General features: G+C 43.6%; 4 protein-coding genes across 4 annotated transcripts; 2 read left to right on the forward strand and 2 right to left on the reverse strand.

The window, feature by feature from the left end:
• Positions 1-16,923: 16,923 nt before the first annotated feature.
• LOC103636743 (rust resistance kinase Lr10) lies at positions 16,924-18,998 on the reverse strand. Its single transcript, XM_020542538.1, is given in 3 exon segments — positions 16,924-17,303; positions 17,351-18,101; positions 18,972-18,998. Coding segments are annotated over 3 exon segments (1,158 nt in total).
• A 794-nt stretch (positions 18,999-19,792) lies between these two features.
• LOC100193171 (putative protein kinase superfamily protein) lies at positions 19,793-28,402 on the reverse strand. Its single transcript, NM_001358677.1, has 5 exons — positions 28,278-28,402; positions 23,310-23,502; positions 21,414-23,184; positions 21,107-21,294; positions 19,793-21,006 (listed from the first exon to the last, which is right to left on the reverse strand). The coding sequence occupies exons 3-5, from the start codon at positions 22,199-22,201 to the stop codon at positions 19,931-19,933; spliced, it is 2,052 nt and encodes a 683-aa protein (NP_001345606.1). The 5' UTR covers positions 22,202-23,184; positions 23,310-23,502; positions 28,278-28,402; the 3' UTR covers positions 19,793-19,930.
• LOC542671 (Ser/Thr receptor-like kinase 1) lies at positions 22,936-26,595 on the forward strand. The gene is given in 3 exon segments (NM_001112189.1): positions 22,936-23,711; positions 25,162-25,185; positions 25,365-26,595. Coding segments are annotated over 3 exon segments (1,824 nt in total). The 5' UTR covers position 22,936; the 3' UTR covers positions 26,390-26,595.
• Positions 28,403-39,063: 10,661 nt separating the features above from the next.
• LOC111589930 (uncharacterized) lies at positions 39,064-41,990 on the forward strand. Its single transcript, XM_023300820.2, has 2 exons — positions 39,064-39,653; positions 40,057-41,990. The coding sequence occupies exons 1-2, from the start codon at positions 39,640-39,642 to the stop codon at positions 41,606-41,608; spliced, it is 1,566 nt and encodes a 521-aa protein (XP_023156588.2). The 5' UTR covers positions 39,064-39,639; the 3' UTR covers positions 41,609-41,990.
• Positions 41,991-72,089: the final 30,099 nt, after the last annotated feature.

The following is a 72,089-nucleotide window of genomic DNA, read 5'->3' on the forward strand; positions in this document are numbered from 1 at the left end:
CCTCCTTCTTTTCTTCCGTCGCCTTGAATGCGACGGGTTGAGCTTCGGATGTGGTGGGTTCGTCAAGCTCGTTAATCTTTCTCGAGCCTTCGATCATGCACTCAAAACTTACAAAATGCCCGATAACTTCCTCGGGGGTCATTTTAGTATATCTAGGATTACCACGAATTAATTGTACTTGTGTGGGGTTAAGGAAAATAAGAGATCTTAGAATAACCTTAACCATTTCATGGTCATCCCACTTTACGCTCCCGAGGTTGCGCACTTGGTTCACCAAGGTCTTGAGCCGGTTGTACATGTGTTGTGGCTCCTCCCCTTTGCGAAGCCGGAATCGACCGAGCTCCCCCTCGATCGTTTCCCGCTTGGTGATCTTGGTGAGCTCGTCTCCCTCGTGCGCGGTTTTGAGCACATCCCAAACCTCCTTGGCGCTCTTCAACCCTTGCACTTTGTTATACTCCTCTCTACTTAAAGAGGCGAGGAGTATCGTTGTCGCTTGAGAGTTGAAGTGCTCGATTTGGGCCACCTCATCCTCATTATAATCCTTATCCCCTATGGATGGTACCTGTGCACCAAACTCAACAACATCCCATATACTTTTGTGGAGTGAGGTTAGATGAAATCGCATTAAATCACTCCACCTAGCATAATCTTCACCATCAAAAGTTGGTGGTTTGCCTAATGGGACGGAAAGTAAAGGTGCATGTTTAGAAATGCGAGGATAGTGTAGGGGGATCTTACTAAACTTCTTACGCTCTTGGCATTTAGAAGTTACGGAGGGCGCATCGGAGTCGGAGGTTGATGTTGATGAAGTGTCGGTCTCGTAGTAGACCACTTTCCTCATCCTCTTTTGCTTGTCCCCGCTTCGATGCGGCTTGTGGGAAGAAGATTTTTCCTTCTTCTCTTTGTGGTGAGAAGAAGATTTCTTCTCCTTCCCTTTGTTGGAGGAGCTCTTCTTCTTCTCCCTCCTTTTAGTGCGGGACTCTTCCGATGAAGTGCTCCCGTGGCTTGTAGTGGGCTTTTCGCCGGTCTCCATCTCCTTCTTGGCGTGATCTCCCGACATCACTTCGAGCGGTTAGGCTCTAATGAAGCACCGGGCTCCGATACCAATTGATAGTCGCCTAGAGGGGGGGTGAATAGGGCGAAACTGAAATTTACAAATATAAACACAACTACAAGCCGGAGTTAGCGTTAGTAATAAAGAAACGAGTCCGCGAGAGAGGCGCAAAACAAATCCCAAGCGAATAAGCAAGTGAGACACGGAGATTTGTTTTACCGAGGTTCGGTTCTTGCAAACCTACTCCCCGTTGAGGAGGCCACAAAGGTCGGGTCTCTTTCAACCCTTCCCTCTCTCAAACGATCCACGGATCGAGTGAGCTTTCTCTTCTCAATCACTTGGAACACAAAGTTCCCACAAGGACCACCACAAGTTTGGTGTCTCTTGCCTCAAGTTACAAGTGAGTTTGATTGCAAAGAAAGGATCAAGAAAGAAGAAAGCAATCCAAGCGCAAGAGCTCGAAAGAACACAAGCAAATCACTCTCTCTAGTCACTAGGGCGTTGTGTGGAATTTTGGAGAGGATTCGATCTCTTTGGTGTGTCTAGAATTGAATGCTAGAGCTCTTGTAGTAGTTGGGAAGTGGAAAACTTGGATGCAATGAATGGTGGGGTGGTTGGGGTATTTATAGCCCCAACCACCAAATGTGGCCGTTGGGAATCCTGCCTGTTCGATGGCGCACCGGACAGTCCGGTGCACACCGGACAGTCCGGTGCCCCCTGCCACGTCATCACTGCCGTTGGATTCTAGCCGTTGGAGCTCCTGACTTGTGGGCCCGCCTGGGTGTCCGGTGCACACCGGACATCTACTGTTCCTTGTCCGGTGTGCCGGAGTGGGCGCGCCTGACATCTGCGCGCGCAGAGCGCGCATTAATTGCGCGGCAGAGAGCCGTTGGCGCGGAGATAGCCGTTGCTCCGGAGTCGCACCGGACAGTCCGGTGCACACCGGACAGTCCGGTGAATTATAGCGGACTAGCCGTTGGAGATTCCCGAAGCTGGCGAGTTCCTGAGGCCGACCTCCCTTGGCGCACCGGACACTGTCCGGTGTACACCGGACAGTCCGGTGAATTATAGCGGAGTCACCTCTGGAAATTCCCGAAGGTGGCGAGTTTGAGTTGGAGTCCTCTGGTGCACCGGATACTGTCCGGTGGTGCACCGGACACTGTCCGGTGTACACCGGACAGTCCGGTGCTCCCAGACCAGAGGGCCTTCGGTTCCCACTTTGCTCCTTTGTTGAATCCAAAACTTGGTCTTTTTATTGGCTGAGTGTGAACCTTTTATACCTGTATAATCTATACACTTGGGCAAACTAGTTAGTCCAAAGATTTGTGTTGGGTAATTCAACCACCAAAATTAATTAGGGACTAGGTGTAAGCCTAATTCCCTTTCACTCGGGCTCCTTGTCCTTCTGAAAAAACTTTGTCAGTTGAGGGCCCAGTGGACTTAGCTTCGCAGGTAAGGATTCAGTCATTACCTTCAGAATTTCCTCAACGACAGCAGCAGAAGGTGATGCGGGGGTTTCTTCTGCTTCGGATATTTGTTGCTTCGGAGAAGAAGCTTTCCTCTTCTTCGGAATTTTCTTCTTTAATGGTTCTTTTTCTTCATTCATGGCCTCAGTTATCCTTTTTCTTTTTTGGCCCCCAGCACCTTTGTTCAGATTTTCATAATCAGGGTAATCAAAGCCCAAGGCGTCCAACACTCGATTTAGCCTTCGCTTCGGACGGGTGCCGAAGGCTGCGGTCATCAATTGATCTTCTTTTTTGGAATAATTGCCAAGTATTTCATTGCACATTACTTCAATTGTATCTAGCCACTCTTGGCAAGGTGTTTTAAAGTACTTTTTAAACTTGAAATAGTAAGGTAAACGTACAAGTTCACCTTCTTTCTTTTCCCCCTGTAACTTCGGCATTTCCCATTCTTTCAAACTGGGAAAAACTTTGAAAGCTAAAAACTCTTGAACCAGGTCCCTTGTGCTGATATGCTCTGCAATAATTCTGAATTCACTCATTGCTTGTTGTGTTGGACCTTCGGGTGTCATGTTGCAGCGAGGTCGGGTTTCTCCGAAGATTAGTTCCAGCGGGCTTTGCACAAGCTTTTCCTTGTCGTCATCAACCTTGACATAGAACCACTCAGATTTCCAGCCTGCTGCCCATTTGCTTCGGTAGCTAATTACAGGAAACTTTGTAGTTTTCCGATAGGCGAAGTTATAACAACCAAAATTGTCGTGCAATCCATCCTTTCTAGCCTTCGTTTGATAATGCAACTCGTGAACCCGGCAAAAGCTGTCTGCAAATGGTTCCACTGCTTGGCTTCGGAGTGCCCAGATATAAACAATAAGTCTAACGATAGCGTTAGGGGTCAGCTGGTGAAAATAGATACCGAACCTATTCAGTACCTCTGCAATAATCCCATGTAGGGGGAACCTTAATCCAGCCTTTAGAAAGCTTTTGAAAATAACAATTTCATCTTTCTCCGGCTTTGGGGTAGTCTCTTCTCCCCCGAAGCGCAATAGCCTCTTCTGATTTTCAGTAAAAAAGCCCGATTTTACCATCTTGGACAGATCAGCCTTCGAAACAGTAGATTTTCCGAAGTCCAAGTGGCTGGGTTTGCTTGGCATGGCAATGCGATAATCATCTTCGGGATCAGTTTCCTCAATATCTTCTTCCTCTGCTTCAGCGATTGTTTGTTCTGCATCATCACTAGGAATCTTTTCCGAAGTCACTAGCCCGGATCGTTGCATGGCTTCGGAGATAGGGACAGTCTCCGAAGCTTCAGTTTCGTCCCCCTCACGTTCAACCCTGGCGGTAGAGCGCACTCTGGCCATTTAATTATGAACTTGTGGAACTTTAATACTTTCTTCCTCCGAAGCAGGTTTCAAACAGGAGCTTCGTTCGATTCCGACAGACAAGCTTCGGCGACGGTTAAAAATTTTGGCAGCAAAACAGTGTAAATAGCAATGAATGCTGTGGTAACTTCACACCTACTCGTCTGTTTATATAGTGCTGCAGGTAAGAAGGCGAAGCGCCAGAATTTTTACACCAGGAGGACACCCGCTCGCACTCGCTGCGTGGTGGACCGCAGAGACCGAACAGTAACTCTGCAAGGTGGGGCCGCTACACGCTGGGAGATTGAATCGTTTCTCGACAACGAGCTCAAGGAAGGTGTTTTTTGGACCTTCGGCGCTCCGAAGCTTAAGAGACTTTTTTCACGGATCAAGCTCGTTACGAAAAACGATCTAGCACCGCGAAAGGGGCTACTGTTGGGACTATGCTTCGTCGCCGAAGGTCTTATAGAAAGAAATGGTCCTCGGCTGAAGCTGTTTGTATAAGATAGCCGAAGGTTCCTCTTCGTGAAGCTTCGGTATTACAAACCGACTTAAAGATAGAATGACCTTTTAGTCCATAAAGGTCTAAGTCAATGTTGTAAGCTTTTATAAGGGGCATACTTGTAATTCCTCACAGGCTGTGTCCTGTGCCTATAAATAGTGAACAGTATTACGTTACTGTTCACGGATTCGGGTAATTACAATCGCATCTTCCGGAATCCAACCTTTTGCCAAGGCAAAGGTATTATTGTATTCAATAACTCAATATATTAAGTAGATACAATGTAATTCGTCTATGATATATTTATCCCTTTGATACCTTTTGTTTTATATTATCTTATAATTTTTACTGAAATTTTATTACGAAGATTCAAGCTTCGTAATTATGCTCTTATCAGCCTTCGTCCAAGGCCCATTATCCTCAAGGGAATAATGTTTCATGGACGAAGGACATTGACATTTAACACTTTATGTTGCCTTGTTCTTAATTCATAGCATTTGAGAACAAGTCCCCAACAGCAGTGTAAACCTTTTTTGATTCGTCGTCCGAGCTACTCTGGTCGCATTCTACTATATGGACGTTGTGACATCTGATACAGGCAAGGCAACCCACCACAACAACAATATCGTTATTGTCTATGTCCTAACTCTTGCCGCTCGATGTTTTGTGTTGTGCTCCCTGTCAATCGTCACTGTTTATCTGGCGTCTGCCCTCTATCTTTTCCATGGTGTGGCCATATATAGCCGGCAGGTGCCCACGCCTAGGCTCCAGACTGGCAGGCGACAATGCATAGTCAGTCAGATTGCCCACTATAAGGTACTCCCTCCGTTTCTTTTTATTAATCGCTGGATAGTGCAAAATTACACTATCCAGCGACTAATAAAAAGAAACGGAGGGAGTATCAGCCGCCCGCCGTCAAGCCACTAGCACCATGGTTGGCTGACTACGGACCATCGCTGCCCTCTGCTATATGTTTTCTGTCCTATGAAGATCATTAAGGGTCAAGATCGAAAGAAGAAACAAAATAGATGATGAGTAGATGAATAATAGCATGCTACACTATATTGAGCATGATATATTTACGAATCATTAAGACAAAAAGGTTTGTCGAAATATAAATTTGCCTCGCAACCGCAACTCATAAACAGTATGTATCGAGCTCTGTATTTATAGATTTCTTATCAACTTATTTGGTCTACATGTTTCTTCAAGATTTGAATTATACATTGTTGTTTTGTCATATTAAATATCGATTATGTCATTTAATTCAGGCTAAAAATAGCTTCATCTTAGTAGCCTCTTCTTTGGTCCATTCCCAAATCCGCCAATGGTTATTTGATTTGCACTATCAAGTGTCATCATATTAGTTAGCATGGGTATTATATTATATGAGATGAACAAGAACAACCTTTTGGTTATTTTGATTTGTATAGTTAAATATTGTTGCAGCATTAGCACATGCAATATATTAGTTAGCTTATTATGCATAACATAGAAAATTATACACTAAGCCTTCGCACGGATGCGTATACAAGAAGTGTAGCCATTTGGAAGAATAAAACGGCTAGGACGAATGTCACGTTCTCTAGTAGCGGTTAACATGGCCATTATATTATATGAGATGAATAACCTTTTGGTCATTTAATTTGTATTATCGAATATTATCGTACTATTAGCGTGGGTAATATGTTAATTCACTTCTCTACTATATAAAACACCAATCATGCTTAACAATATTTAAATGATAAAAAACTAAAATTACACGCAAACAGAGATTAAACCATGATTGTTGGCTCTAAACCTATATTAACACCCACCTAACCAACACAACACATATATCTCTGTTACTTAAGTATACATAGCAACGTATAGACACTTTGCTAGTATATTATTATGCATAACTTATAAAATTGTGCAATAGCCTTTGAATCGATGTGCATACAAGAAGTGCATCCCTTTTTAAGAATAGAACGGCCAGGACCATGATCCTCTGCTTGTAGGAAAACAAAATGTTCTTGAAGAGTTTGTGGTAAAAAAAGGTTTATGGAGGTGTTTTATATGATATCATATTATCACACTCTCAAGAACAGGTATCGGTGAAGGAATACTACTATTATGAGTTCGATAAGATCTATACGCCATCGTCTCCCAATCAACCGTGCCTTTGGAGATAGTTATCTTAGTTCGATTTATTTTATTCCAGTTATTTTATAAGTCATTTTTGTTATGTAATAAAGCTTGTGACATTGGCTACTATACAGTAAGTCTTTATATGTGTATGTTGGGCCTATGCTTCATCGCCGAAGGTCTTCTAGGAAGAAGCGGCTTTCGGCTGAAGCTGTTTGTATAAGATGGCCGAAGGTCCCTCTTCATGAAGCTTCGGTATTACAAACCGACTTAAAGATAGAATGACCTTTTAGTCCATAAAGGTCTGAGTCAATGTTGTAAACTTTTATAAGGGGCATACTTGTAATCCCTCACAGGCTGCGCCCTGTGCCTATAAATAGTGAACAGTATTCCTTTACTGTTCATGGATTCTAGTAACTGCAATCGCATATTCTGGAATTCAACCTTTTGACAAGGCAGAGGTATTATTGTATTCAATGATTGGATATATTAAGGAAATATAATATAATTCGTCTATGACTTGTTTACCTCTTTTGTACCTTTTATTTTATGTCATCTTACAATATCTATTGAAATTTTATTACGAAGATCTAAGCTTCGTAATTTTACTCTCATCAACCTTCGTCCAAGATCCATTATCCTCAAGGGAATAATGTTTTATGGACGAAGGGCGTTGACATTTAACACTTTATGTTGCCTTGTTCTTAATTCATAGCACTTGAGAACGAGTCTTCAACATTGGCGCCCACCTCCGGTGAACTCACTTCCACTTTTTAAGCTGATGGCTTCGTTCAATGACCAAGCTGGAGCTACTTCAGACCCGAAGCTGGTACTCCCGATCACAGGTGGTTCATCCTCAGAACCAGCTAACAAGAAACAAAAGAAGGAAGCACAGAGAAGGGTACAGCATGTTGGGGTGCAAGGACCCTTCATCAAGTCAAGATGGTCTCACATTCCTATTACCTTCTCCCAAGAGGACCTTCAGCTCAAGGATTACCCACATAACGATGCCATGGTTATTTCTTGTGTTATCAAAGGATTTCTGGTCCACAATGTCTTGGTTGACACAGGCAGTGCAGCTGATATCATATTTGCTAAGGCCTTCAGACAAATGCAAGAGCCAGAAGATAAGATTCATGATGCTACGCATCCTCTCTGTGGCTTCGGAGGGAGACAGATTGTAGCATTGGGCAAGATCACCATGTCAGTAACCTTCGGGTTCATCAACAACACTAGAACTGAGCAAGTTGTGTTTGACATTGTTGACATGGAATACCCTTACAATGCAATTATTGGTCGTGGCACCCTCAATGCTTTCGAAGCAATTCTTCATCCTGCCTATCTTTGCATGAAGATACCTTCGGATCAAGGACCCATCGCTATACATGGAAGTCAGGAAGCTGCCAGAAGGGCCGAAGGCAATTGGACTGACTCAAAAGCAATCCATAACATAGATGGAGCTGAAGCTTGTGAACAGTACAAATTCAGAAGGGAGAAAGCAGCTTCAGCAGATCAGCCGAAGCCTATGCTCTTATGTGAGGACATAGCAGAGCAGAAGGTGCTGTTAGGCTCTCAATTATCCGAAGAGCAGGAGAAAACCTTGATAAGGTTTTTGTTCAACAACAAAGATGTTTTTGCATGGTCAGCTAATGATCTCTGCGGAGTAAATAGGGATGTTATTGAACACTCGCTCAATGTTGATCCATCCTTCAGAGCCAGAAAGCAGAGGCTTCGGAAAATGTCAGATGATAAGGCCGAAGGTGCTCGTAACGAAGTCAAAAGACTCCTCAGTGCAGGAGTCATCAGAGAAGTAAAGTACCCAGAATGGCTAGCTAACACTGTTATGGTAAAAAAGGCCAATGGCAAGTGGCGAATGTGTATCGATTTTACAGACCTCAACAAGGCTTGTCCGAAGGACGAATTCCCATTGCCAAGGATAGACTCTTTAGTAGATGCAGCAGCTTCTTCCGAGCTCATGAGTCTGCTAGACTGTTACTCAGGCTATCACCAAATCTGGATGAAAAAGGAAGATGAGCCGAAGACTAGCTTCATAACTCCAAGTGGCACATATTGCTATCTTCGGATGCCTGAGGGGCTCAAAAACGCTGGAGGAAGTTTCAGCAGAATGACTGCGAAGGTTCTCCAGTCTCAGATAGGCAGAAATGTGCTAACTTATGTTGATGACATCATTGTAAAAAGCACGAAACAGGAGAATCATATTGCTGATCTGCAGGAGACCTTCGCCAATTTCAGACAAGCTGGTTTAAAGCTGAATCCAGAAAAATGCGTCTTTGGAGTAAAGAAGGGAAAATTTCTTGGATGCTTGGTTTCAACAAAGGGAATTGAAGCTAATCCAAGTAAAATTGAAGCTATACTTCGGATGGAGCCACCAACTTCAAAGAAGGGGGCTCAAAGATTGACAGGAAGGTTGGCATCTCTCAATAGATTCATATCCAGATCAGCAGAGAGAAACTTACCATTCTTCGAAGTACTGAAGTCAGCCGAAGTCTTTCAATGGGGACCAATCCAGCAGAAGGCTTTTGAAGAGCTGAAACAGTATTTGATAGATCTCACAACATTAACTCCACCGATGCCAGGGGCTCCTTTGTTATTATATGTGGCAGCTTCGCACTCAGCGGTAAGTGCAGCGCTTGTCCAGGAGAAGCTTGATGGTCAAGCCAAGAGGCAGGCCCCAATATATTTTGTATCCGAGGTTCTTAGTTTATCAAAGAAAAATTATACAGAGTTGGAGAAGGTACTGTATGCTGTCTTGATGGCCTCCAGGAAGCTTCGGCACTATTTTCAAGCTTACAACATAATTGTTCCTTCTTCACAACCTCTGAAGGATATTATGAGGAACCGAGAAGCTACTGGAAGGATTGGAAAATGGGCTGCAGAGCTCAATGAATTTTGTATTGAATATGTTCATAGATCTTCGATTCAGTCCCAGACTTTGGCAGACTTCATTGTTGACTGGACGCCAGGGGCTCAGGAGGAAGAAACAAATAAAGACGCCGAAGCATGGACAGTGTTTTGTGATGGATCTTGGGGAACCTTCGGAGCAGGAGCGGCTGCTGTGTTGGTTTCACCTTCCAAGGTTAAAACTTGTTATGCGGCAAAACTTGATTTTAGTTGCACAAATAACATTGCCGAGTACGAAGCCTTGCTTCTAGGTCTTCGGAAGCTAAAAGCAATGGGAATCAGAAGGGCTATACTCAAAACTGATTCCCAGGTTGTTTCGGGTCATATTGACAAGAGTTGCAAGGCTAAGGATCCGAAGCTTGAAAAATATCTGGATATGGTTCGAAGAGTTGAAGCTTCCTTCGAAGGATTTTCTGTCAAAAATATCCCTCGAGGACAAAATGAGCATGCTGATTTGTTAGCTAAGTCAGCAGCACAGGGGCTACCTTTACCTTCGGATGTGTTCTTCGAAACAATAAAAGCACCTTCGGTGGAACTTCTTGAAAGGGCAGTCCTCAATATATCTCCTGTTTATAGCGAAGATTGGAGAACTGAGATCATCTCTTATCTTCAGGGAAAATTCCTTTCAGATGACGAAGCTTATAACAGGAGGATAGAGGCAAGAGCTCGTCCATATGTCATGATAGAAGGGGAGTTGTACAAGCATGGAGTTTGTGCTCCGCTACTCAAGTGTTTATCCAGAACCGAAGGTATAGAGTTGATGAAAGAAATACATGCAGGCCTGTGTGGATCTCACATTGGATCTAGGCCGTTACTTGGAAAAATTTTCCGCCAAGGATTTTATTGGCTGAAGGCAGCTTCGGATGCAGCGGAATTAGTCCAAAAGTGCGAAGGTTGTCAGAAATGTGCACGAGATCAAAAACAACCTTCGTCCTTAACACAGCTCATACAACCCGTTTGGCCATTGCAAAGGTGGGGCCTTGACTTGTTAGGTCCGTTACCACCGGCCCAAGGGAACCTAAGATATGTTGTAGTGGCGGTGGAGTATTTTTCTAAATGGATTGAGGCAAAGCCTTTAGCCACAATAACTTCGGCCACCGTCCAAAAGTTTTTCTGGCAAAATATTGTTTGTCGGTTCGGGGTACCAAAGGCTATTACTGTGGACAATGGAACACAGTTTGACTCCGAAGCTTTTAGGGATTTCTGTGATCAAATTGGTACGAAGATCCATTTTGCATCAGTCAGACATCCGGAGTCAAATGGACTCGTTGAAAGAGCCAATGGCATCATAATGACAGGAATAATGAAGTTAATCTTCAATCAACCCAGGGGAAAGTGGCCAGATCAGTTAACCAAAGTGGTGTGGAGCCATAATACAACAACATCAAGGTCTACAGGCTTTACTCCATTCAAGTTATTATTCGGTGACGAAGCAATAACTCCAGAAGAAGCTAAAACCAGATCAATAAGGGTAGTAGCTTCGGCAGCATCAGATTCCGAAGCTGCTTATTCTGTGGAAAAAGATGCTTTAGAAGGGATCAGGTTGCAAGCCGTGGAAAACATCAATAAATATCAAGCCGAAACAATTAAATGGCGAGATAGAAAGGTTCGGCTAAAGAATATTGAGCCAGGACACTTGGTGCTTCGGAGAGTGGCCAACCCAGAAACAGTGGGCAAGTTGCAGTTGAAATGGGATGGACCTTTCTTAGTAGCATCTTCGTCAAGACCCGGTTCATACAGATTGAAGGATATGGACGGCAACGACATTCCTAGATCTTGGAATGCGGATGAGCTTCGGCGATATTATGTATAACTCGATGTAATTTTCCATATTTTTTATTTTATTTTTCTTTCATGGCACCCTTTTCCTTTCTGAAGGGGGAGAAAGGTTTTTAATGGGGCCATCACATGTAATTTCCTTTTTTAGTTCTATAAGAGTAAAATCCCCCAAAGAATGTAAATGTAAAAGCTGAGAACGCACCATCGAGTGCTGAAAAGTAAAAAGAGAAGAAGCTCTAAAGTCGTTCCTAAGGGAATGCAGAGCTTACAGCGAAAAGTCAACGCTGATTCCACCAAAAGTAAAGGCGAAGAAGCTCCAAAGTCGTTCCTAAGGGAATGCAGAGCTTACAGCGAAAAGTCAACGCTGATTCCGCCAAAAGTAAAGGCGAAGAAGCTCCAAAGTCGTTCCTAAGGGAATGCAGAGCTTACAGCGAAAAGTCAACGCTGATTCCGCCAAAAGTAAAGGCGAAGAAGCTCCAAAGTCGTTCCTAAGGGAATGCAGAGCTGAGGTGTGATTGTGGCTATGGGTATGGCTTCGGATACGCGTTTGGACATTCATTTGCACATCACATCATAGCATTTGCATTCATAAACATTCATCTAGGCATATGTAGAATAATCATCATCATGGCATAAATGCTTGCTTTGGCAAGAAGAAAAAAAAAGAGGAAGGAAGAGCTTCGTTTACAAAAAGGAAAAGCTTCGGAAAAAAGGGAAATGTTGTTTTCTATGCTTCGTTGCGCACGAAAAGAAGGGAAGGTGTTTTTTTCGCCTTCGGCTCAAAAAAGGAAAATTTCGTTCACATCAAAGCATTTCTCATACATCAATGGAAGGGTAAGGATATATCACAAGGTATGAACAGAATTCATTAAAAACAAGTTTTAGTTACATTCACAAAAGTTATCTCAAAAGTTTCTCAAGTACTGTCTAGACTACTGTTTAATCTCCAAGGAGCCTCAGCTTCGGCGTCATTTTTAATCATCGGCTTCGGCTTCGTCATCCTACATGAATAACGTCGTTGTAAGTCGAAATCGAGCTTGCAAGAAAAGGTAAGCACAAGGTATGGTTTCTTACTGGTTCAAGGTGGCTACGAGCTTCGTCTCTAGCCTTTTCTCGCCCACCTTTTGTCCATATCATTTTTACAAATCTATTAGAGATACTTCGGGCAAGATCAGGGATGTCATCCAGGATTGATGGTGATAAAGTGAAATTTGGCCTATTGACAATCTTTCCATGATCATAGCCAGCTTTCAGGAAAGCTACAGCAGTGCCTCGAGAAGCCACCCAGGCACAGAAGTCACCATGCCCAGCTATGACTTCGTCGAGCTCATCAATCTCACCCTCAATATGTTCGAAGGTCTTCGGTAGATCTTCAGCTGAGGGGGTAAATTTTTCACTGCTGGCTTCAACTGAGTGGAAAATTTTTCTTAATCGTTGAATGCATTTGTTGCTAAATTCCAGACATTTTTCTTGAAGGCTTGTCAATAGTTTTCTCAAATCTGAATTTTGTTGAGCTTCGGCTTTAAGTTTTGCATTAAGCTCTAGCTTTTCTCGCTCGAACTGTTCAGACTGGCGGAGAAGCTTCGTGTTCAGTTCTGTTATTTTTGCTTCAGCTTCCGCCAATGAACCTTCGGTTGCCTGGAGCTCAAAGTTCTTTTTCTCAATAACATCTGATTGCTCCTTTATTCTGCTTTCCAAATTTTCAATTATAACTTCGTGCTTCTTGTCTTCAAAATCTTGCTGCATTTTCAAGGCTTTGCTCAATAGCATACTCTGCACGAAAACAACCTTCGTCAGATATGTTTTCATTATTAGAAACAATAAAAGTTAAGGGAAAAGTAGTTCACCTTGAAATTGGAATAAAATAAACTACCAACGATATGTTGACGTCGGTAGCGGCTGATGTCTGTTTCTAGCTTCGGAAAACCGATACTCTTTGACAGAGTACCGATAATTTTGGCCCCAGTCTGATCTCGAATGCAATCTAATTTTTCATCATCAATGCCTCCGAAGAGGAGTGCTCCAGGTTTGTATCCGCAGGATTTTGCATATTCTCTAAGCTCTTCTCTTTCAGCTTTTGACAGTTTTTCTCCAACTAAATTCTGGAACATGAAAGCTTCGTCTTCTGAAGCTTCATCAGCAAATTCCTTCCCTTTCCCCGACACTGCAGTCACGGCCTCTTCGGCGGCGGTGGTAGCTTCTTCTGCAGCCATATCTAGCAGTATCCTATCAATATTTTCGATTGTGCTCTCCAGGTTCAAATCTTCAGCTGAGGCAGCTTCGGCAGCCGCGACCTCCGAAGGTGTAATTTCAACATCTGTCCCTTCCGCAGACGCTGGTGTTTTTGAGCTGCAGCTCTTGGCGGTGTCTTGTCAATTACTTCTGTCACAGTAATAATTCTCTGTTTCTTTGCTTTGATTGTTTTCTTCGATTTTTCGGGCTCCTTGTCCTTCTGAAAAAACTTTGTCAGTCGAGGCCCCAGTGGACTTAGCTTCGCAGGTAAGGATTCAGTCATTACCTTCAGAATTGCCTCCACATCAGTGGCAGAGGGTGATGCGGGGGATTTTTCTTCGTCGGATATTTTTCGTTTCGGACAAGGCGCTTTCTTTTTCTTTGGAATTTTCTTTTTTGGTGTCTCTTTTTCATCTTCGTTTGAGGCTTCGGTTATTCTTTTCCTTTTCTAGCCTCCGGCACCTTTGTTCAGATTTTCATAGTCAGGGTATTCAAAATTCAAGGCGTCCAGCACTCGATTTAACCTTCGCTTCGGACGGGTGCCGAAGGCTGCGGTCATCAATTGATCTTCTGTTTTGGAATAATTACCAAGTATTTCATTGCACATCACTTCAATTGAATCTAGCCACTCTCGGCAAGGTGTTTTAAAGTACTTTTTAAACTTGAAATAGTAAGGTAAACGTACAAGTTCACCTTCTTTCTTTTCCCCCTGTAGCTTCGGCATTTCCCATTCTTTCAAACTGGGAAAAACTTTGAAAGCCAAAAACTCCTGAACCAGGTCCCTTGTGCTGATATGCTCTGCAATAATTCTGAATTCATTCATTGCTTGTTGTGTTGGACCTTCGGGTGTCATGTTGCAGCGAGGTCGGGTTTCCCCGAAGATCAGTTCGAGTGGGCTTTGCACAAGCTTTTCCTTGTCATCATCAACCTTGACATAGAACCACTCTGATTTCCAGCCTGCTGCCCACTTGCTTCGGTAGCTAATTACAGGAAACTTTGTAGTTTTCCGATAGGCGAAGTTATAGCAACCAAAATTATCGTGCAATCCATCTTTTCTAGCCTTTGTTTGATAATGCAACTCGTGAACCCGGCAAAAGCTGTCCGCAAATGGTTCCACTGCTTGGCTTCGGAGTGCCCAGATATAAACAATAAGCCTAACGATAGCGTTAGGGGTCAGCTGGTGAAAATAGATACCGAACCTCTTCAGCACCTCTGCAATAATCCCATGAAGGGGGAATCTTAATCCAGCCTTTAGAAAGCTTTTGAAAATAACAATTTCATCCTTCTCCGGCTTTGGGGTAGTCTCTTCTCCTCCGAAGCGCAATAGCTTCTTCTGGTTTTCAGTAAAAAAGCCCGATTTTACCATCTTGGACAGATCAGCCTTCGAAACAGTAGATTTCCCGAAGTCCAAGTGGCTGGGTTTGCTCGGCATGGCAATGCGATAATCATCTTCGGGATCAGTTTCCTCAATATCTTCTTCCTCTGCTTCAGCGATTGCTTGTTCTGCATCATCATTAGGAACCCCTTCCGAAGTCACTAGCCCGGATCGTTGCATGGCTTCGGAGATGGGGACAGTCTTCGAAGCTTCAGTTTCGTCCCCCTCACGTTCAACCCTAGCGGTAGAACGCACTCTGGCCATTTAATTATGAACTTGTGGAACTTTAATACTTTCTTCCTCCGAAGCAGGTTTCAAACTGGAGCTTCGTTCGATTCCGACAGACAAGCTTCGGCGACGGTTAAAAATTTTGGCAGCAAAACAGTGCAAATAGCAATGAATGTTGTGGTAACTTCACACCTACTCGTCTGTTTATATAGTGCTGCAGGTAAGAAGGCGAAGCGCCAGGATTTTTACACCAGGCGGACACCCGCTCGCACTCGCTGCGTGGTGGACCGCAGAGACCGAACAGTAACTCTGAAAGGTGGGGCCGCTACACGCTGAGAAATTGAATCGTTTCTCGACAACGAGCTCAGGGAAGGTGTTTTTTAGACCTTCGGCGCTCCGAAGCTTAAGAGACTTTTTTCACGGATCAAGCTCGTTACGAAAAACGATCTAGCACCGCGAAAGGGGCTACTGTTGGGCCTATGCTTCGTCGCCGAAGGTCTTCTAGGAAGAAGCGGCTTTCGGCTGAAGCTGTTTGTATAAGATGGCCGAAGGTCCCTCTTCATGAAGCTTCGGTATTACAAACCGACTTAAAGATAGAATGACCTTTTAGTCCATAAAGGTCTGAGTCAATGTTGTAAACTTTTATAAGGGGCATACTTGTAATCCCTCACAGGCTGCGCCCTGTGCCTATAAATAGTGAACAGTATTCCTTTACTGTTCACGGATTCTAGTAACTGCAATCGCATATTCTGGAATTCAACCTTTTGACAAGGCAGAGGTATTATTGTATTCAATGATTGGATATATTAAGGAAATATAATATAATTCGTCTATGACTTGTTTACCTCTTTTGTACCTTTTATTTTATGTCATCTTGCAATATCTATTGAAATTTTATTACGAAGATCTAAGCTTCGTAATTTTACTCTCATCAACCTTCGTCCAAGATCCATTATCCTCAAGGGAATAATGTTTTATGGACGAAGGGCGTTGACATTTAACACTTTATGTTGCCTTGTTCTTAATTCATAGCACTTGAGAACGAGTCTCCAACAGTGTAAAACTTGATCATGGAGCACATATGAGGTGCATCTGGAAGGGTGAGACAGTATCCCTAAGAGCTAGTTAGATGTATCTTCTTATTTCCTTTCTAAGTGCTACTTCATGATTCACCTCTCCTCTATTTTACTACAATTCATATTAGCATGATTCCAATGAAAAACATACAAAACGAAAAAGGGTTTAATATTGAGCTCATGAAAAATGGATGTTCTTGTTAAAATAACCCTAAATCCAATTACTTTGAGTTATGATCCTAAACCTTCAATGATATGGGTAGTGTGTGTAAGAAATGCAAATTCTATAGTGAAGATACACAAGAATAATGACATCAGTTGAATACACAAGAATAATGATACAATAGAGTTTTTAACCCCAGCCTAAAATTTGCTTCCATAGGAAGTCAAACTTAGGACCTAAGTGTCACTCGAACCACCTAACCAACTCAGATAGAGTCCTTTTGCATCGATTTGAGACACCAATCTATACTATTGCCCTCCACGAGGGTGTGTCCATTAAAAGCGGTACTGACGCCTGAGTCAATATCGATTCTACAACAACTGGTACTAATGCCTTCTAATGAATGTTGCATTCTATATGAGTGGTCTTTAGCATGGGCATTATATTAATGAGATGAATAACCTTTTAGTTATTTAATTTGTATTGTCAAATATTATCTTAGTGCTAGCGCGGGTAATATGCTAGTTCACTTAATTTGTTATGCATAACTCATAAAACTAGTACATTAGCTTATGACAACCTTGCATTCTTAGTAGTATAATACGTTAAGATCAAATAGACACAATTGTATTTTACTACAACAACTACTCTTCTATTATATCAAGTTTAGAGATTGCAGAGTAAGAACTATCACCCTCATCATCACAAAAGAATGGCCTTGGAGGCATTTGGATGCCATCGACACTAGCTTCAAGCATCTCTATGACCTCTCTCATCGTCGGTCGATCTTGTGGCTTCATCTGTATGCACCAAAGCCCAATGATACATAGCTTGTTCTCTAACTTGTGCATATCAACTCCTTCACTGATCCCATTCGCATCTCCTTGGCTCAGCTGGCTATACACCAAGGATGGGTAGTATGCTTGACTGGAGCTTCCTGCATGAGGATCTGTGTTCCTTTGCTCGCCCGTCATCTCCAATAGTAGCATCACAAAGCTCTACACATCGGATTTTAGAGTGTCGGCTAAGAGTGTCGGCTTATTTCAGTAAGAGTGTAGGTTTTTGGCCGACACTCTTTGCCTTGTTTCTTGTAGTGTATATAGCCTACCGTTCCTGGCGTAGCACTTAGTGGCATGAAACTATCGTCTCTTGGGAACAGTTTGGCAAACCCAAAATCAGCAACTTTTGGAACAAAGTTGCTGTTAAGAAGGATGTTGTGTGGCTTGATATCAAAGTGAACAATCTGCATATCACACCCCTGATGCAGGCAGTTGAGACCTCTAGCAATGCCCAGAGCGATCTCATTGAGTTTGTCCCATGAGAAACTCTTCTCCGATGAGAAGATGTACTTATCGAGAGACCCACGGGGCATGAACTCATAGATAAGTGCCCTGATATTGTTCTCGGAGCAAAACCCAATGAGGCGCACAACATTGACATGGTGGATCTTGCAAATGGTGGCCACCTCACTAATGAACGTTTCTCCATTACAGTTTGAGTAGCCCAACATCTTGACAGCAACATGAACTTCACCTCGCTGTAGCACTCCCTTGTATATAGAACCGTAGCCACCTTGTCCGAGCTTGTCTCTGAAATGGTCAGTGATAGCAATGATGTTCGTATATGCATATCTCATCAGAACTAGCACTTGCTGCATTTGCAGGAACTTCTCGACTCCATCTATTGTTATCCTTGTTTTCCACTATTTATATGCTAGGAAGACAAATACTGCCATCAGCATCAATACAAACCTGCAAATAACTGTAAAAAAACCAAGTTTGTATATATGAAGAATAAAAAAAATAATTTCAGAAGCCACACACTATGTTTATACAAAAAAACACGGCAGAGGTCCCCTCTGATAGCTTAAACAAACAATTCACCAGCCACTCATCTATCACAAACCTTATTCGAAATTAAAACTCTAATAGTGCCTTGACTAGGAAAATAAATGCTCTGGATATTATATATATGAGATGAATAACATTTTGGTTATTTGATTTGTAATGTCGAATATTATCGGAACGTTAGCACGAGTATTATGCTAGTTTTCACTTAATTTGTTATGCATAACTTAGAAAATTGTGCAATAGCCTTCAGACCAATGTCATACAACAAATGTAGCCCTTTTCAAGAGTACAACGGTTGGGTCCGTAATTTTGTCTTTATAGCCAAACAAAATGTTCCTAGGTAATTTTTGGTAAAAAATGTTCCTGAGTAGTATTTTATATGACATCACGTTATCACACTCTCAATAAAAGTATACAACCAGTACCTTAGCTTATGACAACCTTGCAATCTTAGTAGTCTCATACACATATAGACACATGTGCATTTTGCTACTACTACACTTCTATTGTATTCAGTTCATAGACACATGTGTTTTTTGTAGGCAAACAAATGGGTGTCTGTCGCCACACCAATGATGACAGTTACCTAATTATAAATATTTTTGAACTTTTTTGCATTAGGGTCCCTAGGGGCTTGTGCCTAGTGGAGGGGCAGTAGGCCGCCATTCCTTTATACTGCAGTTTACCCATATCAAATATGGTTTTTGATATATTCGATATGAAAAATTGACACAAGCAGGTTGATTAGCTTGTGGAGGTGTATGGCAAGTTGTCGTAGCTAGGTTTGATCCCTCCTCGGCACTTTTTTTGGTTTACACTTAGATTTTGCAATGCCCACAAACCAGACATACAAAATCTTGTGACATCATGCCTTGCACCTTCCCTCGCTAGCCAATCCACATGCGACAGTTTTTCATATATAACACACCAGACACCCTATTTAATAAGTGCAAACTAGATTATAGGGGGAAGGGGGGCTGTCACCCCTCACTAGGCGGCAAGCGTCTATCACGCCCCTCTAGGCCTAGTTTGGATACTCTAGTATTAAGGTTAATCCATACGTATTGAGGTGGATTGGAGTGTGACTTAAACTAATTTACACCTCAATCCACCTCAACACACGTGGATTGGGGTCAATACTAGAGTATCCAAACAAAGCCCTAAGGGGTGATAGGTCCCCATGGACCCTGGTCAGAAAATATTCAAAAATGTTTACAATTGGTCCTACCACCCATTGACAGGATGACAGAACCATTTCTGCAATTTTTCAATTATAGGGTATAGTTTTGATCTTTTGAATATTTTTTAATGTAAAAATGAAAAAATGGCAATGCTTCACGAGCTAGTACATGCACTCTCATCAAACTTGAATTTTATCTCAATCATATCAAACTTGTAGATAATATGTTTGTTTGCATTTAGCTAATATAAATGATCGTTTTGGTTATTTGATTTGTATTGCCAAATACTATTGCAGTGTTAGCACAAGCAAAATATTAGTTTACTTAGTTTATTATGCATAACATAGAAATTGTACACTAAGCCTTCGCACGGATTCGTATATAGGAACTGTAGCCCTTTGGAAGATACAACGGCTGGGACTCATCCTCTGCTTGTAGGCAAACACAATATTCTTGAGGAGTTCTTTGTAAAAAACTTCATGGAGGTATTTTATATGATATCACATTATCACACTCTCAATAAAAGTATACAACCAGTACCTTAGCTTATGGCAACCTTGCAATCTTAATAGTCTGATACATTAAGAGCACATAGACACAAGTGCATTTTACTACCACTACTACTCTTCTATTGTATCGAGTTCAGAGATTGTAGAGTAAGAACTGTCACCCTCTTCATCACAAAAGTATGGCCTTGGAGGCATTTGGATGCCATCGACACCAGCTTCAAGCATCTCTATGACTTCGCTCATCGTCGGCCGATCTTGCGGCTTCATCTGGATGCACCAAAGCCCAATGATACATAGCTTCTTCTCTAACTCGTGCATATCAACACCTTCACTGATCCTGTTCGCATCACCTTGGCTCAGCTGCCTGTACACCAAGGATGGGTAGTATGCTTGACTGGAGCTTCCTGCATGAGGATCTGCGTTTCTTCGCCCGCCCGTCATCTCCAATAGTAGCATCCCAAAGCTGTACACATCGGATTTGCTAGAGATGATACCAAAGCTTCGAGATACCATCTCTGGAGCTATATAACCTATCGTTCCCCGCATAGCGCTCAGTGGCACGAAACTGTCATCTCTTGGGAACAGTTTGGCTAGCCCAAAATCAGCAACTTTTGGAACAAAGTTGCTATCAAGAAGGATGTTGTGTGGCTTGATGTCAAAGTGTACAATCTGCATATCACACCCGTGATGCAAGTAGTTAAGACCTCTAGCAATGCCCAGAGCGATCTCGTTGAGTTTGTCCCATGAGAATGTCTTCTCCGACGAGAAGATGTACTTATCGAGAGATCCACGGGGCATGAACTCATAGATAAGTGCCCTAATATTTTCCTCGGAGCAAAACCCAATGAGGCGCACAACATTGACATGGTGGATCTTGCCAATGGTGGCGACCTCACTGATGAACTCTTCTCCGTTACAGTTGGAGTTGCCTAGCATCTTGACAGCAACATGAATTTCACCTGGCAGTAGCACTCCCTTGTATACAGTACCGTAGCCTCCTTGTCCGAGCTTGTCTCTGAAATGGCCGGTGATAGCAATGATGTTTGTGTATGCATATCTCATCGGAACGAGCATATTCTGCATTCGCAGGAACTTCTCAACTGCATCTATTGTTATCTGTGTTTTCCAGTATTTATAGGCTAGGAAGACAAATACTGCCAGCGGCATCAATACGAACCTGCAAATAACTGTAAAAACCAAGTTTGTATATATAAAGAATAAAAAACAATAATTTCAGAAGCCACACACGATGTTTATACAAAAAAAAATGCTATCTAGAGTGAGTACCATGTGCAGATTTCAGACTGGAAAGAACATATGGTATTTGTTGGATGATGTCGATGAGAACAGATTTGACACCATTATTAGTTGATCCAAGTTGTTCAATAACACAAAACCATAATGTCTCGAACGTAAGAATGTCCAAGATCTGTTGCCTGATGCCTGTACTATTTCTTGGTTCTTTATGGAAAGTACTGCAAAACCATGGCATGCCGTAGCATATAAAAGAATTACATAGGGAATGCAACCGACGCTTTTGAGATAAGAAAGTCATGCATAAGAGAGGAAATAGGATGATCAGACAGATACTCACCGCATATTCTCTGCGAGACATTCTCTGATGGTGGGGTAAGATCTAATCGAAAAAGGAAATCCAAGGGCAAATCCATTCCTCATGAACTTAACAACATCTGGATAGCTTGTATTCGAGGGCACCGTCATGCCTGGACCACCCAAAGGAGTCTTGGCTAGGTAACCGCATGAAGGCTCCAGATCCCCAGCAGAAATAACATCCCAGTTGTCAGTTACCAGCAAGTAGATGAAAGAAGAATTGCTCAAGCAAGACACCGGCCCATACACATCGTCATCATATATATTATTACATATATCATTGTTCTCTATTGGCTGAGAACAATTCACAAAGATAGCCCACCTCGAAACAGTATAAAAAGAAGAATAGAGATAATAATGGCTGAACTCAATCCTCCAACGATGTGAGTTGCGATTGATCCAACGAGCAGGGTAATCCCACCGGGGAAGGGGGCAACTGCTCTGGATGTCCAGGTCGGCATCAACAACCCAGAAGTAAGAATATGTGGAGTTGATGCTAAGCACCTTGTATGTTCCACTGCCGATGCGAATTGTAGCATCTGTATCCGTGCAAACCAGCTCATACGATTGGACACCGCACCCAGATGGATCACCTTGCCGACGAAATGGATACGATATATTGCTTAAACCACCGCAGGAGAAATAAGGAGGACAGACATGACGACGATGTCGCCCCTCTACATCTGAAACAAAAGCTGCCAACACAAACAACACGGTTAAAGCTCGCAGGGACGAAGAAGCACAGAGATGAGACGCTGCAGACATCCCCATGGCAAGAAGGTTCACGAATCACATAATCGCGAGCCAATCAGTGGCGTGGCGATGTGTGGAAGACAAGAGTCACCCAGAGTCGCATACAGCCTGAGCATCTTCACTGTTTTTGAGAAAGAAAATCGCACATGACTGTTTTTGAGAAAGAAAATCGCACTTCAATTGGCCCTACATGATTGTGATGCCACTGACTTGGTAGTCTATCTTCTTTTGTCTGTCTTTTGGTTCGTATGCACCTTCCACGTAACAGCTATTTGAGCAAGAGAATCACACTTCATGATTGTGATGCCACTGACTTGAGTCTTTCTTCTTTTGTGTCTTCTCTTTTTTGGTTCGCATGGGTCTTTCACGCAACCGAAAGTCCGAAAGAGTAAGAAAAAAAAAGGTTATCTTTCAGTTGAAACACGGCAATCACAAGCCTTATCCGAAATTAAAAAGTCTTATAGTGACTTGACTAGGAAAATAAAAGCCAGGTCGTTAGGCGTGCACAAAGCAGTCAAAATAATACTAACAGAAGATAAATATAATATTCGAGAAGGGAGGAATAAGACTGAAGAAGAAAGGAAACTTCCTGGTAAAGCAATATTGGCAGCAGGAATTCCTTGCCACCGCGTAGCGGTCATGACATTCACATAATCTCTCCTCCCGAGAGGTTAAAGCAAATAGAGATAGGTGCTCATTCTGAAGCACTTGCAACCTTCTCCTCGCCCACCTTCATCTCCGAACACATCCCCCATGAACTCGCATAAATTTCTTCTGGCAGTGCTGCTGCTTTTGCTTCTCAACTATGCATCCTATGCTGCCACATCGAAGGAAGATGATGACTTCCGCAAATCTTGCCCATCGCATCGATGCCACAAGCATGGACCAGAGATCCGGTTCCCCTTTCGGCTTCCAAGCCACCCTCCATCCTGTGGCACACCTGGGATGCAATTATCATGCTCTGGGCATGACACCATCCTTGATCATCCAGTTCTTGGCTCCTGCAGAGTGACAGCAATATATTACAGGCATCGTGTCATGAATGTCATCCCGCCAGAGGACTCATCATCACACTGCCAACTTCAGAAGCTTGTTAAAAGAAATCAATCAACTGATGTGTACACACCTGTAGTGAATCCTGTCTCAGTACTTGTAGGATGCTCAAGAGAAGCAACAAACCAAGATGATATTGCAGGCCCAAGCTCTTGCCGAAGCCTCATTAACAATGCAAGCCAGCTCTGGTACCTGGTGGATCCTTATACAGATATGTCTACTCTTCCCATGGGCTGCGAGGTTGTTGCAAAGGGAATCCCAGTACCCTACACTTACGACAAAAATGGTCCAAAAGTTGAGACATTCTCCGGAAGGTCACTGTTCAACGAAAAGGCAAATAGAGCAATCAATTTTGGTGAAACATCATTCAATTGGAACCTCAACAACATCACTGGCTCTTGTCAAACTTGTGAACAGGAAGGGAAACATTGTGGATTCAGTTCAAACAGGCGACAAGCATTCTGCCTGCATCACGGTATTGTTTTCCAGCCTAGATCCCATAATGTTTGTGGTGTTCCGTTCTAAGTTGTGCCATGATTGATGTTTATTAGCTTAGAATCTTCTGTGTTATCCAAGATCCTTTCACATCCACAAGATTCATGCCAAGAAATTTTAATAGTTTTATGAAACTGTACTGCAAACAAACCTAATGAATTTGCGGTAGTTCCCGATCAAACCTGCTTGAGGAGAGCGGTGAGAGGCACGGCCACCATACCATATCCCGCGATGAATTTGCGGTAGTACCCGATCAATCCGAGGAACCCGCGTAGAGCTCGAAGTGATTTTGGCGATGGCCATGCCTCCACAGCCTCAATCTTGGCAGGGTCCATGGCCACGCCGTTCGACGAGAAGACGTGACCAAGGTACGCGACCATGTGAGTGCCGAAGAGACACTTAGAACACTTGTGTGTCCACAGTAACTGGAACGCCTGCTTAACGTGTTGGAGATGGTCGACCCATGAACTTGCGGATGAGGATGCGTCAAAGAAGACCAGCACGAACTTGCGGATGTACGACTTCAACACCTCATTAATGAGAGCCTGGAAGGTAGAAGGTGTGTTCATCAACCCGAACAACATCACCAGGAACTCATAGTGGCCTCAATGAGTGCGGAAGGTTGTCTTGGCGATGTCGTCGGGGTGCATTTGCACTTGGTAATGGAGTTGTCGAGGCTAGTTGGTTACGCCATCTCTTGTTGGAACTTCGATGCCCCCTTCACAGGAGTATTCTTGTCTATTATGACAACATCAGCGCCGTCTATTTATCCACCAATTTAGTTCAACATATCGTACGAAGCATGTTGAAATTGATCTCCACTTTTCGAGAACGTGTTGCTATTGGTGACGTTCACGCAGGGGCGAAGCTACTGTGTAGCCAGTGGGTGCAAGTGCACCCCCTAAAATTCCAAAAATCAATTATAGTGTTCAATTTTTCACCATATAAGCACCACCTACATCTCATCCTTATGAATGCACAAGGGAGGTGCACCCCCTTTATATTTGCTCTAGCTTCGCCACTACGTTCACGAAAGGGCTTCTAACATCAGTGTTTCTTGAGTTCAAGTCCAGTCTCAACATTTGCAGTGGCTAGATGTTTCGACTGGGGGTGTTAGATTATTACTATAATTTGTAGGCTGCTTTCCATCTCCCCTCCTGCATGAGGGCTGGTATGGCAACTCTGTCACTCTGTCAGGTATAGCAACTAGGAGCAGTCCTATATTGCATCTAGGATCTGCTATTTTAGTATAGCTATCAAGAGCTACCTCTATGGTAATCACTAATCAGGATCCTAATTACCAGGCTGCCGCACCTTCCCTGGTGCGCCACCCTCCTGGCCTATATATTGTAAACCTTTCTACATCTAATGAATCAATCTACTCGGCCCATGGTTACTTGTCTAATAATATTCACTCTTCATACCTGCAGGTTCACATGTCATCCTCATTGCAGGTAATGCTGCCACTGAAAATTCTACCATTCTGATTCTTTTTCTTTTGCTACAATACAATACACTTTTACATTGTCATTTCCAACAATAACACTATAATATTTTTCAAACAAGAAATTTGGTCATGGGACATAGTTGTTTGTCCTAATGCAGCTAGCTCATTTGTTTTCCTTTGATTCAGCTACAACATCAGTAGCCACATTCGTTGTTCTGGTAGTCACTGCACTCTATCTTTCACTGAAGAAAAGATATAATGAAGCAATACATCTCAAAGTAGAAATGTTTCTCAAAACATATGGCACATCAAAACCCACAAGGTACACTTTCTCCGAAGTTAAGAAGATAGCAAGGCGGTTCAAGGAAAAAGTAGGCCAAGGTGGATTCGGAACTGTTTACAAAGGGCAGCTACCAAATGGTGTTCCAGTGGCGGTCAAAATGCTAGAGAACTCTACAGGAGAGGGAGAAGACTTCATCAATGAAGTAGCAACCATTGGACAAATACATCATGCAAATATCGTCCGCCTCCTAGGATTTTGCTCTGAAGGAACAAGACGTGCGCTTATTTATGAATTCATGCCTAACGAGTCATTGGGGAGATATATATTCTTGCCGCAAGAGCTCCTAGTACCAGAAAAAATGCTAGATATCGCTACAGGCATTGCTAGAGGAATGGAGTACCTACATCAAGGATGTAACCAGCGCATCCTCCACTTTGACATCAAGCCTCACAACATTCTGCTGGACTACAGCTTCAATCCAAAAATTTCAGATTTTGGTCTTGCTAAGCTGTGTGCCAGGGACCAAAGCATTGTTACCTTGACCGCAGCAAGAGGCACAATGGGGTACATCGCACCAGAGATATATTCTCCAAATTTTGGTGGGGTATCATACAAGTCAGATGTTTACAGTTTCGGCATGCTGGTGTTAGAGATGGTGAGTGGAAGGAGGAATTCAGACCCAGGTATTGAGAACCAAAATGGGGTGTATCTACCAGAGTGGGTCTATGAGAGAGTAGTCACTGGGCAGGACCTCACACTTAGTAAGAAAATAGCTGATCAGGAGAAAGAAACAGTGAGGCAGCTGGCCATTGTTGCACTCTGGTGCATTCAGTGGAACCCCAAAAACAGGCCATCAATGACAAAAGTGGTTAACATGTTGACAGGAAGGTTACAGAATTTACCAATACCACCTAAGCCATATGCCTAGCCTGAAAGACATCCTATGCCATAAAACATGGAGGATATACACCATGTTTTAGGAAGCATGACAAGCAGTTATGCTTACTTTCATGTGTGAGCTTAGTAATGCTTAGCAATAGATTACACAGTATTTGGATCATTCCACTGTATCAGACACATGAACTGTGACTCTTTTAATTTTCGATGTGTGGTAACTTAATTAGAGACGTATCACATTGGATTTGATTTCCAGTGTTGTTCAATTATTGTGATTTTCCGGAAAATATACCTGTTCGGTTGGCTTTAATCCGTACCGGTTTCTACTGTTTCTTTTTTTCTCGAAAGCGCAGTAGAACTGTGCTCCATTATATATTAAGCAGAAAAAGGGGTGGCCAAAAAAGACCAATACAAACGGCCTCCTTACGGAGGCCAGTAGGAAGCATACATAAATGAATCCATCAGACCTTCTTAATTCTCAGCTAAGGGTGCTGCTAAATGGCAAAGCCCCTTGGCACCAGCAATCTCCCATTGTGCCCTTTCCTCATCTGTAGCTCTAAGACTCATGGTAACACTAGGGCTGCAGCCATCAAAGACGCATTTGTTTCTATGCTTCCACAAGGTCCAGGCTCCCAGAATGATAAGGGAATCAAGTCCTTTTTTTGTGAGTCCATTAGCAATATTCCCCACCGATTCCTACCAGCCTAGATATGAGCTAACATCTGGTTGAGGAGCCAAAGAATGCAGACCAGATTTCCTTAACAACAGATACCAGAATTCCCTGGAGAAAGAATAGGTAACAAGGAGATGATCGATAGTTTCATCCTCTTGATCACAAAGAGGGCACTTCTCAGGATGAATCAGCCCTCTTTTACCAAGCCTATCTGCTGTCAAGACTCTATTTTGTGCAACCAGCCAGATGAAGAAGCGACATTTTGGCAAGGCCCAAGTTTTCCAAATTTTCTTGTGATGAGGGAAAACCACAAACCCCAAAAAGAAACCTTCGTAAGCAGTCTTTGCTGAATAGATGCCAGTAGGAACAATACTGAAAACATGTTATCGTCAACCTCAGGCTGCAGCTGCCAAGCTGAAGTCATATTCCACAACTGGAGATAATCTGTTAAGACTTCCACTGTCAGCGGACCCTTAATATCATAGATCCATTTTCTATCTGTAATTGCCTCATAAACAGTCATGTTATTGACAATCCTCTTGGGTATAACATTATACAAACTTGGAGCAAGGTCTTTAATTCTCTTACCATTTAACCACTTATCCTTCCAAAACTTTGTATTTCTACTGTTTCTACAATGTTTTTGTCTCTATGAATTGCAGCTGCAGCAGTCCAAACAGTCGGCTTTAATCCAAAGCGAACAAATATGTTCCTTTGATTTATCTGTGCTCATCAATGTTGTGTACTACAACAAGTCCCTGCATAACTCAGAAAGGTGTTCTACTCTTTTATCTCATTTTTTTGTGTTTGTGTGTGTGTGGAACAAGGTGTTCTACTTTTCCTATTTGTGGTGCATAAGAGTTATTATAAATTCATCATGCTGGGTAATTGATAAACAACTAAACCTCAGCAATGTGTTCTATATGTCCTTCCGATGGGCCATAATTGGTCAAGATGCAAAGACACTATAACCTAAATTGTGCCAGGGACGAAGCCAGCCAAGTAAGTCGCCAGGTCATCCACTTTGCTAGCTAGAGTTTGCACTGCAGTAATACAGTGCGTACAGTGATTTTCAACTTCAAACCATCAGGGTCAGACCTAGCTCTGCACTTGAACTATGCATAGTTTCTTATTCCCCACACAGCCACACCCCAAGTAACAATGTCACCCCGCATATATCCCAGGTTTGTGAGCGCAACTGTCCTAAAATCTAGCAACGTGGTATGCAAAAGCAAGGTGTTATTACCTCTGTCAGTAACGAGTAGGAAGCGCATCCGGAAAGCGGTAGCGACCCTCACCGGAGCGGAGGACGGCGGCGAGAAGAGGAATACCCGTTCCAGCATTCGGAGGCGGTGCGCACATCGGCACATGAGGGAATTCGTGAGACTTCCTTCCTGGCATTGGGATTGGCGACTTCCTTCGTGGTGGCTACGAGGTACTAGTGAAATGAAATCCGTAGCCGTGTAGCCGTAGCGTAGTTTAGCGGGCGGCGCACACAAAAAAAAGTGCGACGAACAATGGCGTTGTGTCGGCTGTAACAGGTGGCCGTCAGAGCGAGGAGATGTGATTTAATGGCCCATGGGCCTGATTTAGCTCATGTAGAAAAGCATTCGGAGTTCGAATGGGGAATATTTTGTTAAACAAAAGGCAACCGAACGTATTTTGAAGGGCCTCTGTTTTTTATTAGTTAGTTGATCGTACATTAATTATATATACTAGTCGGTTACTCGTGTGTTGCGACAGCTCACAACAATACCTACATAAATTATCCACCAAAAAGATATCAAGATTTTTTATTGATTGTCTCCGCTCTTCGCATAATATTTTTTATAAACGCACGGGTACCAAAGGCAGCAAATTAGAGACCCCATCACTTGTCTTCCCACTCAAGGTTTCGTACAACAGGAGGGGAAGAGAAGAGGCGGACATACATGTTCGTTGCCGGAGAAGGACACGACGAAGACCTTAGAATCTGGAGGCGACATAGGTAGTATATCGCTAGATATATAGGGAGAGAGCACGCAAGCAGATAAAAAAAGCCCAACAGGAGCAGCTCCAAACCGAGAGGCACACGCACTAGACGTCAATCCGAGAAGGGCGAGAGAATGCGAGTATCTTCCTAGCCCTAGACCCACCGATGTGACACAACACCACCACCAACTTCGTAGCATATGACGACTGCTGCCACGCTACGGATCTTGGTTGTCCAATATCTCAAACCTGGACTCTTCATCGCCAAGATAACCAAAGCGTAGCAGGCGCCACCATGTCCTCCTCGACGGCACGCACAGAGAAAGGCCAGGAGCATGACCGACTCGTCTCGTACCCGCGTCGACGAGCATCAGTCGGCTCATGATTGCGACCGTGGGTGGGGCAGTAGGTTGGGGAGGAAGAACAGGGCGAAGGCCGGGAAGACGAACGGGACGTCCAACGATGACGAAAACGATGGTGCGCACATAATGTGAAACGTTCTCGTGGACGTGCAATAGCCACTGCGTGAGTCAGTGTCGGGGATGGTGTCGGGCGAATACGGGGAAGAGGTGCATGCTCCTACGCCCTCTGTCGAGAATGGGGTGGCGCGGAGGTGGAGGCATGAGGGGAGAGAGAAAAGAAGTAGAATGACGAACGAGGTGGTGGCAACTGAGCCGAGGACCATCATTATCGTGTGGAGGTATAGATGGCCAAAGGGTCGTGTCTGGCGAGCCGGCCCGAGGCACGACCCATTTAATAGTGACTGGGCCAACCCGACACGAGTGTAATACCTACATTGTAAGAAAATCAAAAGGGAGAAATTATATTCCTTTATATACATTGGTGCCATCTCTACTTATCAATTCATGTGGACACCTCACTTAAACACATAAAAGGCTAATAAAGGACACCACTAAAACATGCATCATGCTGGTTTTTCACTCTTGTGTGCACTTTATGACAACATAAAAATAATGTGAAAAGAGATACACTAAAGGCCAAAGTGGAATTTAAGATGTAAAAGAAATTCTAGAAATTAGAAAGGAGGAGAAATAAAATATTTTGTGGGTGAGAATAAATATATAAAAACAAATACTATTCTTACACTAGAGAAATGAAGTTGAACATTTGACCAAGGGTTAAATTCATAACAAGACCCACATTCAAATTTGAAAATTGAAAATGAAAAGAAGAAAAAAATAAAACAGGAAAGAATAAAAAGAAAAAGGAGCCAGGACCCGAATTGGGCCCAAACTCGCTCGGCCCAGTAGCCATTTACCGCGCGGCGCAGCAGATGTCTCGCGCGCGCAACCGCAGCTGACCCAGTCTGGCAGGTGGGCCCGGCTCGGCAGTCACCTCCGCACGCGAGGCCTGGCGCGTGGGTCCCCTCGGTCAGCCGCGTACCCACCTTCCCCTTTCTTCGCTCGCCGTTGCGCAATGTCCGCCGCGAAAGCGCCGGCGCTGACCGCCCTCGGACTTCGCTCGCGCTGAATAAAAGCACACCTATGACCCGCTCTTTCCCCTGCTACCTCCTCGCGCAAGCCTAGCTTCCCCTTGAGCCAACTGATGCCGCCATTGCTGCGCTCGCGTAAAGAGTGTGGTCGCCGCCGTTGACCTGGGCCTGTATCGCTGATTGGTGTCCAGAGAGGTGTCGGGACCGTTCATCGGCGTGTGGTGATCACCGGCGTCAAGTATTGTGCCCGGGGGTCCATCGCGGCGCCCTGAATTCCTCGCCGTTGCCGGACTCCGCCGCGCATCCGCAAACGCCCCTGCTCGGCCCTCGATCCCCGGTGAGTACCTCCCCGAGAGCTTCGTATTCATCCGCGCATCGTGTAGAGGGCAATAGGTGGGAGTTTCGGGCTCGAATTTGTCGGTTCGGCCGTCCGCGGACATGGCGTCGCCGTCTCGGTTTGATCGGAGAGGAGAACGTGGCGGAAGCTTGGGCACCATTGATCCGTTTACCGATGGTGGAGATTAGACGATAGGTAACGATTCGGCCAGCGCGATCGTGAGTCGTTGATCCGTGCTCGAACGACCGCGATTAGTTCGCATATAACGTTTCGGCTTGGGTTGTTCAGGGTCGTTAGATTGAGATCGTGCGGGTGGGGCGCAGTCGCGTGGGTGATGCGCTTGAGCCATAGATTTCCAATCCCTCGGTTTGGATTAGATTGGGCATAATTAAATCGTGACCGTTCGTTTTGATCGGGTGGTCTGAAATCGAGCATACCGTTTCGGCCGTGCACCTTTACAATTAGGACCTTTCACTATTATGTAATCAACCCGCGCTCCATTCTGGTGGCTGCCTGAGTCTGTGGAATCTTGCACCAGGCCCCCTGCCTTTTGTAGTATTTGAGGCCCAATCCAGAGAGTATTGAAAATCAGAAATTAATATCAGAAATAGATTTTTAATGTATAAATAATTGCTAGAAACTTGTTTAAATTGTAGAAAATTCATATGAACTCCAAATTGGTCCATTCCAGTTCCTAAATTTTTGTAATATTATTGTTCATCCATTAGTGCCTCTGTTTTGGCATGAAAGACACATTAAAATTAATCTAGTACTTAATCTTGTTTTAAATACATAAAACCTTGGAAAAATCATAACTTAAAATCTATGACTCCAAATTTAATGATTCTAGTTCCTATGATCTTATTTTAATGTCTAGATTATTACTGTGTATTTTATTTACATATTTGGTGTGATGTTAATTTTTGCTATACTATGTATGTATTGTGTTGACGCGAGTAGACGAGAAAGCTACTAAGGATCCTGAGGTTCAGCTGGTAGAGACTGCTGAGCAGGATCTCGTTGAAGGCAAGTTGTGCCCTTGATCACTTCCTTTTACCCATTCATGTTCTTATTATTCATAATGATCTGCATAGGTTAATTTTGCTGGGACCCAATAGGTTACCCTAGATTTTGACTTTCTATATACCTTGTTTCACCACTGGTTTTACTACTAAATTTTTTGGTAGTACATGCTATTGCTTTATGTGGCTTTGGGTATAGAGATATTCATCACTCATTGTTATACTTTTTATTATTATATGTTTATTATTTACTGTTCATGATAAGATCATTATGTTAATGGGAACATGGAGAACCACCCAGGAAAAACAGTGCTACCACAAGGGTTTAATGGGACACTGTGAATCATCTAGGCCCCTCTAGTAATGTTTTGGTAATTAATGACAACTACTTGTGGACTAACGATTCTTGGAGAAATAAGAATGCAGGGTTGGACCACATAGAACAGGAAATGTTGAAGAGTCATACGCATTGGTTGTGGATCAGATGAAGGCAAAGGTATAATATAGGTTTTACTTTTGCCGGTCTTGAGGAGTTTAGAGAAGATACCTGACCGGATTAGTAGGCTAGATAGCCGTACTATTAAGAGGGGTCAATGACTTAGATCTGTGTAAAACTTAGTGCCTCATAGAGCATCAAGTAGTTGCATTTGCATGAGGACTAACAGCGCTTCTCATTTCGTGAGTTAAAAGTTCATTCAAGAGCATGTTTGAAATTTGAGAAGTCTTGGTCGCGCGGACTGTCCGGCCCTTGGGGGCGGACCGTCCGCGATCCTCCAGAGGGTCCGAAGTCTGACCATTTGTGTTGGCACTGTGTTCTATTGCACTGCGGACCGTCCGGGCCTTAGGGCCGGACCGTCCGCAGTCCTGACCAGAGAAAGGTAGCTTCGGGTCTGTCCCTGAATTATAGGCGGACGGTCCGCCTGTGAGGCGCGGACGGTCCGCATGTGTCTAACTCGTTTTTGAACAGGGACTGTGTGTTTTTATCGATTTGTACTACGGACTGTCCGGGTGACAAGTCCGGACAGTACTGCCTCAGGTCGCGGACCGTCCGGGAATTATAGCCGGACGGTCCGCACGTGTTAACTCCGTTTGACCCGAGGCTCGGGTGTTTGAATCTGCCAGGTCGCGGACGGTCCGGGCTTGAAGGGCGGACAGTCCGGACACACCTTTTGAGACAGCTCTGACATGTTTCAACGGTCATTATAGCCGTTATGTTGTACGGCGGACCGTCCGGCCCTAGGGCGCGGACGGTCCGCGTGTGCGCAGAATTGCCCCCCTTTGCACATAACGGTTGGATTTAGATGGGGGGCTATAAATAGAAGGGTAGCTCGTGTGTGAGAGCTCTCTTAGCCATTCCTTGAACACATTGAGCTCATTTGTGATCCTCCAACTCACTCTCTCACACTCTTTGCTTGAGATTGCATTCTAGTGAGAGATTGAGGGTTCCTAGTGCATTTGCATCATTTGGTGATCCTTGAGGCACTAGGTGGTACACCGAGCAAGCGTCGTTGGCTTGTTACTCTTGGAGGTTGCCGCCTCCTAGACGGCTCGGGTGATTGTCTCCGTCGAGCTCTCCAAGAAGATTGTGGAGAAGTCGCGGTGTTGATTGTGAGGGGTTCGCGCCTACCTCGCCGGAGCGGCAAAGGTGACATTAGTGGAATCGAGGTATTGAGTGATTTCTTGTCCACTTGGCTCAAAGATCAAGTCGTGTCTTGATAGAGGAGCAAGTGAGAGCTTGAAGTCCACCTCAACGTGGATTAGGGGTGATCGGCAAATCACCGATACCACGGGATAAATTTCGGTGTCTATTCCTTCTAGCATTACTTATTGCCTTGCAATTGATTAGTGTTTTGCTTATTGTTCTTCAAAGTATTCAATCTCCGTAGTTGTCTTTCATACATTGTTTACTTATTGACACTAGTAAATTTATTCCCCTTGTTGTATTGATTAAATTTACTTAGTATTGTTGTTTTTAGTCAAAACCGTCTATTCACCCCCCCTCTAGCCGGTGTCCTAGATCCTACAAGTGGTATCAGAGCCGAGGACTCCATTGTTTGTGGATCTAATCATCCCGGAGTGGGACAATATGGCTAGTAACAACAATGTGCACATTGGGAAGCCACCGCACTTTGATGGAAACAATTATGATTATTGGAAAATAAGAATGTCAATGCATCTTAGAGCAATGGGTGGAAAAATTTGGCAAATTGTTAGAGATGGATTTGTTGTATTGAAGGAAGATGAACCATCAGTTAGTGATAATGAGAATATCCTCACAAATGATCAAGCCATGAATGTCTTTTATGATGCTCTTGATATAAATGAGTTCAATCGTATCAAGAATCTCACAACCGCTCATGAGATTTGGGTAAAACTAATGGAAATTCATGAAGGAACTACAATTGTGAAGAGTGCCAAACTATATGTGTGCAAAGGGAAGTTTGAGCAATTTATTATGAAAGAAGATGAGAGTGTATCCGATATGTTCAATCGATTGAATGAGATTGTAAATGAACTCAAAGGACTTGGTTTTAATGTACCGGATGTGGATTTCACACACAAGTTCCTTAGATCACTTCCGGAGAAATATGAGACTATTGTGACAATGCTAGTAAGGAGTGATCTATCTACAACCTCTCCAACCGAAGTATTGGGAGAAATTCTCACTCAAGATATATTTAAGAAGTCACAAGCCGATGCTTTAAGTTTGGCAAAGAAGGTGAAAAATGAATCTATTGCTCTCAAAGCCAAGGCCTCAAAGGCAATTGAAAAGGAAGATAGCAATGATGAAGAAAATGAAAGTGAGAGTGATTGTGACATGGCTTTATTTGTAAGGAAATTCAATAAATTCATGAAGATGAAAAGAGGTCAACCTAGAAGAGGTCAAACATCTAGAAGAAATGCTTTCAATGATAGAAAATGTTTTGAGTGTGGGGAACCCGGTCACATTGCCATGAATTGTCCAAGCAAGAAGAAGAAGGGCAAAGATGAAAGTGACAAGAAGAAAAAGAAATACTATAACAAGAAGAAAGATGGCAAAGCCTACTTAGTTGAATGGGACTCGGATGATAGCTCGGATGATGATGATGATGACACCTCATCCAAGCTTAATGCCGGAATTGCCATCAAGGAAGCTCCCTCACTCTTCTCATCCCCCCATTGTCTCATGGCAAAGGGAGATGCTAAGGTAAAAATCATCACCGATTTAAATGATATAAATGATGATGATGATATCGATGATGTTGATGATGATGGCTATTCATATGATGATCTTGTTAGAATGTTAGGTGAGGCCGATGACTACATGCACAAAGAAAAAGAAAAATTTAAGGCCTTGAAGGAATTGTATAAAAACCTCCAAGTGTCTTTTGAGGAGCTCAAGACCTCTCACAATGATCTCAAAGAAAATTGTGAGAAGCTTGCGGATGCTCAAAAATCATCTATTGTGCATGAAGTTGAGGTGGTCACTAAGGATGTTGGAGTCACTTGTGACTTACTTGATAGTCTTACAAGTGAACCACTACCTACTAACTCTATTTGTGATAAATGCAAAATTTCTCTCAATGATAATATTGCTCTTGATGAATCAAAAATTATTGTTGAGAATGAAGTGTTAGTGGATAGAATAAATACTCTAACTCATGACCTAGAAAAGGCATATGGTGGTAAGAAGAAGTTGGATTTCATATTGGGAAGTCAACGATGTTCTCTCAACCGTGAAGGTCTTGGATATGTTCCCAAGAAAGGAAAGAATGCTTTTGTAAAGCAAAAGACATTGTTTGTGAAAGAATGTGACAAAGTGTGTCACAAGTGTCACAAAAAGGGACATGTTAAGAAAAATTGTCCCAAGTTCAAACATGTATCCTCCACTTGTTTTGAGCATTGTTATGTTCTTTCTCATAATGCAAAAGGTGTTCATGCTAAATTTGTTGGTACTTCAATTGTTGGAAACAAAAAGAAAGCTATTTGGGTGCCAAAGACCTTGGTCACTAACATCCAAGGACCCAAGCAAGTTTGGGTACCTAAAAGAGATTGATTTCCTTTTGTAGGTAAACTACAAGGCGGGAGGGAATCATTGGGTGTTGGATAGTGGATGTACTCAACACATGACCGGGGATATGAAGATGTTTACCCAAATGAGTGAGGAAGATTGCTCAAATTATGATAGTATCACATTTGGAGATAATCGTAAAGGAAAGGTTAAAGGTTTGGGTAAAATTGCTATTTCAAATGATCATTCTATATCAAATGTGCTATTGGTTGAGTCTTTGAACTTTAATTTACTTTCCGTAGCTCAATTATGTGATTTAGGATTTTGTTGCAATTTCACAGTTGAAGATGTTATTATCTCTAGTGTTGACGGTAGCAATCTTAAATTTAAAGGTTTTAGACATGAAAATCTTTATCTTGTTGATTTCTCATCTAATGAGGCAAAGCTCACAACTTGCTTATTTTCAAAAGCTTCACTAGGTTGGTTATGGCATAGAAGACTTGGTCATGTTGGGATGAAGCAACTCAATCGGTTAACCAAGCATGACTTAGTTCGAGGCTTGAAAGATGTGAAGTTTGAAAAGAACAAATTGTGTAGCTCTTGTCAAGCCGGTAAGCAAGTGGCAAATACTCATCCAAATAAAAGTCAAATGTCCACTCATCGACCTTTGGAATTACTTCACATGGATTTATTTGGGCCCACATCTTTTGTAAGTATTGGTGGTAATTCTTATTGTCTTGTGATTGTGGATGACTATTCAAGATTTACTTGGGTTTATTTTCTACGAGACAAATCCAATGTGTTTGAAACATTCAAGTCATTTGCTATATTGGCTCAAAATCAATTTGATTTCGACATCAAAAAGGTTAGAAGTGATAATGGGTCGGAATTCAAAAATGCAAGAATTGATCAATATTGTGATGACAAGGGTATCAAACATGAATTCTCTTCCAAATATACCCCGGAACAAAACGGTATTGTTGAAAGAAAGAATAGAACTCTTATTGATATGGCAAGGTCTATGTTAGCGGAATATAATATATCGGATTCTTATTGGGCCGAGGCAATAAATACCGCTTGTCATTCATCAAATAGACTATATTGTCACAAACTCTTGAAGAAAACTCCATATGAATTGCTCATTGGTAGAAAGCCAAATATCTCATATTTTAGGGTATTTGGTTGCAAATGTTATATTTTGAGAAAGGGAAGCCGGCTTTCTAAATTTGAGAAGAAATGTGATGAGGGTTTTCTTCTTGGATATTCATCAAATAGTAAGGCTTATAGAGTCTTCAACAAAACTCATGGTATTATTGAGGAAGCATATGATGTTGAATTTGATGAAACAAATGGGTCTCAAGATGAGAGTGATAATCTCGATGATGTTGGGGGAACTCAATTGATAAATGCAATGAAAACAATGGCCATTGGTGAAATAAAACCTAAGGAAGATGATGATGAAGATAGTGTGGTTGTTATTCCTTCATCCTCAACTATAAATGAGGAAGATCACCAAAGCAAACCACTCGATGAAACCATGGATACTCATGATCAAGGTACTTCAAGACCTACGGTTTCTCCTAATGCTTCATCAAGCAACTATCAAACGGTATCAAGAATTCATCATTCCATTGTGAAGGATCACCCGGTTGATCAAATTGTGGGTGATATTAGTAAGGGTGTTCAAACTCGCTCTCGCATAGCTTCATTTTGTGAACATTTCTCTTTTGTATCTTGTATGGAACCTAACCGTGTAGATGAAGCTCTACTTGATGTTGATTGGGTGAATGCAATGCATGAAGAATTAAATAACTTCACTCGAAATGAAGTTTGGGAGCTTGTTGAGAGACCAAAGAACCACAATGTTATTGGTACAAAATGGGTGTTCCGCAACAAGCACAATGAAGATGGTGTGGTAGTAAGAAACAAGGCAAGATTAGTTGCACAAGGATATACTCAAATTGAAGGATTGGATTTTGGGGAGACATTTGCTCCCGTAGCAAGATTAGAAGCAATCCGGATTCTACTTGCTTATGCTTGTGCACACAATATCAAGCTCTACCAAATGGATGTAAAGAGTGCCTTTCTAAATGGTAAGATTAGTGAACTAGTGTATGTTGAACAACCTCCCGGTTTTGAGGACCCCAAAAGACCTAACCATGTGTTCAAGCTCTCTAAAGCTCTCTATGGGCTTAAGCAAGCTCCACGCGCTTGGTATGAAAGGCTTAGGGATTTCTTGCTTTCCAAAGACTTCAAAATTGGGAAGGTTGACACTACTCTATTCACTAAAAGAATTGGTAAAGATTTATTTGTTTGTCAAATCTACGTTGATGATATTATTTTTGGATCTACTAATGAATTATTTTGTGAGGAGTTCGGAAAAATGATGTCAAAGGAATTTGAAATGTCTATGATAGGAGAATTGAGCTTCTTTCTTGGCCTTCAAATCAAACAATTGAAAGATGGAATTTTTATAAGTCAATCAAAATATTTGAGGGACATGCTCAAGAAGTTTGGTTTAGAAAATGCTAAGCCTATCAAGACTCCAATGGCAACAAATGGTCATCTAGACTTAGATGAAGGAGGTACAATAGTTGATCAAAAACTTTATCGTTCAATAATTGGTAGTTTGCTTTATATTACCGCATCTAGGCCCGATGTTATGTTTAGTGTATGCATGTGTGCTCGATTTCAAGCTTCTCCTAGAGAGATTCACTTGAAGGCCGCTAAAAGGATTCTAAGATATTTGAAGTATACTCCCAATATTGGTCTATGGTATCCCAAAGGTGCTCAATTTGAATTAATTGGATATTCGGATTCGGACTATGCGGGGTGCAAAGTTGATAGAAAAAGCACCTCCGGTTGTTGTCAATTTCTTGGTAGATCTCTTGTTTCATGGTCTTCTAAGAAACAAAATTCGGTTGCTCTATCTACCGCCGAGGCGGAATATATATCGGCCGGAAATTGTTGTGCTCAACTATTATGGATGAAACAAACCTTATTGGACTATGGAATTATTTTCAAGAATGTGCCTCTCATGTGTGATAATGAGAGTGCGGTGAAATTGGCTACCAATCCGGTCCAACATTCAAGAACCAAGCATATTGATATACGGCATCACTTCTTAAGAGATCATGTTGGCAAGGGAGATATCTCTATTTATTCCATTGGCACCGATGATCAATTAGCAGACATTTTTACAAAACCTTTGGATGAAACAAGATTTTGTTCTCTAAGAAGTGAAATGAATGTGATCGATATCTCTAATGTGACTTGAAGTTGATCACACATGTGTCGCCTTGCATCTTGGGTCTAAGTATGTTTTTTTTGTGCTATTTATTTGGTATTATTTGTGCATTTTTCATTTCTAATTACTCTAGATAGTTTAATTCAAAAATCTTGCATTTCTCAAATACATCATAAGTATATGCATGCATACCAACTTTTGGATTGGTCAAAATGTCCATATATGAGCACCAATTCGGATTCGGAATTCAAAATCAGAAAGTGGACAGAAATTGGAAAAATGAGTATCAGGCCGCGGACCGTCCGCCCATGGACCGCGGACCGTCCGCAGCATCAAGCAATGGACAGTCCGAGCAGCCTCGCAGACTGTCTGAGGTCATCAGGACGCGGACCGTCCGCCGCCCCCGCGCGGACCGTCCGCGACAGGGCAGAAAAAGGACCAGAGCCCGCAGACTTGCCAGTTGTGCCTATTCGGTTGTTCTCTCTTGCTCTCCACTCGCTATATCCTCTCTTGTGTCGAGTGTGCGCGGACCGTGAAGTGAAGTTGCGTGCGGACAGTCCGACAGCTTGCTGCACCATTCCCTCAACATGTCTTCATCACGGTATCTTCAAATCTTGTGGATTTAATCAAATTTCATCAACTTTGAGATTATTTGGGTTTCTTCTCTGATCTGAAATTGAGCAGTGGGTTTCAAAATCTGATTGGTGGGATTGTTAGTTCTTCTCAATATCAATGCTATGCAAAATTTTCAACTTATTTGGCTGGGTATTATCTGCAAAACCATCAAATTGAACACTTGTGGCGGCTAGGGTTCTTGGAGTCGCCCCTGGTCGGTCGCGGACCGTCCGCCTGGTGGACGCGGACCGTCCGGGCCTCTGGCGCGGACCGTCCGGCCCCCTAGCGCGGACAGTCCGGACCCTGGCAGAGCATTACAGTTCCATTCCTTTTATAAATGGTGATTGGTTTCAATTATTCATCTATGGATGTTTGTCACATTGTTGCAGTGGTCTTGGTGGTCTACGCAAGAAACTTGCAGGTCGCTTTAAATCCAAGCGCCCTCGAGGAAATGATGATGATTATGTACCAACCACTGATTCAGAAGCCCAATCCTCAGCTGGGGGCACTGAATCCATGGATGCGGAAGATTTTCCTCATGTTCATCCTGATTATCCCATTGATATCCAAGGATGGACTTTCCCAAAGCGGAGATTTTCTATGACTGAGTACTGCTCTCGACGGACTGTGAATCAGTATGCTCTGCCATCAGATACCAACATCCAGTTTTTCCACACGCAGCTGCAGTTTGATGTTTTCTGGGGCACCCTGGTGGATACTAATTTCCATAAGCATCAGGTGATTGATTGGTCATTCCTGCTCAGTCAATCAGTCATGGAGGGTTTGATCCCTAAGTTTGAGGCATGCGGACTATATCAGTTTATGGGGCAGCGCACAGATTTTAATGAAATGGCTGTTAAGCAATTCTTGGCTACCTCAGAGATTGATATTGCAGAAGAATCCATCACCTGGATGACTGGCTTCAAGCGCTACTCTGCTTCTTTTGCTGACTTTGCAGCTGCCAACAGTCTGAACTATGGCACCATTTCTGCTGGAGTGGATCTTTATACTGAAGACAATTTTGAGGATTTTGTGCAGTTTTATGAGCCAGCCAGACTTGGTATACCCAGGAGATTTGGTGAGACAGCAGGACTCAGACATCATCCTGCTGTCATCAACAAGATTGCCAGAGTCACCATCCTTCCCAAGAGTGGTGATAAGAGTAAAATCAGGGAGAAGTTCTGGAACATAATTCATCACATTATGAATGGAGAAGTCATGAACATTGTTCTTTTCATGATGAGGCAGCTTAATGATTTAAAGATGGACAAGAATCAAAACTTGGCATATGCTCCATACATTATGGCTCTTATCAAATCCAAGACAAGATTTGAGGGCCCATGTGAGATTGTCCACACTCCATTCAGGCCTTTTAAGAATGAGATAGGGTTTCTCACCAGGCCACTCACTCCATTCCCAGATGATGAGGAAGACCCTGGCTATGAGGGTGGAGCAGCGCCTAATGTTGAGGAACAGCAGATGCCTCCTCCTCCACCTCCTCCTCAGCCTCAGCACTATTGGGAGCCTGCTCCAGGATATTTTGATCCTTATTTTCACAACATGCAGCAAGGGCTGGAGGCTCATATTGATACTCGATTTGAGGGGTTGATGTCACATGTGGATCACCGCCTCGATGACATGCGGTCTCGCTTTGACGACAACTGGGATGTGCTCAACTCTGAATTTTCTGACCTTCGTGATCACATTCACACTAATGTCACTGATCCCATCATGTCAAGGCTGAATAATATGCAACAAAGCTTTCAAGATAACATGGGTGCTCTCTCCAGTCAGTTTGATAATCTTTCTACAACTGACAACATGCATGATATCAGTCAGAGGCAGCAGCAGCTCCAGCAGGACTTTGACCAGTTCTCCTCCCTGTTTGACACCTTCCGCACTCATTATTACCACATGCATCCTCCGCCGAGTGATCAGTAAGGCCTCTCCTTTGTGGCAATTGATGCCAAAGGGGGAGAGAAGTGATGAGAAGTTGTCAGGCGTCTCCTTCAGGGGGAGTTGGTGGTTCTATGTGGACACTAAGACCATGCATATGCATTTTATCTTTTTTGTGCCGTTTTAGTTTATGTCTTATGCATTTGGAACTTGGTTCGATCTATTAACTCTATGTCGTATGTCTGTGGATTATTATCTGTAATATTCTGTGGGATGAACTATGTTTTAGTTCAAATTACTCTGTGTGTGGTTAATCGAGATGTGATTATAATTGCTGCGCTCACTCTACGAATCATCGCTTGTATGTCTCGATAACCATGTTTGTAGGAAAGTCTCCATCAAGCTCTAATATATTATGTGTGTTATATCTTCAACTTCAAATAATCCTGCACACACTTAGGGGGAGCCCTTCTTGCATACTGAGTTTCTATTGGGATTTATCTATCTTTTGGACAGAACTTCAATTCAAGATAAGTCCTATGAAACTCATCTCCAAAATCTATTTTATACCTTAGGTATGAGAGAGATTTGGAGAAACTAAACTTCTCTTTAATATACTATGTGGTGTTGTCATCAATTACCAAAAAGGGGGAGATTGTGAATCATCTAGGCCCCTCTAGTAATGTTTTGGTAATTAATGACAACTACTTGTGGACTAACGATTCTTGGAGAAATAAGAATGCAGGGTTGGACCACATAGAACAGGAAATGTTGAAGAGTCATACGCATTGGTTGTGGATCAGATGAAGGCAAAGGTATAATATAGGTTTTACTTTTGCCGGTCTTGAGGAGTTTAGAGAAGATACCTGACCGGATTAGTAGGCTAGATAGCCGTACTATTAAGAGGGGTCAATGACTTAGATCTGTGTAAAACTTAGTGCCTCATAGAGCATCAAGTAGTTGCATTTGCATGAGGACTAACAGCGCTTCTCATTTCGTGAGTTAAAAGTTCATTCAAGAGCATGTTTGAAATTTGAGAAGTCTTGGTCGCGCGGACTGTCCGGCCCTTGGGGGCGGACCGTCCGCGATCCTCCAGAGGGTCCGAAGTCTGACCATTTGTGTTGGCACTGTGTTCTATTGCACTGCGGACCGTCCGGGCCTTAGGGCCGGACCGTCCGCAGTCCTGACCAGAGAAAGGTAGCTTCGGGTCTGTCCCTGAATTATAGGCGGACGGTCCGCCTGTGAGGCGCGGACGGTCCGCATGTGTCTAACTCGTTTTTGAACAGGGACTGTGTGTTTTTATCGATTTGTACTACGGACTGTCCGGGTGACAAGTCCGGACAGTACTGCCTCAGGTCGCGGACCGTCCGGGAATTATAGCCGGACGGTCCGCACGTGTTAACTCCGTTTGACCCGAGGCTCGGGTGTTTGAATCTGCCAGGTCGCGGACGGTCCGGGCTTGAAGGGCGGACAGTCCGGACACACCTTTTGAGACAGCTCTGACATGTTTCAACGGTCATTATAGCCGTTATGTTGTACGGCGGACCGTCCGGCCCTAGGGCGCGGACGGTCCGCGTGTGCGCAGAATTGCCCCCCTTTGCACATAACGGTTGGATTTAGATGGGGGGCTATAAATAGAAGGGTAGCTCGTGTGTGAGAGCTCTCTTAGCCATTCCTTGAACACATTGAGCTCATTTGTGATCCTCCAACTCACTCTCTCACACTCTTTGCTTGAGATTGCATTCTAGTGAGAGATTGAGGGTTCCTAGTGCATTTGCATCATTTGGTGATCCTTGAGGCACTAGGTGGTACACCGAGCAAGCGTCGTTGGCTTGTTACTCTTGGAGGTTGCCGCCTCCTAGACGGCTCGGGTGATTGTCTCCGTCGAGCTCTCCAAGAAGATTGTGGAGAAGTCGCGGTGTTGATTGTGAGGGGTTCGCGCCTACCTCGCCGGAGCGGCAAAGGTGACATTAGTGGAATCGAGGTATTGAGTGATTTCTTGTCCACTTGGCTCAAAGATCAAGTCGTGTCTTGATAGAGGAGCAAGTGAGAGCTTGAAGTCCACCTCAACGTGGATTAGGGGTGATCGGCAAATCACCGATACCACGGGATAAATTTCGGTGTCTATTCCTTCTAGCATTACTTATTGCCTTGCAATTGATTAGTGTTTTGCTTATTGTTCTTCAAAGTATTCAATCTCCGTAGTTGTCTTTCATACATTGTTTACTTATTGACACTAGTAAATTTATTCCCCTTGTTGTATTGATTAAATTTACTTAGTATTGTTGTTTTTAGTCAAAACCGTCTATTCACCCCCCCTCTAGCCGGTGTCCTAGATCCTACAGACACCCTTGGCTGATTAAATAGGAAAGCTAGTGGATGACTACCTTACCTGAAAGGGGCAAGGCAGTAGGGGAGTGGTCAGTGTAGGGAGGTCCTTGGGTTGATTTTGTTGCGATGACGGTCAGGCGAGGGATTCCTGCACTGGAGCTTCCTATAAACTGTAGCGGGTTTTCTGAAGCTAGTGGAACTTTGTTAAGGCCTCGTAGTGGTATCCTGCCTCGCTTCCTTGGTAGAGGTGTATGGGGTCTGATCAACTCCGTGGCAAATGGGTAACACGACTTGTGGGTAAAGATGCGCAACCTCTGCAGAGTGTAAAACTGGTATACTAGCTGTGCTCACGGTCATGAGCAGCTCGGACACTCACATGATTAATTTATGGAACTTAAATTCAATTTGTCATATCATTTCATTGGGATTATTTTATTATTACTTTCACTTATTATTACTATGGTTTGGTATTTACTTACACTTAGTAACTGCTAATAAAATTTTGACCAACACATAAAAGCGATGCTCAGCTTCAGCCTTATTACATTGAATTGTCTTACACTTCACATGAACTCCCACCTTTGGTGAGTTCCTGCACATTATTCCCCACGACTTGTTGAGCTATGAACGTATGTGAGCTCACTCTTGCTATCTCACACCCCCCACAGGAGAAGAACAGGTGGTCGAAGAGGAGCCGCCTAACACTGAGGCTTTCGACTTGATCTAGGTGACGTCTCCCAGTCAGCTCTCTGGCGCTAGGGAATAATATTTAGTTCACTTTATTTTATCATTTATGTTTGTAAGACTTCCGCTATGTAATAAGTACATTTATGATATTTATGACATTTATCTCTATGCACTCTGTTATTATATGTGTTGTCTTCTCTGGCGCATATATGAGATGCTGAGAGCACCTAGAGGGGGGTGAATAGGTGATCCTGTAAAATCAAGAGCTAAATAGCCACAAAACTTAGATATTAAAGTGTTAGCGTGACTAAGTAGCTTTGAAGCGAGTTCTTGTGAACACAACAATCACAGAGAATCCAACACAAGAGACACGCGATTTTTATCCCGTGGTTCGACCAAGTAACACTTGCCTATTTCCACGTTGTGGTGTCCCAATGGACAAGGGTTGCACTCAACCCCTTTCAAGTGATCCAATGATCAACTTGAATACCACGGTCTTTTCGTTTAGAGTATCTTCCCGTTTGTGAGGAATCTCCACAATTTGGCGTCTCTCGCCCTTACAATAGAGATCACAAAGAAAGCACAGAGTAAGGTTGGGAGAAGCAACACACACAAGATTCAATCCGTAGCACACACACGCACACAAGTCAAGACTTGAGCTCAAAGGACAACAGAGGGAGTTCACAACTCGAAATGAAGCTCAAATCACTATCACAATGAATAAAATGTGTGGGAGCGGAGTCTGGATGTCTTAGTATGCTTGGAGAATGCTTGGTATCCTGCTCCATGCGCCTAGGGGTCCCTTTTATAGCCCCAAGGCAGCTAGGAGCCGTTGGAGATCAACATGGAAGGCTATCCTTGCCTTCTGTTGAGTGGTGCACCGGACAGTCCGGTGCGCCACCGGACAGCCACTGTAGCATGTCCGGTGCGCGATTTCCTTCCAAATCGGGCACAGTCGACTGTTGCTCCTCGAAATCGGTTGGCGCACCGGACAGTCCGGTGCACCCAGCCGACCGTTGGAGCAGCCACGTGTCGCGCGTTGATCGCGCAGTCGATTGTTGGCGCGGGCGCCGTTGGCTCACCGGACAGTCCGGTGCACCACCGGTCAATCCGGTGAATTATAGCCATGTCGCCCCGTTCCTTTTCCCGAGAGCGACGAGTTCGCCGCGGATGACTCACCGGACAGTCTGGTGCACCACCGGACAGTCCGGTGAATTATAGCCGTACGACTCCGTCGATTTCCGAGAGCAGATAGTTCACCGGAGGCCAGCCTAGGGCACCGGACAGTCCGGTGTGCCAGGCTGAGTTGGAGTTGGCTGTACATGACCAACTCTTCTTCAATTCAACTTTTCTCTTCTTGGCTCTGTTTCTAGTACTTAGATAAACACATTAGTATTTAAAAACAATGTACTAAGTCTAGAAACATACCTCGTGCCTTGATTTGCACTTTTCCCACATTTAGCACACAAGGATTCAATTAATATGTGTTGGGCATCTAATCACCAAAATACTTATAGAAATTGCCCAAGGGCATATTTCCCTTTCAGATCCACCTGGCTTTGTTCCTTAAAGCCTGGGTGTGACAGAAGTCGTATCAGAGGAAATGTTGACTGTAGGAGGAAACCTAGATAGAAATGGACAACCCTTACCTACTTATCTTACTCTGATTCTCTCTATACTTATCTTGATCCTGTCTCACCTTCTACTGTTCTACTCTGATCATTCTTATCTTTTCTACTCTAAGACAAGATGGATTTCACACCTTGGAATCCTACATTTATGACCTTTTTAAGGGATAGGAGACCTAAGACAAAAAAAATTATTTTCTCTATTAAAAATGTTGGTTGATTGTTCTGATGATCAATGCCTGATTTGCTTCTTTGATTGATTGAAATAGTATAGATGGGCATCTTAGCATGTACCACCATAAGCTAATGAATTAGCTTTAGTAGGCAACAAACTTAGCTAATGAATCCCCCAAAGTAACATGATTCGTAATCACCTACCTTGTCTACTATTGTTTCTTACCATATGTTTCTAACTCAGATGGTCAATACCAGGAAGGGTGGTGGAATTGATTTACCTCCTAATCGACACACTCGGAGGATATTTAGACAACCCTAGCCACAACTAGCAGAGATGGATCCTCCACCACCGCCTCCACCAGGCGGAGTTGACCCAATGGTTGCAGCTCAGATGAGGATGATACAACAGATGGCAGACACTATGGCAGATATGCGTGCGTAGATGCAGCAAGAACGCCAGGAGATTGAGAGCACCTAGAGGGGGGGTGAATAGGTGATCCTGTGAAATTCAACAACTAATAGCCAATAAAACTTGGTTAAGTGTTAGTATGGCTAAGTAACGAGCTCTTGCGAACACACAAGTAATCATAGAAAAGCAATCACAAGAGGCACGCGAGTTATCCTGTGGTTCGGCCAAGTATAACACTTGCCTAATCCACGTTGTGGCGTCCCAATGGACGAGGGTCGCACTCAACCCCTTTCAAGTGATCCAATGATCAACTTGAATACCACGGTGTTTTCTTTTCTTTTACTATCTCCCGTTTGCGAGGAATCTCCACAACTTGGAGCCTCTCGCCCTTACAATTGATGATCACAAAGAAGCACGGAAGTAAGGGAGGGGAGAGCAACACACACAAGACTCAAAGCATGAGCACAATCACGCACACAAGCCACAACTTGAGCTCACAACACAATGCGAGGAGTTCTCTACTCAAATAGAGCTCAAGTCACTATCACAAAGAATCAAATGCGCGAGAATAAAGTCTTGGTTCTTAGAGATGATCAAAGAATGCTTGGTATACTCCTCCATGCGCCTAGGGGTCCCTTTTATAGCCCCAAGGCAGCTAGTAGCCGTTGGAGGCAATCTGGGAAGGAAATTCTTGCCTTCTGTCGGGTGGCGCACCGGACAGTCCGGTGCACCACCGGACAGGTACTGTTCATGGTCCGGTGCAGATCGCCTTCCTAAAATGGCACAGCCGACTGTTGCAGAAATGTAGCCGTTGGCGCACCGGACACTGTCCGGTGCACACCGGACAGTCCGGTGCCCCCTGCCGACCGTTGGAGCGGGCCACACGTCGCCCGCGGATTTGGCGGCCGACCATTGCGCAGGCGGCCATTGGCTCACCGGACAGTCCGGTGAATTATAGCCGTACGCCACCGACGAATTCCCGAGAGTGGCCAGTTCGCCAGAGCCCAGCCTGGCACACTGGACACTGTCCGGTGCACCACCGGACAGTCCGGTGTGCCAGACTGCGCTGAGTCTTGGCTGCTCCAGCCAAGTCTTTTCCTTTCTCTCTTTTCTCTGATTCTAGCACTTAGACAAATATATTAGTACACTAAAACCAATGTACTAAGTCTAGAATCATACCTTCGTGTTGATTTGCACTTCACCCATCATTTGGCATAGAATTACTCACTCAATGTGTGTTGAGCACTTAATCACCAAAATATATTAGAAATGGCCCAAGGGCACATTTCCCTTTCAATCTCCCCCTTTTTGGTGATTTATGCCAACACATCAAAAAGCAACAAATAGAAGTACAACATCAATGCAAATGAGAACAAATATAGCCTTTGACAAGATTTGACATATTTGGATCGTTCTTTGCCACCACTTGGTTTGTTTTTGCAAATCAAATTCATTTTCCTATCTCTAAGTCAAACTCACTTGTTTGGGCATATAGATAGATAATCCAATAGAGAAAATGACCAAGGTCCAAAAACTCCCCCTTTTTCCCAAAATTTTCAATTCTCCCCAATTGAGGCCAAATTTTGACAATAAGAGTATTTTGACAAATCAAAAGTGCTAACTCTACTATTTTCAAAATTCTCAAGTGGTAGATAATCCATTTGCTTTGGCCTTAATTTCTCCCCCTTTGGCATCAAGCACCAAAACGGGATTAATTTTGTCCCTTTAACCCCATTGCCTCACCAAAAATTGTCAATTAAGAGCAAAAAGGCAATATGAGCATGGTGATGAACTTGGAGTAAATTACCCTCTCATCGGAGTGCAGTGGAAGTCTTGCATGGTCCAAGTTCACCTTTCCCTTTCAATCCACCTTTGAGACTAAATCAAGTAAACTCAAGCACACGGTTAGTCTCAAAGGATCAAGTTGTAGCACATCTCCCCCTAAATATGTGCATCACTCACACATGGACTTGTGAGGTCCGAGGATTCCTTGCACAACTTGAGCACCATAATTAAACAACAAGATGCATAAAGGAACATGATCAAAGGCATAAAACACATGTATGCTATAAATCAATCCAAGTTACGCGAATCTAAGACATTTAGCTCACTACGCAGCCTGCAAAAGGTCTTCTCATCTAAAGGCTTGGTAAAGATATCGGCTAGCTGGTTCTCGGTGCTAACATGAAACACTTCGATATCTCCCTTTTGCTGGTGGTCTCTCAAAAAGTGATGCCGGATGTCTATGTGCTTTGTGCGGCTGTGTTCAACAGGATTTTCCGCCATACGGATTGCACTCTCATTGTCACATAGGAGTGGGACTTTGCTCAGATTGTAGCCAAAGTCCCGGAGGGTTTGCCTCATCCAAAGTAGTTGCGCGCAACACTGTCCTGCAGCAACATACTCGGCCTCAGCGGTGGATAGGGCTGGACGAAATACTCGTGGCTCGCTCGGTTCATGGTCAGCTTGGCTCGGCTCGGATCGGCTCGTTTGAATTTTTTCACGAGCTGAGCTGACATACTAGCTCGGTTCGTTAACGAGCCAGCTCGGTTTGTTAATGAGCCAGCTCGCGAGCTAAACGAGCTACCATATTCCATCAAAACGAAGCTATATGCATATAATTTACAGAATAATTGATGAACATATTATATATATGTGAGGTGTCTATGGCCTATGAATTAAACTAATGAATAATGAACTATGTCTATGTGTTAATTTGGTTTATGCAAATATAATTATGGGTTAAACTGATGAACATGTATGTGAATTGTGAATTAATGAGTGATGAATTGTGCTAATTTGGTGTTATATTGACGTGGTTTGTGAAACTATGAGTATAATTACTATTTTCTATTGTTAAATTAGTTTGAAATTAACTAAAAATAATTATTATGTACATTTTATTTTTTTCTGCTCTGGCTCGCGAGCTAAACGAGCCAGCTCGAGCTCGTAAACGAGCCGAGCCGAGCTGACTCTGTGGCTCGTTACCTTAACGAGCCGAGCCGAGCTGGCTCGTTAGCTTAACGAGCCAACTCGAACTCGGACGAGCCGAGCCGAGCCGAGCTGGCTCGATATCCACCCCTAGCGGTGGATAGGGCAACGGAGGTTTGTTTCTTCGAACTCCAAGACACCAGGGACCTTCCTAGGAATCGGCACGTCCCTGATATACTCTTCCTATCAACCTTGAACCCGGCATAATCGGAGTGTGAATATCCAATCAAGTCAAAGGTAGACCCCTTTAGATACCAGATCCCAAAGCAAGGCGTAGCAACTAAATATCTAAGAATTCGCTTAACGGCCACAAGGTGACACTCCCTTGGGTCGGATTGAAATCTAGCACACATGCATACGCTAAGCATAATATCCGGTCTACTAGCGCATAAATAAAGTAAAGACCCTATCATAGACCGGTATGCCTTTTGAACAACGGACTTACATCCTTTGTTGAGGTCGACATGTCCGTCGGTTCCCATGGGTGTCTTTGCGGGCTTGGCGTCCTTCATCCCGAACCGCTTGAGCAAGTCTTGCATGTACTTCATTTGTGAGATGAAGGTGCCGTCCTTGAGTTGCTTCACTTGGAACCCAAGGAAGTAGTTCAACTCGCCCATCATCAACATCTCAAATTTCTGTGTCATCACCCTGCTAAACTCCTCACAAGACTTTTGGTTAGTAGAACCAAATATTATGTCATCGACATAAATTTGGCACACAAATAAGTCACCATCACAAGTCTTAGTGAAAAGAGTTGGATGGGCTTTCCCAACCTTGAAAGCATTAGCAATTAGGAAATCTCTAAGGCATTCATACCATGCTCTTGGGGCTTGCTTAAGTCCATAGAGCGCCTTAGAGGGTTTACACACATGGTCGGGGTACCGTTCATCCTTAAAGCCAGGGGGTTGCTCCACGTACACCTCCTCCTTGATCGACCCGTTGAGGAAAGCACTCTTCACATCCATTTGGAACAACCTGAAAGACTAGTGAGCGGCATAGGCTAATAGAATGCGAATAGACTCTAGCCTAGCCATAGGAGCAAAAGTCTCCTCGAAATCCAAACTTGCGACTTGGGCATAACCTTTTGCCACAAGTCGAGCCTTGTTTCGTGTCACCGCTCCGTGCTCGTCTTGCTTGTTGCGGAACACCCACTTGGTTCCCACAACGTTTTGCTTGGGACGTGGCACCAGGGTCCAAACTTCATTTCGCTTGAAGTTGTTGAGCTCTTCCTGCATGGCCAACACCCAGTCCGGATCTAGCAAGGCCTCTTCTACCCTGAAAGGCTCAATAGAAGAGACAAACGAGTAATGCTCACAAAAATTAGCTAATCTAGAGCGAGTGGTTACTCCCTTGCTTATATCACCCAAAATCTGGTCGACGGGATGATTCCTTTGAATCGTCGCTCGGACTTGAGTTGAAGGGGCCCATGGTGCTTCTTCCTCCACAACTTGATCTTCTTGTGCTCCTCCTTGATCACACGCCTCCTCTTGAGGAACCTGTTCATCATCTTGTGTTGGGGGATGCACCATCGTTGAGGAAGAAGGTTGATCTTGCTCTTGTTGTTCCTGTGGTCGCACATCTCCAATCGCCATGGTGCGGATTGCGGCCGTCGGAACATCATCTTCATCTATATCATCAAGATCAACTTGCACTCTTGGAGAGCCATTAGTCTCATCAAATACAACGTCGCTAGAGACTTCAACCAAACCCGATGATTTGTTGAAGACTCTATACGCCTTTGTATTTGCGTCATAACCTAGTAAAAACCCTTCTACAGCTTTGGGAGCAAATTTAGAATTTCTACCCTTCTTCACTAGAATGTAACATTTACTCCCAAAAACACGAAAGTATGAAACGTTGGGTTTGTTACCGGTTAGTAGTTCATACGAAGTCTTCTTGAGGAGGCGATGGAGATAGAGCCGGTTTATGGCATGGCAAGCTGTGTTCACAGCTTCCGACCAAAACCGCTCGGGCGTCTTGAATTCTCCAAGCATCGTCCTCGCTATGTCGATAAGCGTCATGTTCTTCCTCTCTACCACACCGTTTTGCTGTGGTGTGTAGGGAACGGAGAACTCGTGCTTGATCCCTTCCTCCTCAAGATACTCCTCCACTTGAAGATTCTTGAACTCGGACCCGTTGTCACTTCTAATCTTTTTCACCTTGAGCTCAAATTCGTTTTGAGCTCGTCTTAGAAAGCGCTTGAGGGCCCTTGGGTTTCTGATTTATCCTGCAAAAAGAATACCCAAGTGAAGCGGGAAAAATCATCAACAATTACTAAACCATACTTACTTCCCCCGATGCTAAGGTAGGCGACGGGTCCAAAGAGGTCCATGTGTAGAAGCTCCAGTGGTCTTGATGTAGTCATCACATTCTTGTTGTGATTAGTGCTTCCCACCTGTTTCCCTGCTTGACAAGCTGCACAAGGTCTATCTTTTTCGAAACATACATTGGTTAGTCCTAACACATGCTCTCCCTTTAGAAGTTTGTGGAGGTTCTTCATCCCAACATGTGCTAGACAGTGATGCCACAGCCATCCCATACTAGTCTTAGCGATTAAGCATGCATCTAGATCGGCCTCCTCTTTCGAAAAATCAACTAAGTAGAGTTTGCCATCTAGTACACCCTTAAACGCTAATGAACCATCACTCCTTCTAAAGACAGATACATCAACATTTGTAAACAAACAATTATAACCCATATTACAAAGTTGACTAACAGACAATAAATTGTATCCGAGCGATTCAACTAAGAACACGTTAGATATGGAATGCTCGGATGAAATAGCTATCTTTCCTAGTACTTTAACCTTGCCTTGGTTCCCATCTCCAAAGATGATCGAATCTTGGGAATCTTTGCTCTTGACATAGGAGGTGAACATCTTCTTCTCCCCCGTCATATGGTTTGTGCATCCGCTGTCGATAATCCAGCTTGAGCCCCCAGATGCATAAACCTGTAAGGAAAATTAGGCTTGGGTCTTAGGTACCCAACTCTTGTTGGGTCCTACAAGGTTAGTTACAACATCCTTTGGGACCCAAATGCAAGTCTTGTCTCCCTTGCATTTGGCCCCCAACTTTCTAGCAACCACTTTTTCATTTCTACATGAAAGTACATACTTAGTGTTGCAGGCATGAAAGACAGTGGTGGGTTTATTACATACTTTCCTAGGAGCATGAGACACAAAATTTCTCCTAGGCCTATCATTAAAATTAGAACATGAAGCAATCATGGTATGTGAGTCAAAAGCATTATAACTCTTATTATAATGAGAATTTCTAGAAACTTTTCTATCATGGTATATGAAAGCATGATTCTTTTGACTAATACTAGCCATAGGGGCCTTCCCTTTCTCCGTGTTGGAGATGTGAGCCCTTTGACTTGTTAAGTTCTTGGCTTGCTTTTGAAAGCCAAGTCCATCCTTAATAGAGGGATGTCTACCAACGTTGTAGGCATCCCTTGCAAATTTTAGTTTATCAAAATCACTCTTGCAAGTCTTAAGTTGAGCATTAAGACTTGCTACTTCATCACTTAATTTAGAAATGGAAATTAAATGTTCATCACAAGCATCAACATTAAGATCCTTACACCTATTGCAAATCACTACATGTTCCACACATGAACTAGATTTATTAGCTACTTCTAACTTAGCAATTAAATCACCATTCAAAGCCTTTAAACTAGAAATAGATTCATTGCAAGTAGATAACTCGGAAGATAGTAATTCATTTCTCTTAATTTCTAAGGCAAGAGACTTTTGAACACTAACGAATTTGTCATGTTCCTCATACAATATGTCCTCTTGCCTCTCTAGTAGTCTATCTTTTTCATTTAAAGTGTCAATCAATTCATTAATCTTTTCTACTTTAGCTCTATCTAAACCTTTAAATAGGCTAGAATAGTCTACTTCATCATCACTAGATTCTTCATCGCTAGAAGTAGTATACTTAGGGGTATCTCGAGCGCTTACCTTTTTCTCCTTTGCCATGAGGCAGGTGTGGCACTCGTTGGGGAAGAGAGACGATTTGTTGAAGGCCGTGGCAGTGAGTCCTTCATCGTCGGAATCGGAAGATGAGCAGTCCGAGTCCCATTCCTTCCCGATGTGTGCCTCGCCCTTGGCCTTCCTATAACTCTTCTTCTTTTCTTTCTTCCCGTCCTTTCCTTGTTCCTGGTCACTAGAGTTATCGGGATAGTTTGCAATAGAGTGACCAGTCTTACTGCACTTGAAGCAGGAGCGCTTTCCCTTTGTCTTATTTTTGTTGGGATACTCCTTGCGTCCTTTAAGAGCGGTCTTGAAGTGCTTTATGATTAAGGCCATCTCATCCTCGTTTAACCCGGCCGCCTCAACTTGTGCCACCTTGCTAGGTAGCGTCTCCCTGCTGCTTGTTGCCTTGAGAGCAACGGGTTGAGGCTCGTAGATAGGCATTGGGCCATTGAGAGCATCATCCACGTACCACGCTTCCTTAACCATCATCTGCCCGCTTACAAATTTCCCAAGGATCTCCTCGGGAGTCATCTTTGTGTACCTGGGATTTTCACGGATGAGGTTTACAAGATGAGGATAAATAACAGTGAAGGACCTGAGCATAAGTCGGACGGCGTCGTGGTCCATCCATCTCGTGCTTCCATAGCTCCTGATCTTGTTGACCAGGGTCTTGAGCCTGTTGTACGTTTGCGTTGGCTCCTCTCCCCTGATCATGGCGAACCTTCCCAGCTCAGCTTCCACCAACTCCATCTTGGTGATCATGGTGGCGTCGTTCCCCTCATGAGAAATCTTGAGGGTGTCCCAGATTTGCTTGGCGTTGTCCAAGCCGCTCACCTTATTGTACTCGTCCCTGCACAAGGATGCTAGCAAAACAGTGGTAGCTTGTGCATTTTTATGGATTTGCTCATTTATGAAAATGGGGTTGTCAGTATTATCAAATTGCATTCCGTTTTCAACAATCTCCCAAATACTTGGATGGAGAGAAAATAGGTGACTACGCATTTTGTGACTCCAAAATGAGTAGTCTTCTCCATCAAAGTGTGGAGGTTTTCCAAGTGGAATTGAAAGTAAATGAGCATTGGAATTAAAAGGAATACGAGAATAATCAAAAGAAAAGTTTGAGTTAACCGGTTTCCTTTTCTCGTCGTCGTCGTCTCTTGGTGAAGAAGAAGACTCATCGCTGTCGTAGTAGACTATCTTCTTGATGCGCCTCTTCTTCTTCCCGTCTCTTTTCTTATGACTCGAGCCAGAGTCCGAGGGCTTATCATCTCTTGGCTCGTTGACGATGGACTCCTTTGTCTTGTCGTTGACCACCATCCCCTTTCCCTTAGGATCCATCTCTTCGGACGATTAGTCCCTTATGTGAAGAGAACGACTTTGATACCAATTGAAAGCACCTAGAGGGGGGTGAATAGGTGATCCTGTGAAATTCAACAACTAATAGCCAATAAAACTTGGTTAAGTGTTAGTATGGCTAAGTAACAAGCTCTTGCGAACACACAAGTAATCACAAAAAAGCAATCACAAGAGGCACGCGAGTTATCCCGTGGTTCGGCCAAGTATAACACTTGCCTACTCCACGTTGTGGCGTCTCAATGGACGAGGGTCGCACTCAACCCCTTTCAAGTGATCCAATGATCAACTTGAATACCACAGTGTTTTCTTTTCTTTTACTATCTCTCGTTTGCGAGGAATCTCCACAACTTGGAGCCTCTCGCCCTTACAATTGATGATCACAAAGAAGCGCGGAAGTAAGGGAGGGGAGAGCAACACACACAAGACTCAAAGCACGAGCACAATCACGCACACAAGCCACAACTTGAGCTCACAACACAATGCGAGGAGTTCTCTACTCAAATAGAGCTCAAGTCACTATCATAAAGAATCAAATGCACGAGAATGAAGTCTTGGTGCTTAGAGATGATCAAAGAATGCTTGGTATACTTCTCCATGCGCCTAGGGGTCCCTTTTATAGCCTTAAGGCAGCTAGGAGCCGTTGGAGGCAATCTGAGAAGGCAATTCTTGCCTTCTGTCGGGTGGCGCACCGGACAGCCCGGTGCACCACTGGACAGGTACTATTCATGGTCCGGTGCTGATCGCCTTCCTAAAATGGCACAACTGACCGTTGCAGAAATGTAGCCGTTGGCGCACCGGACATTGTCCGGTGCACACCGGACAGTCCGGTGCCCCCTGCCGACCGTTGGAGCGGGCCACGCGTCGCCCGCGGATTTGGCGGCCGACCGTTGCGTAGGCGACCGTTGGCTCACCGGACAGTCGGTGCACCACCGGACAGTCCGGTGAATTATAGTCGTACGTCGCCGACGAATTCCCGAGAGTGGCCAGTTCGCCAGAGCCCAGCCTGGCGCACCGGACACTGTCCGGTGCATCACCGGACAGTTCGGTGTGCCAGACTGCGCTGAGTCTTGGCTTCTCCAGCCAAGTCTTTTCCTTTCTCTCTTTTCTCTGATTCTAGCACTTAGACAAATATATTAGTACACCAAAACCAATGTACTAAGTCTAGAATCATACCTTCTTGTTGATTTGCACTTCACCCATCATTTGGCATAGAATTACTCACTCAATGTGTGTTGAGCACTTAATCACCAAAATATATTAGAAATGGCCCAAGGGCACATTTACCTTTCAGAGATGCGCCAGGAGAGAGAGGAGATATGTCGGGAGCTGCGCCAAGAACGAGAAGAGATACGCCAGGAGAGAAGGGCGCAGCAGCAACAACAACAGCAACAAGCACCAAGCACCACTGCCTCCACCACCACCACCAGTTCCTCCTCGTGATAAGCACCGGGAGTTTATGAGCCATAAGCCGCCGACCTTCGCCAGCTCTCCTGATCCACTAGATGCTGATGATTGGCTGAAATCAATTGAGAAGATGCTCAACATCGGCCAATGCTCTGACCGGGAGAAAGTTCTTTATGCTTCTGGTCATCTGACAGGTTCTGCTGCTGACTGGTGGGATTCTTATGTTGCTTCCCATGATGCTACTGACACTATTACTCGGGCAGAATTCAGTACACAGTTCATAAACTACCACATTCCTGCTGTATTGATGCAGATCAAGAAGAAGGAGTTTCTATCATTAAAGCAAGGCAACATGTCTGTCAGCGAGTACCACGATAAGTTCATTCAGCTCTCCAGATATGCTCCGGATGAAGTTGCTCAGGATGAGAGGAAGCAGGAGCACTTTATTGAAGGACTTAATGGACCCCTACAGTATGCACTGGTTGCACACACATTTCCGTCATTTCAGAGGCGGCTGGATAAGGCTCTTGCTATTGAACGCAAGCATGTTCAACTGGGAGACTTGAAGAGGAAGGCTATCTCACAGGGGCAGGGTAGCAGCAGTGTTCATCCTCGCTATGTTCCGCCATAGGGTACACCTACTCGTCCAGGAGGAGGACCACGCCCAGCTCAGTACGCTCCACAGGGGTCACCACTGACACCTCCCACTCGTCAGGCTGCTCCCACTCGCACCCTGACGAGGCCTACAGGATAGAATACCGGCCCTACATGCTTCAAGTGCAGTCAGATTAGGCACTATGCTAATGCTTGTCCGGTGGGGAATTCTGGTACACCAGCTAAGAACAAGCAACAGACTCCTGGCTAGGGATACTCTATTGCCAGGGTTAATCAAGTCAGTGTTGATGCTACTCCTGATGGTGCTGACGTCGTACTTGGTATGTTTTACATTAATGCCATTCCTGCAACCATATTATTTGATTCTGGAGCTACACATTCATTCATGTCTGCTCGATATCACTACAATAGCTATAGGGATTTTTGGCAGCCAGAAACCGCCGAAAATAAGGCCATTGTCGCCGAAAATAAGCTATTTTCGGCGGCCTTAGGCTTATTTTCGGCGGTTCCTGGCCGCCAGAAAAAATAGCCGAAAATAAGGCCATATTTTTGGCGGCCATAGGCCAGCCGCCGAAAACAAGCTATTTTCGGCGGCCACCAGCCAGCCGCCAAAAATATGGCCTTATTTTCGGCGACCCTTTGACAGATGCCGAAAATAAACAGGTGCTGAAAATAGTATTTACTATTTTCGGTGGCTAGGGGAGGCCACCGAAAATTAACAATTTCAGAACAAAAAAATTGAAAAATGCAAAAAATAACAGAAAATTCATACAATATCCACAATACAGAAATATTAAATACACAATTCACAAATAGTCCACAACATAAAATTGGAGTCCATACAAACATAAAGTCCACAAATAGTCCATACAAACATAAAGTCCACAAATAGTCCATACAAACATAAAGTCCACAAATAGTCCATTACAACGCACAATGCGGCACAAAGCTAACTCCATCACATATCGGGGTCGTTGGAGTTGTGTCCACTACCTCCAAAAGCGAAAAACTCGTTGACGAAGTCGTGTAACGGGTTTGGATTCTAAAGAAAAAAGAAGACATCAATAATGGCATTGGTTACATGTATGACCACTATTCAAATAAATTGTTTCTCAAACTAACCTCTCCTGGAGTAGCTCCCTCCCTGCATAAGCTCCTCCTGGTGCTGGTATGACCGGTGGTGGCGTGTTGTGGTCCATGACCCCGGATCCCTACAAAATCAAGTTTAGTAAATATTTGAAATTAGGTTGATACAAACGACAAGTCTTAACTAAATTGAAGCACCTGAGGTGGAGGTGGAGGCGGTGGAGCATGTAATCCCCACTGAGGCATCAGCGACTGAAACTGAGGGAAAACAAATGGTTGCTGCTGTGCCTACTGTGGAAACCAAGACTGTTGCAAATATAATATGTTAGTTATAGAACCAATATCGAGCGTGTTGAGAAGAAATAAGACACTCACGTTCATTGCTTGTTGGGCCTGTGTGTTGTAAGCAGCCATGAATCTGATTGCTCTTTAAGGAATGTCATTTGTTGTTGCCGCAGCTCTTCACAAAACTTTTCTTGCTGCTCCCTCATAGCGTCCTCTATGCTAGATACAGAGCAGCGACTATGGCTGCTACTACCACAACCCGCCTGCGACAAAGAGCCGCCACGAGAACGCAACTCCGTCGAATCGATAACACCGGTAAACATAGAATATCTTGAAAAACAAGAAAATTAGCTATTCGGTCATAGTTCCAATATTATTGAAAAAAAATCACAAGTTCATACCGTCCATGCGCCTTGCCTCCAATAGAACGCACAACTTCAGCGTCGATGGTAGGTGCTCCTCGCCAATCGTAGTCTTCTCCATACTTCCTAACCATCTCCTGCCCGTATATCTTCTGCAATACAATATGAAGGTTCAACACACATGTAATTTATAGCTATATGGCAAGAAAACATTAATCATAACAACAACTAACCATACGCTCAACGGCCGCTTGACTACACAGCTCATTAGAGATTTCACTGTTTTTTGCTCTATGCCCTCTCCTATAAACATCGATTGGGCTCGGGACAACTCCAGTTTGAGCCTCCTGCAAATATATGAGTTTAATCCGGTTTCATTTCTGAGTAAAACAGAATACTACATACTCACCATTCGCTTCGCCAACCGAATGTGTCCATCAGCCCCATAGGTATGGTTGACTACGACCTCATCGTCGTCCTCATCCTACTGATGGCGCTGCCTTTGTCGATTCCTGTTAGACTTCTCAATCCACTCGGGCGAAGCCCATATCTCACACAAAGCCTTGTAAGCCTGCGGCCGGTGTTCCATCCATGGAAGAGTTACCTGCATATAAAGCATTAGCTCAAAATTACATTCACATCTGAATGAGCTACTAAATTAGATTTTTACCTCCATGTACTGGTCTATAGTCAAGTAGACATCCGAATATTGTCGAAAGTTATTGATAGAATGACCTCGGCGCTTCATGTACGCATTCACAACCTATATACGAGCATTGGAAAATGCATCCCTGCACACCTTCTTCGCATTTTTCTCTAATACTCGATCTGCATGCTCTTGAGCCTCAGGTTCCACACGATAGCGTCTCTGTCCAACATCGAAAATAAAATTAGTTTGAAAACAACTAATAAATGTTAGTTTGAAACATTACTCTTACCCAAAAGTCATGCTTGACGGCGCCTTGAGTTGTTCCATATGTCGCATGTGGAGCTAGTGCGAAGTGCGACCAGCTAGTGCAAGGAACCACCACACCTTTCAGGTCGGTGACAATTCCTGGATTATGTTGACGACAAAGGTTACCTAAGACTTGATTAACCTGTCTATGGTGACCTCGACCGTCAAATGGCGTGTCTTCCCATTGGCTGGATGACAAAAAAACAAGGAAGTCATGTCATATATATAGTGTACAATAAACAAATAAGTAACAACAAAGCGGCCAAACGTGAGTACCTATCACCAACCGGGATGATCAGTACCCGAGCTTCAGATTGTGCAGGCGCTGACGGAGGTAGGACAAAGTGGCCCTTCCGAGTGCCCCTTCGTCGAACGACATGAGCCTCGGTGGTATCGTCATCCGCCTCAGCATCTATGCCCACTTCCTCCTCCTCCTCATGGGCCTGCACCTCCTCATGGGCCTGCTCATCCTCCTCCTCATGGTGTTGCACCTCCTCCTCATCATCCTCCTCTTCCTATGGACATGAAATAGAGACATGTAAGACATATTTATATATAAGTGACTGACAAATAAGATCAATTACATAAACATTTACATAGGTACTCTGTTGTAAAGCGATAGGTGTATCACGTAGTTCTGGACGGGCGTGTCTCAGCAACGCCTCCTGTCTACTCTAGCTAGAAGAACTCCCTTGGAAAAGGAAACATGCAACAGGGAGTATCCTGCTAGCCGCATTAAGAAACCCCCTAGCAGTGCGCTTTGTTTTCCTACCACTCATCCTGTTCAATAGAAAAACATTAAAGGTATTAGCTCCATAAAATTAAGTGAATTAATAAAAAAATCAAATAATACATCACATAAAATGAAATTATGCATTACACATCAAAATTCATCGGAATCACGATCAAGGAGTCTTCTTCGATCCAAAGCTCGCAATGTGGCTTTTTTGTTCCTTGGATTTCGTTTTTTGTTTCGGTGCAACACACTCATCAGCAGTGACATCGTTATGGTCTGCGACTAGTGAGTTCAGTGCAACACCCTCATCGATAGTAAAAGTGGTTGGCAATTCTTCTTCTTGATAAACATCATCGACCTGTTCGTCTTCGAATTGATAACCAACAGTGCAAGGAGTATGTAAACGTTCCCTAGGGTTCACCTTATGAACTACCCACCATGCTTTAAACTTCGGATTTGGGTACGACATATAGTAGACCTGCTCGCACTGGTGTGCAAGGATAAAATTATCATGGCCTCGAAGTCGTTCCTTGTGCTTTACTTCAGTTATGCCATATTGACTTTATCTAATCCCATTAGTGCTATCAAACCAATCACATAGAAAGAATACTAATTTCAAAGTTTTGTTCCCTGCAAAGTTTTGTTCCCTCTTTTAGCAAAAAAGCTTCAGCGATGCATCCTTCTACTCTAGCCTTATTTCGAACCATGCCTCACAGGTTTTTGAGTGCACGTTCAATGTGATACATCTACCTATATTGTGCAGGTCCACCAACCTTTGCCTCATATGGAATGTGAATAAGTAGATGCTCCATTGGATTGAAGAATCCAGGTGGGAATATTTTTTCTAGCTTGCATAACAACACTGGTATTTCTTTCTCCAACTTCTCCATCATATTTTTACTTATTTCTTTGGCACAGATCTGCCTGTAGAAATAACTTAGCTCAGCTATTGCTTGCCACATGGCGTCGGGCATATAACCACGAAACATGACAGGGATAATCCTCTCCATTAATATATGGAAGTCATGGCTCTTTAACCCAGTTAGTTTTCCCGTTTTCAAATTCACAGCTCTTTTCAAGCCCGCAGCATAACCATCGGGAAATTTAATTTTTTTCATCCATCTCATTACCTCAATCTTATCTTTAGAGGTAAGACAGAACAAGGCATGTGGCGGCTTACCGTTGTCATTGAGCACTTGGGTTGGTCGGTCACAAAGCATGGCTAGATCTCTTCGAGCTTTCAGATTGTCCTTTGTTTTTTCAAAATGCATGCATGTGTGTATGAGGGCTTCAGCAACATTACTTTCTTAGTGCATGACATCAATGTTGTGCACAAGAATCAATGACGACATATAAGGGAGCTCCCAAAGACCACATATATGTGTCCAGTTGCGGTCCACTCCGAATCCTTCGTACTTGTCTCCCTTTTCATTTAGGACAAGGTTGTTCAGCTGAGCATATATTTCTGCTGCGTTAAGACGTTTAGGCGGTCCTTTGGTGACCACAGTGTTCTTTATAAAGTTTTTCTTATCGCTCCTAAAGGGGTGTTTCCTGGGCAACTAGAGTCGATGACAATCAAAGTAAGTGATCTTTTCACCATGAGCAAGACGGAAGCAATCTGTATCTGAACCGCAATATGGACATGTCAATCTACCATGTGCACTCTAACCGGTAAAAATAGCATACGCCATGAAGTCATGCATCGACCACAAATACGCAACTCGAAGTTTGAATATCTATTTTGTAAAAACATCGCATGCTTCAACACCTTTCCAAAGCTCCTTCAACTCTTCAATCAAGGGTTTTAACGTTACATTGAGGTTCTTTCCAGGATAGATTGGGCCAGGAATGATTAAGCAAAGAAATATAAATTCATATTTCATACAAAGAGAAGGTGGAAGGTTGTATGGAATAACAAAGACGGGCCAACATGAGTATGATGATGCCATTTGACCAAAAGGTGTGAAGCCATCGGTCGCGAGGCCGATTTGAACATTTCTCGGATCAGCTGCAAAGTCGGGATCAAACGTGTCGAGAGCCTTCCATGCATCCCCATCTGAAGGGTGCACGATTAGGTCATCGTTATCACAGACACCTTCTTTGTGCCATCGCATGTGCATAGCGGTTTTTTTTAAATAGAAACATCTGTTTCACTCGAGGAGTTAGTGGCAAGTAGCGGAGCTGCTTATGTGCAACATCTGTCATCACCTTCTCACCCTCATCATTAACAACTTCCACAAATCTAAATTGTCCACATTTCAGACATTTTTTCTCTTCTGCATGCTCTTCATGAAAATCATACGATTATTTTTGCACACATCAATCTTCTCATAATCCATACCAAGACCTTTGATAATTGTCTCTGAATGGTACATGTCTTTAGGCAACTTATTGGGCTTTGGGAGCACATCTCCTAATAACTTTAAAATCTCATTGTAACAATTGTTCGAGAAAAAGTACTTGGACTTAATGGCCATGAGCCGAGTCACAAAAGCGAGTATACTCACATCTGTGTGTTCATGCAACGGCTCTTCAGAGTCTTTTAGTAGTTTGAAAAATCTAGAAACCTCTGGTGTGGCAGGATCCTCGGAGCTTAGGTTTAATTCTGGACGTAGCGAATCTAGCATCTCATGCATCGCATCATCGCCAGCCCAATCATTGTTCTCCTCCTCTTCTACATTCTGGTTGGGTACTACCTCACCATGATGTTCCCACACCTCATATCTGGGCATAAATTCAAACTGACAAAGATCTAGACTAACTCTTTCCTTATTAAGAAATATACTGTTTTCGTGCTGCCTACAATGGCATCTGACAGTGTCGGTTAATGACAAGGAGAATATGTGGTCCACAAAATCTTTGGTCTTGGCTACCCAATCATCAGAATGACGTCCATTCATACTCCAACCATTGTAGATCCATGCACGATCGTCAGCCATTCCTGAGATTGTTAAACAGAACCATATCGTGAAAAAATTATTCAACTTCGTCAAGGGTATCGGTCCTACATGTATAGGCAAGGATAGCTTCTAAACCCACATGAGCCTAGCAGGACCCAAAAAAATTCGGCAGCATAACTTCGCTGCCACTAAATAATATTACTTATATACAAAACAAACAATGATATAATACTAATCAAATCAAACTAAGTACCACATACACTAATTATACAACTATTATACGTACCAATATAATATACTATTAAAGCTAATAATATAATAGTACAACATATTAATATGAAATTAATGCCTAAATACAATATGCCCCTAATCTCTAAATCACATATTCACTAATACATTAATTAAATCAAATTAAACAATAATACGAATCACAAACAATAATCAAATAAACACAATTACAAATATATAATAATTTCGGCGGCACCTAAATAACAACCACTGAAAATAAGAAATAAAATACTTAAAAAAATTACCTTCTCTCGATGCGGCGGCTCGACGACGGCGGTGGAGTGGCGGGCAGGCCGGCGGGCGAGCAGCGCGGGGACGGACGGCGACGTGCGCGTGGGCAGGGCGGCGGACGGCGCGCTCGGGCAGCGCGCGCAAGGGCAGGGCGTGGGCGGCGACGCGCAGGGGCAGGGCATGGCGGTGGCGCGGTGGCTGCGCGGTCGGCGGCGCGGTGGCCAGAGGAAAAGCGCGCGGCGGCGTCTGGTGAGCGATAGAGGAGAGAAACAAGGGAGAAGAACGGACCCGACTGTTTTAAAAATGCTATTTTCGGCGGCTGTGTCAGAGGCCGCCGAAAACAGTCCTATTTTCGGTGGCTATGTCAGACCGCCAAAAATAGTGTGCTATTTTCGGTGGCCCTCCCCTAGCCGCCGAAAATAGTGGGGGACGCCAAAAATGCTTGTAGCTCTTGTTGTGTATGCCAACACAAATGAGATACCACTGCTAAATATGAGAAAACTAATGATAGTAATCACACCTAAAGGGCCTATTGAGGCAAATCAAATGACACGTAGATTGACATTAATAATTATAGGAAGAGAATTTGGAGCTACTGCTATAATATTATAGGCAAGCAGTATAGATCTAATCCTTGGTATGTCATGGTTAAGAAAGGCAAAGACTATTATAGCATGTGGAAGAGGTACAGTAGAACTCACCAGCCCTAAAGGAGAAAGATTTGAAGTTCAAATTGCAGTAACCACCTCTTCCAGACATGCGATGTACTTTATAGTTGAGGAGTTTGTTGGTGACAACATCTGTGTGGTTAGAGATTTTCCGGATGTATTTCCAGAGGAGTTACCAGGGATGCCACCAAATAGGGAAGTTGAGTTTATTATTGATCTCTTACCTGGGACTGCCCCTATATCTAAACGACCATACCGGATGTCTGTAGAAGAGTTAAAGGAACTAAAGAAGCAGTTAACCGAGTTATAAGAGGCTAGGTACATTTGTCCGAGTTCATCACCTTGGGGAGCGTTTGTTCTGTTTGTACAGAAGAAGGATGGATCACAACGGATGTGTGTGGATTATAGATCCCTTAATGATGTTACTGTGAAGAACAAGTACCCGTTACCCCGCATTGAGGATTTATTTGATCAGATCAGAGGTGCTAGGGTATTCTCGAAGATTGATCTCCGATCGGGTTACCATCAAATGAAGATTAGGCCATCGGATATTCCCAAGACAGCTTTCTCAACCCGATATGGATTATATGAGTTTACTGTTATGTCATTTGGATTAACTAATGCACCAGCTTATTTTATGAATTTGATGAATAAGGTGTTTATGGAGTATTTGGACAGATTCGTCGTAGTATTCATCGACGATATTCTTATTTATTCCAAGAGTGATAGTGATCATGAGGAACATCTGAGATTGGTGCTACAAAAGCTAAGAGATAATCAACTCTACGCCAAGTTTAGCAAATGCGAGTTCTGGATTGACAAGGTGCCATTCCTTGGACATATCATTTCTAATGGAGGAATATCAGTGGATCCTGCTAAAGTCAAGGAGATTATGGCGTGGAGCGTGCCCACTATAGTTACTAAGGTCCAGAGTTTCTTGGGACTTGCAGGATATTATCGAAGATTTATTGAAGGATTCTCTAAGATTGCTAAGCCTATGACCTCGCTTCTGGAGAAAGGAAGAGAATTTAAGTGGGACGAGAAGTGCCAAGAAAGCTTTGATCAATTAAAGAAAATATTGATGTCACCACCAGTGTTGGTTATGCCAGATCTACAGAAGGGAATTGACATTTATTTTGATGCATGTGGCCAAGGATTGGGATGTGTGCTCATGCAAGAAGGACATGTGATCGCCTACGCGTCTCATCAGTTGCGGAAACATGAATTGAACTACCCCACTCATGACTTAGAACTGGCAGCCGTTGTGCATGCACTTAAGATATGGAGACATTACATTATGGGAACTAAGTGCCAAGTGTACACAGATCATAAGAGTTTGAAGTATATATTCACTCAGAAGGATCTCAACCTTAGGCAACGCCGTTGGTTGGAGCTTATTAAGGATTATGATTTGAATATTCACTATCACCCAGGCAAGGCGAATTTGGTTGCAGATGCCTTGATCGGAAGGAGCACGTTCATTCCGCTATTGTTGCCCAACTACCCGATGAGATCGTTGAGGATTTCAGGAGACTCAACCTGGGAATTGTTACACACACTGAAGGAGTTACCATTGAATTGGAACCTACCTTGGAGCAAGAAATTCGTAAGGGTCAGGTTGGTGATGCTAAAATTCAAGAGATTAAGGATCTGATTACTGAAGGTAGAGGTCCAGAATTCACGGAGGATGAGCAAGGTACTATATGGTTCAAGGATCGGATATGTGTTCTAGAGATTGATAGCCTACGTGAGACTATATTGAAAGAAGCCCATGATTCTGATTACTCTATCCACCCTAGTAGCACTAAGATGTATCAAGATTTGAAGCAGAAATACTGGTGGTATGGATTGAAAAGAGATGTTGCTGCACATGTGGCTAAGTGTGATGTGTGTCAAAGAGTCAAGGCCGAACATCAAAGACCAGCTAGACTATTGCACCCGCTTAAGATACCCGAATGGAAATGGGAAGAAATTGGCATGTATTTCATTGTTGGACTACCCCACACCCCTGCTGGGTATGACTCTATTTTTGTAATTATGGACAGATTGATAAAAGTGGCTCATTTCATACCAGTGAGGACTAATTACACAGGAGCTAAGCTAGCATAATTGTATATGACTCGGATAGTTTGTCTACATGGAGTGCCTAAGAAGATCGTGTCTGACCAAGGATCACAGTTTACTTCTCGGTTTTGGAAGAAGTTGCATGAGAGCTTGGATACATAGTTGACTTTTAGTTCGCCTACCATCCTCAAACCGATGGACAGACAGAGAGGACTAACCAAGTACTGGAGGATATGTTAAGAGCTTGTGCTCTTAAACATGGTGGAAGTTGGGATAAAAGCTTACCATATGCGGAGTTCTCATACAATAATAGCTACCAGGCCAGTTTGAAGATGTCACCGTTTGAGGCTCTATATGGCAGAAAATGCAGGACACCACTGTATTGGGATCAGACAGGAGAAAGACAGTTCTTTGGGCCTGAACTTATTCAAGAGGCAGAAGAATTGTGCGAATGATAAGAGAGAATTTGAGAATTGCACAATCAAGACAGAAGAGCTATGCTGATACCCGGAGAAGACTACTGGAGTTTAAGGAGGGTGATCACGTGTATCTGAAGGTGTCACCAATCCGGGGTATGAGGAGATTTAAAGTTAAAGGAAAGTTGTCCCCTCGCTTCATTGGACCTTTCTTGATCTTAAAGAGAGTGGGTGAAGTTGCATATCAATTAGAACTGTCCAATCATCTTGCAGATGTACATGATGTCTTCCACGTGTCACAACTAAAGAAGTGCCTCAGGGTACCTGAGGAGCAGCTACCAATGGATGACCTTAGTGTTCAAGATGACCTGACTTATGCTGAGTACCCTATTAAGATTCTTGATACACTGACTCGTGTCATAAGAAATAAGGTGATAAAGATGTGCAAAGTACAAAGGAGTCACCATGGTGAAGATGAAGCTACTTGGGAGAGAGAAGAAGAGCTTTGCATCAATTTTCCCCATCTTTTTTCCTAGTCCTTCATAAATCTCGAGGACAAGATTCTTGTTAAGGGGGGTAAGATTTGTAATACCCACGTTGTAAGAAAATTAAAAAGGAGAAATTATATTCCTTTATATACATTGTTTCCATCTCTACTTATGAAATCATGTGGACACCTCACTTAAACACATAAAAGGCTAACAAAAGACACCACTAAAACATGCATCATGCTGGTTTTTCACTCTTGTGTGCACTTTGTGACAACATAAAAATAATGTGAAAACAGATACACTAAAGGCCAAAGTGGAATTTAAGATGTAAAAGAAATTCTAGAAATTAGAAAGGAGGACAAATAAAATATTTTGTGTGTGAGAATAAATATATAAAAACAAATACTATTCTTACACTAGAGAAATGAAGTTGAAAATTTGACCAAGGGTTAAATTCATAACAAGACCCACATTCAAATTTGAAAATTGAAAATGAAAAGAAGAAAAAAATAAAACAGAAAAGAATAAAAAGAAAAAGGAGCCAGGACCCGAATTGGGCCCAAACTCGCTCGGCCCAGTAGCCATTTACCGCGTGATGCAGGAGATGTCTCGCGCGCACGCAACCGTAGCTGACCCCGTCTGGCAGGTGGGCCCGGCTCGGCAGTCACCTCCGCACGTGAGGCCTGGCGCATGGGTCCCCTTGGTCAGCCGCGTACCCATCTTCCCCTTTCTTCGCTCGCCGTTGCGCAATGTCCGCCGCGAAAGCGCCGGCGCTGACCGCCCTCGGACTTCGCTCGCGCTGAATAAAAGCACACCCGTGACCCGCTCTTTCCCCTGCTACCTCCTCACGCAAGCCTAGCTTCCCCTTGAGCCAACCGACGCCGCCATTGCTGCGCTCACGGAATGAGTGTGCCCACCGCCGTTGACCCGGGCCTGTATCGCTGATCGGTGTCCAGAGAGGTGTCGGGACCGTTCATCGGTGTGTGGTGATCACCGGCGTCAAGTATTGCGCCCGGGGGTCCGTCGCGGCGCCCTGAATTCCTCGCTGTTGCCGGACTCCACCGCGCATCCGCAAACGCCCCTGCTCGGCCCTCGATCCCCGGTGAGTACCTCCCCGAGAGCTTTGTATTCATCCGCGCATCGTGTAGAGGGCAATAGGTGGGAGTTTCAGGATCGAATTTGTCGGTTCGGTCGTCCGCAGCCATGGCGCCGCCGTAGACACCGGAGCGTCGTCGTCTCAGTTTGATCGGGGAGAAGGAGAACGTGGGGGAAGCTTGGGCACCGTTGATCCATTTACCGATGGTGGAGATTAGACGATAGGTAACGATTCGGCCAGCGTGATCGTGAGCCGTTGATCCGTGCTCGAACGACCGCGATTAGTTCGCATATAACGTTTCGGCTTGGGTTGTTCAGGGTCGTTAGATTGAGATCGTGCGGGTGGGGCGTAGTCGCGTGGGTGATGCGCCTGAGCTATAGATTTCCAATCCCTCGGTTCGGATTAGATTGGGCATAATTAAATTGTGACCGTTCGTTTTGATCGGGCGGTCTGAAATCGCGCATACCGTTTCGCCCGTGCACCTTTATAATTAGGACATTTCACTATTATGTAATCAACCAGCGCTCTGTCCTGGTGGCTGCCTGAGTCTGTGGAATCTTGCGCCAGGCCCCCTGCCTTTTGTAGTATTTGAGGCCCAATCCAGAGAGTATTGAAAATCAGAAATTAATATCAGAAATAGATTTTTAATGTATAAATAATTGCTAGAAACTTGTTTAAATTGTAGAAAATTCATATGAACTCCAAATTGGTCCATTCCAGTTCCTAAGTTTTTGTAATATTATTGTTCATCCATTAGCGCCTTTGTTTTGGCATGAAAGACACATTAAAATTTATCTAGTACTTAATCTTGTTTTAAATACATAAAACCTTGGAAAAATCATAACTTAAAATCTATGACTCCAAATTTAATGATTCAAGTTCCTATGATCTTATTTTAATGTCTAGATTATTACTGTGTATTTTATTTACATGTTTGGTGTGATGTTAATTTTTGCTATACTATGTATGTATTGTGTTGACGCGAGTAGACGAGCAAGCAACTGAGGATCCTGAGGTTTAGCTGGTAGAGACTGCTAAGCAGGAGCTCGTTGAAGGCAAGTTGTGCCCTTGATCACTTCCTTTTACCCATTCATGTTCTTATTATTCATAATGATCTGCATAGGTTAATTTTGCTGGGACCCAATAGGTTACCCAAGATTTTGACTATCTATATACCTTGTTTCACCACTGGTATTACTACTAAATTTTTGGGTAGTACATGTTATTGCTTTCTGTGGCTTTGGGTATAGAGATATTCATCACTCATTGTTATACTTTTTATTATTATCTGTTTATTATTTATTGTTCATGATAAGATCATTATGTTAATGGGAACATGGAGAACCACTCGGGAAAACAGTGCTACCACAAGGGTTTAATGGGACGCCCTTGGCTGATTAACTAGGAAAGCTAGTGGATGACTACCTTACCCGAAAGGGGCAAGGGCAGTAGGGGAGTGGTCAGTGTAGGGAGGTCCTTGGGTTGATTTTGCTGCGATGGCGGTCAGGCGAGGGATTCCTGCACTGGAGCTTTCTATAACTGTAGCGGGTTTTCTGAAGCTAGTGGAACTTTGTAAAGGCCTCGTAGTGGTACCCTGCCTCGCTTCCTTGGTAGAGGTGTATGGGGTCTGATCAACTCCGTGGCAAATGGGTAACACGACTTATGGGTAAAGATGTGCAACCTCTGCAGAGTGTAAAACTGGTATACTAGCCGTGCTCACGGTCATGAGCAGCTCGGACACTCACATGATTAATTTATGGAACTTAAATTCAATTTGTCATATCATTGCATTGGGATTATTTCATTATTACTTTCACTTATTATTACTATGGTTTGGTATTTACTTACACTTAGTAACTGCTAATAAAATTTTGACCAACATATAAAAGCGATGCTCAGCTTCAGCCTTTATTACATTGAATTGCCGTACACTTCACATGAACTCCCACCTTTGGTGAGTTCATGCACATTATTCCCCACGACTTGTTGATCTATGAATGTATGTGAGCTCACTCTTGCTGTCTCACACCCCACACAGGAGAAGAACATGTGGTCGAAGAGGAGCCGCTTAACACTGAGGCTTTCGACTTGATCTAGGTGTCGTCTCCTAGTCAGCTTTGTGGCGCCAGAAAATAATATTTAGTTCACTTTATTTTATCATTTATTTTTGTAAGACTTCTGCTATGTAATAAGTACATTTATGATATTTATGACATTTATCTCTATGCACTCTATTATTATATGTGTTGTCTTCTCTGGCGCATATATGAGATGCACCCGACTTTGTTCCTTAAAGCCCGGGTGTGACAACGAGCGCCGTGTGGTGCTTGGACCGTAGCCTCGGCCCGTAGTGCTGGTTCGACCCGACACGATTATTTTTTTATTTTACAAAAAATCATATATACATATGTACAATTTATATTCCATATTATAAACACCTAAGTATGATATTCTACTGGTTAGACAGCTTCGCCCAATGTCTTCCACCCTTCTTCCATCAGGGTGTGGGTTCAAACCCCACCTCCTGCACTGCTTTTTAACATTTTACGCTGAGTTGATTTGGAAGAAATGTAGGGACTTTTTGTAAAAAGATGATGCAAGATGACCATTGATACTGGTGCTTTAAGTATAGTAGAGACTAGTCGGTTACCCGTGCGTTGCGACGGCTCACAACAATAATTATATAAATTATCCACCAAAAAGATCTCAAGATTTTTTATTGGTTGTCTCTACTCTTTGCATAATGTTTTTTTATTAATTCACGGGTACTATATGCACCAAATCAAAGACCTCCATCCCTCGCCTCCCCCACTTCCAAGGTTCTGTAGAGCAGGAGGGGAAAGGAAGAGGCAGGCATACCTGTTCGTTGCTGGAGAAGGACACGACGAAGATCGGGGTATCTGGAGGCGACATAGGTAGTATACCGCTAGATATATAGGGAGAGAGCACGCAAGAGAAGAAAGAAGCCCAGCTGGAGCAGCTCCAAACCAAGAGGCACCCGCACCAGCGCGTCAGTCTGAGAAGGGCGAGAAAATGCGAGTGTCTTCTCAGCCATGGACCCGCCGAAGTGACACAACACCACCACCAACTCCATAGCATATGTTGACTGCTGCCACGCTACGACCCTTAGTTGTCCAATATCTCAGACCTGGACTCCTCATCGCTAAGATAACCTAAGAGTGGCAGACGCCACCATGTCCTCCTCAACGGCACGCACGGAGAAAGACCAGGAGCATGATTGACTTGCCCCGTACCCGCATCGACGAGCGTCGGTCGGCTTGCAGCTGCGACCGTGGGCGGGTGCAGTAGGTTGGGGTGGAAGAATAGGGCGAAGGCAGGGAAGACGAACGAGATGTCCGATGACGGCAAAA

The sequence above is a fragment of the Zea mays genome, chromosome 8 (genome assembly GCF_902167145.1).
Source record: "Zea mays cultivar B73 chromosome 8, Zm-B73-REFERENCE-NAM-5.0, whole genome shotgun sequence".
NCBI lineage: Eukaryota > Viridiplantae > Streptophyta > Magnoliopsida > Poales > Poaceae > Zea > Zea mays.

What these genes read in the sequence shown, in the direction of transcription:
- LOC100193171 (NM_001358677.1), bottom strand. Translation starts at nt 22,201, where the DNA reads ATGGGGATGTCTGCAGCGTCTCATCTCTGTGCTTCTTCGTCCCTGCGA. An exon ending in TGTCTCGCAGAGAATATGCG is followed by an intron (nt 21,295 to 21,413) that starts GTGAGTATCTGT and finishes ATGGTTTTGCAG; the next exon opens with TACTTTCCATAAAGAACCAA. An exon ending in CAGTCTGAAATCTGCACATG is followed by an intron (nt 21,007 to 21,106) that starts GTACTCACTCTA and finishes TGGTTTTTACAG; the next exon opens with TTATTTGCAGGTTCGTATTG.